General features: G+C 33.5%; 1 protein-coding gene and 1 long non-coding RNA gene across 4 annotated transcripts; one reads left to right on the plus strand and one right to left on the minus strand.

The window, feature by feature from the left end:
- Window positions 1–43,099: 43,099 nt before the first annotated feature.
- LOC145586506 (lysine histidine transporter-like 2) lies at window positions 43,100–46,362 on the plus strand. 2 transcript variants are annotated; one of them, XM_081643351.1, is made up of 7 exons: window positions 43,100–43,471; window positions 44,274–44,657; window positions 45,034–45,427; window positions 45,507–45,612; window positions 45,703–45,794; window positions 45,879–45,947; window positions 46,051–46,362. In XM_081643351.1, exons 1-7 carry the CDS (start codon window positions 43,299–43,301, stop codon window positions 46,147–46,149), a joined length of 1,317 nt encoding a protein of 438 aa, XP_081499477.1. In that variant the 5' UTR covers window positions 43,100–43,298; the 3' UTR covers window positions 46,150–46,362. The 2 variants fall into 2 exon arrangements, with proteins under 2 accessions (XP_081499477.1, XP_081499486.1); XM_081643360.1 differs by lacking the exon at window positions 43,100–43,471 and adding an exon at window positions 43,489–43,926.
- A 3,781-nt stretch (window positions 46,363–50,143) lies between these two features.
- LOC145599464 (uncharacterized) lies at window positions 50,144–53,819 on the minus strand. Of its 2 annotated transcripts, none has more exons than XR_014103769.1 (3): window positions 53,464–53,819; window positions 51,732–51,881; window positions 50,144–50,441 (listed from the first exon to the last, which is right to left on the minus strand). It is a non-coding gene; the product is annotated as an uncharacterized LOC145599464 (long non-coding RNA). The 2 variants fall into 2 exon arrangements; XR_014103766.1 differs by having other exon boundaries at window positions 50,144–50,461.
- Between the last annotated feature and the right edge of the window lie 18,270 nt (window positions 53,820–72,089).

Here is a 72,089-nt window from a genome sequence, read left to right on the forward strand (position 1 = left end):
GGAAGAAGTTTTTTGTCAACCGAGACCCCTTGTGAGCTAATCCCCTGGAACTTGTAATCATTGGAGAGCTTGCTCAAGCTTTCTTCCATTCGTTCGATCCATCTGTTGTTGTTTCGCAGGGTCATTGACTTGAAGAGCAATAGTCGTCATCATCTCAGTTAATTAAACTAGCAAGGTTTTGCGTAAGTTCATTGACTTCTTCATAAGACGCCATTTTCTGCTTAGCTTTTCTCTCTTGTTGAATCGGTTTATTAAAGTGCAATACTTGGAAGAAAGCGTTATCTTTGATTAGTTGCCCTTCCCTTCCTGATCAAGTGTTGTGGAAAGGGAAGTTAGGGATACTTTTTGTTAATTATTTGACTCAAACTCTATTCAACATGCAATAGATGGGAAAAGATCATGGAGTATGAGGGGAGTGGTATGCATGGAAAAATCATGTACGTAGAGAGTAGAAAGATGATGTAGATGGAGAGATATGGAAAAATTAGGAGTAGAGTGGACGCCCAACTCAAATGACGAAAAGAGCGACTCATGCATGAACCTAAGATATGGTCATGGTGTGAAAAGAGTATCTACAAAGTGTGTGAATACTTGTGACTTGTGAGTGAAAATGATATACTTTGACACTTGTGTAAGACCATGGGACTATGTTCCTAGACTCAAACAAAGAATAATTACAGCTTCTACCGTTATTAAAAAGGTTATTTAGACTCAGCGTGAAGACTCGAGCAGAAAAATGGACCGTCGTCGCCGAAGCAACGGCACCGTCGCGAAACATTAGAGGCCATCACAGCGTGATAAGATTATCGCGTCGCGATGGACACCATCGTGTCGCGCCAAAGTGTAGGGAATATTTCAAGCATCCCACACTTGAGCCCCACTGTGATCATACACTTAAGTATGGTGGCGTCCAAAGGGAAGGAAGATTGAACTTGCCCTAAAAATAGGCCTCTACTTTATTCTTCTCGTATTCATGTGCGCTTTCTGACTAACATGCAATCAAAAGGTTAACCCTAAACATGTTTATTTATGTTGGTTGAATATTAATGCACAAACAAAACTATTATTGGCGATCACTTGAATTATAAGCATATAAGCCTAAACAAGATTATTAATTATCTTATTAAGCGTGATTACAAGTGAAAATTCCCTTTAAACATGCATAAAAGGCGTGATCAAGAAATAACAATAATAATTAAGCAACATAACAACAATAATCATAATCATAATCAGGTAAATAATAAAGCATAAGAATAATAGCAAGATCCTAGGCATGATACTAACAAGATTAATAACAAACCCTAGCATGTCACTAGACAATTGTAGACACCCATTAGTGTCTCCCCAAAACTAAACCCAGTGATGAGTACCTTTCGTGTCGAATCATAATCGAATGAAGTGAAAGTTTGGAAAGTATAATGTTGTGGTTAGTTTTTATTAAAAATCTTTCTTTAAACATGCATAAATGGCATGATCCAACTACACCATTATTGGACCCTTGTTATGGACCAAATTAAACTGGATTGACTATTTTTCATAAAATAGAGTAGATTTTCGAAATCAGAAAGAAAGATTTTTTTTTTTATAAAAACTAACCACAACATTGTACTTTCCACATTATACTTTCAACAACATTATACATGCAACAATTAAAGCAAGCATCGGTCTTCGTAATGTATCCAAACTCTTAATTTCTTGCAACTTATTTTGATGTTTTAGGGTTTTGTTGGCTTTTGAGTTGATTGGTTGTAAGTTGCTTAGGTTTGTTTGATGTTAGGGTCAAGGATGAGTATTTTGATATTGAGGTTGAATACTAGACTGTGAAGATGTTGAATGCCGCTAGAACTATTGGGTGCGGACTGTTGCACCCAATAGTTTGTGAACTATTTTAGGCTCATGTAATTTGAATATAATTTTTAGGGGTGTGTAGGTTATTTAGAGCTGAGAAAATCTATACGGTTTTATTTAGAAGTAAGGTAATTTGTAATGATTCTTAGAGGTGAGCTAACTATTTAGAGGTGAGATAATTGTATATGACATTTGAGGGGTGAGAGAACTATGTAAAAGTATGTAATTATGTATGAATTTTAGGGACCAACAAAGTCTTTAGGGATAAGCAAATACTTTAGAGGTGAGGTATTTGTATATGCATGATTTTTAAGGGTGAGGAGGAAATTACTTAGTGAAGAGCAAATTCTATAGGGGCGGGTAAAGTATTTAGGGGTGAGTAAATTATTTTGCGATGAGTTTATTTGTATATGATCTATAGGGGTGAAAAAATTGTTTTCGGATGAGCGACTATTTAAAGGAGAGCAATTTATTTAATTGTGAGGTAATAATATATTATTTTTAGGAGTAAACAAATTATTTAGTGATGAACAAACTATTTAGGGATGAGCAATTTACCCTACTATAAACCATGCAAAATTTACCTACACTCGTTCATCTAAAAAGATATTTAGCAAAAATAAATACAATATGTAAAGTAACCGTATGCAGTGGCGGACCTAGAAATTTGACAAGGGGGGGGACAATTTCGATAATTCAACTAACATCAACCTATTTAAAAAAAATAGGTACACAATACAAGTAATTTGGGTTTGGTTGGAAAATAAGAATAAGAGAGTAGTCGAGTGGTATGGTTGAAATAAAACACCCCCCCAAAAAAAGGAGTGATGTTACAAGGGGGATTCAAATGTCATATTATCTTGTGATGTTAATTTCTTAGCAAACATTTGACGAAGATGCTCGCTGCAGTCCGTGACTCGTGGTCGCGTGGGTGGTGGTTCGTGCCTCGTGGTTGGGAAATAGGAATAAGGGAGTAGTCGAGTGGTTTGGTTGAAATAATTTTTTTTTATTTTTTTATTTTTACCACCTCTAAAAAACAACTTAATTGCTTTTACCACCTCCATAAAAAAAAGTTTTATTTTATCACCACATAAAAAAAAATGAAAATTGACTTTTATCACCAATCACCGCCAACTAACGGATTATGTCCATAAATTCGTTAGTGGAGCCTATCATGTCCATGTGTCACCATATTATTGGGTAATAAAATAAATAAATTAACAAATAAAAAAACAAAACCCAATAATATGGTTACACGTGGACATGGTACGCCCCTAAATCCGTTAGTTAGAGGTGATTGGTGGTAAAAGCCAATTTTTTTTTTATGTGGTCGTAAAATAAAACTTTTTTATGGAGGTGGTAATACCAAATTTTTCGTTTTTTGCGGGTGGTAAAAGTCAAAATAACTTAAAATAAAACACTCAAAAAAAATTAAAAAAAATGAATGATGTTATAAAGGGGATTCGAACCCTGATCTAGGTAATTCTGAAATTGGGCCCCTTGACATATTATTTTTAGCCCACAACCAACTTAGCTAAGGCAAACTTCTTGTTTATTTTTACACTCAATTTTATATAACTATTTTTCCAGTTTTATTTTTTTTCCTAAATTTTTTTTTCCTCTATTTTTTTTTTCCCCGAAAGTGGGGGGACAATGGTCCTCCCTTGTTCCTTCATGGGTCCGCCCCTGACCGTATGCATTATAGGTGTATTAGTAGTAAAAACACATAAACTTCAAATCGATTAATCCAAATAGAGTACCAGCGATCCACATCATACCGAGCAAATGAAATTATTACTTCCTCCGTTCTTTTATTATTGCACCATAAGGGTTTGGCACAAATTTTTTGATAGTGAAAAAAGGATGAGAGAAAGGTAGAAATACCAAGTTGCCCATGTGATTGTATGCACAAAATAAAAGTAAGGGTTGAAAAGCAAGGGTATATTAGGTATTTATAGTGTGAACACATAAATTTCTTTTCCTAAAATGGATATGGTGCAATAAATGTGAAACTTCTTTAAAAGGTAAGTGGTGCAATATTAAAAAAACGGAGGAAGTATAATTTATAAAAAAGAACCTTGCGCCATTTGGATTAACTGTGGTTTTGTGCAATTAAGCAGACTAAGGGTTTGTTCATAGTTATTGAAATGAGCTGAACTAAACTTATTGGAGCTTAACTGAACTAAACTAACTGAACTCAGTTGAGCTGAAATGAATATTTTATGAGAGAGGGAAATTAGGAGTTGAACTAAACTGAACTGACTGGAGTTGAATTGAACCGGACTGATTAGAGCCGAACTGAACTGAAATTAAGTAAATGTGAATAGACCCTAAGTGGTGAATATATTAACATATACTTTCCCTGTTTTTATATTTGTTGTTTTTATAATAATTCCATTGTTCAATTTGTTTTTCTGATTAAATTATCTAGTGGTAGTGCTTACCACTATTATATTTTTCAAACATTTATTTTGATACTTATGTTTTTTCTGATAAACAAAATGTTTTTTTTTTTTTTTTTTTTTTTTTTTGGTGTTTCACCTAATTCATCCTTTAGGCTAATTCGGATTTTGGGATCAGTTCTGAGTGGTTAATATTATTTTATCAATTTATGGATACAATTAAAAACAACAAATTTTTTATTGATGTCATACTCTAATTACATAATTTGATAACTTCACAAGCCCGGAATTGTGCTCTTTTAGGCTCTTAATATTGATTTTGTTGGAAAATGTTGAGCCAAAATTGGCAAAAGGTTAGAAATTGCATTCTCACAATCTCACTCGTTCAAATTCAATGACTATGTTCATATTTAGTGGAATATAATTGTACATCACATTTATTATATATCCAATAATAAACAAAGAAGTAGAGAAAGTGATGATTATGGATGTCACTATAGAACTCCACTATTCACTTTATTAAACACATGTTAAGTCAAGTAATGAAATACCATACGACTAATTTATTACTAAATTGATGCTACTAATTTTAGGAACCATTATGAATCATAATTAAATAAATAGTTGTCGAAGCATGTTGCTTGTCATTGTCAAAAACAAACTAACTGTTAAGAATCTTCTTTCCATCGTGCACTTTTTAACACAATTCTTAAAACAACGTGTTTTTTCTTAAATAACTTATGCCTCGGTTGTTTATTTATTTTCAGGTATTATGTTTTAATAGTACTAGATTTAAGCATGTTTTGTTAAGTCCTTTTAAAGCAAAAGTCAAAGACAATTCTTTACTTATGCAGCTCTGAATTTAGTAAGTAAACTGATCAATTTTATCATATATATATATATATATATATATATATATATATATATATATATATATATATATATATAGGGTCGGGATCCGGTGAGAACCACCCTTTATGTGAGAACCCACACCTTATGTGAGGACAAATCTCAGCAGCTAGATTAGATGAAATCCAACCGCTGAGATTATAAACCTGCCTAACAAACTAACCTTCAGCCTCTACTTTATCTCTCTCCTCTATTCTGTCTGCAAATCAAAGCTCATCAATGGCGATTTACTTATCAATGGCGATTCACTGAGTATGCTCTTCTTTCGGCAAATTTCAACGGTTTCTTTCTGCAAATTTCAACGGTTTCTTTTTGCAAATTTCAACGGTCGCAATTTCATCCATCATTGAGGTTTGCTCGTACTTTTAATTTTGAATTGCATGTTAATCTGAATGTTCAAAATATTTTGATTTTACATCTCTGAAAATTTTGGAATTGCATGTTATTAATTTTCGAATTGAATTACATGTTAATTTCGAATTACATTAATCGAATTGAATGTTTAATTGCATCAATTATTTGATTGAATTGAATTAATTATTTAGGTTTGATTAATTCGATAGAGATTTTAATAATATCAGATTAAACTTGATAGTGATTGTAATGACGTCATATTAAACTTATGATAAAAAATGTTCTGAAATTTCCAATTGAATGCTCTTATTATGTTGTTAGTAGGTTTTTATTTTCAATTGAATGCTGTTATTATGTTCTTATTTTCAATCAAATTTAAAATGAGCAAATAAATTAAAATGAGCAAACCTAAATATGTATAATAGAACATTTAAAATGAGGTAACTACAATTAAAATGAGCAAATATTAATGACATTCATAAGTAATTCAAGGATCTATAAGTACTCAGTGTTTCGGGTAAAAACACTAAGTATACAGAATTGTGTATGTATGTGTGTGTGTGTTTGTGAGTGTGTGTGAGTGTGAGTGAGTGTAACAATGTGTCTGTGTGTGAGTGTGAGTGTGAGTGAGTGTAAGAGTTTATGTATGTGGGCATTGAATTGCATGTTCATTTGACAAATGAGCAAACCTATCCCCCCATGCCCCTCCTCTTTCTGCTTGCAATTCTGATTTCAGAAACTGATTTCACTTCTAATTATAGATTCTGAAATTATTGTGTGTGTGTGTGTGTGTGTGTGTGTGTGTGTGTGTGTGTGTGTGTGTGTAAGTGTGTATCTATGTCTGTGTGTGTGTAAGTTTGTTTAAGAATCTTATTTCAGTTCTAATTATTAAGAGTGTGTGTGTGTGTGTGTGTGTTTAAGTGTGTTTAAGGAGGTGCATATTCACAAATGATGAGCAACAACGAACAAGTTGAGAGTCAATCAAGTACCATCACAAATGTGCCAACTACTCCTACAATAGTAGTTTATCCTAAAGTAGCACCTTTGATCACTCCGAGAGGAACAAAACAATGGCATCTAATATGCCCCAATGAGTTGAAACCAGCTATAGGGACGAAGTTTAATAATCTTAAAGAGGGCCTTGAATTTGATAAAGGCTATGCATTTGCTTCTGGTTTCAATACGAGGAAGTCTACAACTAAAAGACAAAGAAGAAGCAAAGAATTGAAATATCAGTATATCTTGTGCAATAAGGAAGGATACAAAGAGAAAAGAAAGACTACTGTAGAAAAAGATTTAAATAACAAGGAAGGGGAAAACAATGAAGAAAAAGCTTCAATCAAAAGGAAGAGACTCGTTACTCGTGTTGGGTGCAAGGCACATATTGTTCTAAAGCATTGTGATGATAACCCATTCATAGTGACAAAATTTCATGAGGGACATACTCATGCACTTTATACACCTAGCTGCAATCTATTCCAAAAAGAAGGAAGGAAAATGAACATTTTACACAAAAAAATAATTGTGAATAATTCTAAGGTAACACTTTCAAATTCTCTTATATTTCATGAATTCTATGTATGTTCTAACAAAAGTTGTTTGCTCATTTGACAAATGAGCAAATAATTTTTTGCTCATTTGCCAAATGAGCATTGAATTGTTTCATGAATTCTCTTATGTTTCAAATTCTCTTATGTTTCATGGATTCTCTGTATGTTCTAATAAAAGTTGTTTGCTCATTTGACAAATGGGCAAATAATTTTTTTTCTCATTTGACAAATGAGCATTGAATTGTTTGCTCATTTTAAAAATGAGCATTGAATTATTTGCTCATGTGACAAACTGTTTTGTTATTTAAATAGGTGAATATTGGTCCCATTACAACTTTTCGAATGATGAAGGAAATTGTTGGAGGATATGAAAACATTGGTGCATCTAAGGAAGATTTCAAAAAACTTCATAGAGATTTAAAAGCATACATTCAAGGAAGCGATGCTCAAATGTTCGTGGATAACTTTACTAACAAAAAGCTAATGTGGAGCGCTTTTTTCTTTGATTTTGAGATGGATGAAGATTATTGCCTTTGTAGAGCATTGTGGGCAGACCCCCTTTGTAAAAAGATTTATGCTCTATTTGGTGATATGGTATCCTTTGATACCACATACCAAACCAATAGATAATAAATTTATGTGTTATTACTAGCTATGGCTTAAATTAATGACTTTGTTTTAAATAAAATTAGTTTAATTGCTCATTACTTCTATGTGAAAATTGAATATCCCCATAAGTCTAATATTCTTTGATAAGAGTATGTATATGGGGCTATGGGCATTGAATTGCATGTTCATTTGACAAATGAGCATTGAATTATTTGCTCATTTGACAAATGAGCATTGAATTGTTTGCTCATTTCACAAATGAGCATTGAGTTATTTGCTCATATGACAAATGAGCATTCAATTATTTTCACATTTGACAAAAGAGCAAAGAATTGTTTGCTTATTTCACAAATAAGCATTAACTTATTTGCTCATTTGACAAATGAGCAATCGATTATTTGATAATTTTTCAAATGAGTATTAAATTATTTGGTCATTTAAACTTTATTTTGTATGTGTAAACAGGTACAACATGGTGTTTACTCCATTTACAGGGGTTGACCATCATAAGAATTGCATTAATTTTGCTGCTGGTTTTATAGAAAAGGAAGATATCGTGTCATTTGAATGGCTGTTCAAATCATTCCTCAAGGCAATGGGTGAAAATGAACCTAATTGTATGATCACAGATCAGGATCCAGCAATGAAAATTGCTGTTAGAAGTGTGTTTAAGAAGAATGAACATCGGTTCTGTATGTGGCACATAATGCAAAAGTTACCAGATAAGGTGGAGAAATCAATCATGCAAGAAGAAACTGGTTTCCTAAAAAAATTATGTGCTTGCGTTTGGCACCTTGAAATTGAACCCGCTGAGTTTGAAGAAAGGTGGAACAAGGTGATGATTGAATACCACTTGGAACAACATGAGTGGTTAGGTTATATGTACAAGATAAGAGACAAGTGGATTCCGGCCTATTTTAGAGATGTGTTCCTTGGAGGAATAATGCGTACAACATCAAGATCCGAAAGTGAAAATAACTTTTTCTGCTCCTTTATCAATCCTCATGTGTGACTTGTTGAGTTTTACTTGAGATATGAAGCTGCAATTGATTCCCAGAGACACACTCAAGGTCAGAATGATAATGATTCAAAGCACAAATATCCTGAGTGCAAAACACCACTAGGGATAGAAAAGCATGCCTCACATTTATATACTAACTCTGTCTTTTATGAATTTCAATACGAGGTTGAAATTGCTTGTTTTTCTTGTGGTGTTGATGAATTGAAGAAAGAAAATGAATTGGAAGTTGCAACAGTAAGTGGAGGAAATCAGACTAGAACATTTGATGTTGTGTTTAATCCAACTAACTATGACACCACATGTTCTTGCAAGCTATTTTATAGGCAAGGAATTCCATGAAGACATATGATTTGGGTTTGGAAAGCAAAAAGGTTTGAAACCATTCCTGAGCAGTATATGCTACACAGGTGGACTACTATGGCATTAAAGAAACCAATTTTTGACTTGGGAGGAAACCTGTTGGAGCAATGTGCTAATATAATAGACAAGAAAAAAATTGTTAAATGATTTATGGTCAGAGATACACACTTGTGTAAGTTTGGCAGAAGGAAAAGATGAAGATATTCAAGACCTTGTGAAAAATCTTCAAGGAATAAGAAAGGATTTGGAAGCAAAGAGAATTGCAAGAAATAATGAAACAACAGCTGGAAGTGCAAATAACAAAGAGCAAGACATTGATCTATTGATTGGAGCTAGTGTGCCAACTGAAATAATTGTCAAACCTCCAAAAGTTTAAAAGAATAAAGGGACTAGAGTTCAGATATCAAATGAAGAGACTTCAAAAAAGAAAGCGACTGAGATTGATAATGTCAAATGTTGAAACAAGAGGTAGAAGTGCAAAAAGGCATAAGGGGGAAAAAGAAAAGGCTGTAGAACAAAACTAAAAAAAGAAGAGATTATGTAGAGGTTGTGGTGAATTGAGTCATCATGATATTAGAAATTGTCCAAAAAAAGTGTAATGGTACTTTTATATACATATAAGATTTTGTTGAATTTTTATATTTAATAATATATCATTAATTTTGTACTAATCATAGTTTAATGCTTTGCAAATATTGTTGAATTGAAAATAGAACATATTAAAATGAGTGACTAAATATTTGTTCATTTCTCAAATGAGCAATAATTCCTTGCTCATTTATCAAATGAGCAAATAGTTAACTACTCATTTTGTCAAATGAGCAAATAATTATTTATATGAACTTGGAATAATTGCACTCCTGTTTCATCTCCCAGTCCAAAATTAGCTCTCCTCAGGTCAAATGAGCAAACATATCTTTTCTCAATCATCAAATGAGCAAGTAATTCCTTGCTTATTTAGCAAATAATCAAAAAGGTAAATGCTCATTTCTTAAATGAGCAAAAATAGTTGTTCATTTGTGAAATGAGCAAACAATTCTTTACTCATTTATCAAATGAGCAAGAAATTCTTTGAACATTTATCAAATGAGCAAGAATTCATTGATCTATCATTTAATGAGGAAGCATTTGTTTGCTCATTTAACAAATGAACGAATATTTCAAATGAACACTGGCTGTATATAACAAGGTATGTGAAGTAAAAACAAATAAAAGATTGAATTTTAATTAAAATATAATCATCACTATAATAAAAAAGGGTAGGCTTCTGTTGGTAAAATATGTTTATAAATCAGTTTTACATCATTCAAAGACTACTTAAAAGGAGATAAAATCTTAATTTACCCAATTCCCTAAACCAAAAAAGACAAATCATCACTACTATCTATTTAATTCCCTAACATTCAGCTTTCTTCAGTCTTTTGCTCTTTCTTCCTTGAACTTTTTCTTCTTCAGGCTCTTCTTTTTCAGCATTTTCTTCTTTGTCAGCAACAGAAACTTTACTTTGCTTTTTCTTCTTCTGAGAAATTTCTTTAACAGATTAAATAGTGTTCACTTCAGTTGTAATTATTCCCAAGGTGTACTTTTCACGAAGTTTAGCCAAGATTATCAGCTGCAAAACAAATAACATAATCAAACCCTATACAATTAAGGAGATTTCAATAACATGAGCAAACATTTATTTCAATTAAAATTGATAAGACAGTAACTGAAAGGATTAAAGGCTCAAACTAATTTCAATTAACCCACAACAATGAGCAATAGTGTATTTTTTTATGCTTGCATTTTGAAAGTTCAGCAATGAAAAGGATGTTTTGTTGTTTGCTTTGTATCGTTTATCATGCTTTATTGCAGGCCAACCTAACTTCAAGAATCCTTGCTCATTTATGAAATGAACAAGTAAATCCTTGCTCATTTGTCAAATGAGCAAACATTTCTTTGCTCATTTGATAAATGAGCAAGTAATTTCTTGGTCATTTAGAAAATAATCAAAAAGTTAATTGCTCATTTCTTAAATGAGCAAAGAATTAGTTGCTCATTTGTGAAATGAGCAAACATTTCTTTGTTCATTTATGAAATTAACAAGTAAGCAAATAGTCCAAAACATCTTATTATTAATGAGACTAATCTGAAAGACTTACATTATTTTTCTTCAAACCAGAATCTCACTTTGCACAACCCATGTATGTTTCCATGAGTCTCATCACTGCAACTCCACAATGCAAATGATTTCTCATTACACAAATGAGCAAAAAATTGATTCAGATTATGATTGAAGAATGACAAATAAACAAGAATAATTGTGTGTGTGTTTAAGGGGTGGAGGAGGGGGGGGGGGAGTGCAGAATTAGAAGGGATCAATACTCTTGTTCAAACAATGTCTAAAAATGAACAAAAAATTAATATTGGTTTCCAGAAAACTCATATAAATACCTTCTTTGGATCTTGTTCACTTTCTTCATTTTTTGTATGAATTGGATCAGATTGTTCCTAAAATCAAACAAAAACAAAACAAAAAAAAAGAAAGTTAGAACAAGTTGAAAGCAAATATCCTAACAAATATAAACCAAGCTTACTTATAACACATAACCAATTGCATAATTTTCTCATCTGTCAAATGAGCAAAAAATTATTTGCTCATTTAAAAAATGAGCAAGTAATTGCTTGCTCATTAGACAAATGAGCAAAAATTAGTTGGTCATTTCCAAAAAGAACAAAGAATATTACAGTATATATGATTACCTTATTGGCAACTACTTGAGTTTCCACTTCAGAAGGAATGAATTTTTCCTAAATAAAAAACAAAAAAGTTAAAAATGTAGGATAAAAAGGAAAAGAATAAAACAGAAAATTATAGTTAAACACCATTTTAGGCTGTGTCATGCTAGAAGAACCAGCATCAAGCTTTTTAGCACGAATATTTCCAAGCCTCCCTTTAAAGAGTTCCAATTTCGAACGTGTTGACAACATAGTTGTTGTCCACCCTTTCAGGATTGGAATTTCACGTGCAGCTCGAACTTCCTCAAGTACAAATTGATCAACATATAATAACTACAAACAAGTAAGAAAAGAAAAATTAGTAAATTAAAAATCAACAAATAAGTAAGAAATACTACATTAAAAATAAACAAAAATTATAGTAATACCATAAGAAACAATAAAGACCCAGGAAAAGAACGAGTTGGACGTTCTTCCCATAAAAGCTTGCCCTTCACGAGAGAATCAAGGATATACTTTGACCAATTCAAGTCCTTGATTTTATCAACATCGGAAAGAAATGTAAGAATATCATAATTAATATTCATGTTTTGTTTCCCTGACAAAAAAATGAGCAAAACAAAAGAGAAATGAGCAAATAGAAATTTAAATGAGCAAAATAAAATAGAAATGAGCAAACTAAATTGAAAATGAGCAAATTGAAAGTAAAATGAGCATAATAAAAATAAGAAGACTACCATCCATCAGTGTAGACACACAAAGAACTACAAAGTTCCGTTTGAACGTAGCACCAGCTGACTTATGCTCCTTCAAAAACTCTTTAAGCTCCCCTATTTTGATAAAGAGTGAGTTGCTTAGGAACTGAGTTTTTCATTGCTGAATGACTTTTTTATTTCTGGAAAAATTATTTTTATCAATCTCTATGCCCCATATTGGCAACCCAAGAACTTCATGCACATGGTCTTCAGTAATACGGAAAGGATCAGAATCAGGAATATTTAATGAGCACGTCTTAGCATCAAAGTGCTGCACCAACCATAAACCCAACTGCAAAGGCAGTTGGGTCACCTTCAAAAACTCCATCGACCCAAATCCTATATCTCTAACTGCTTTCAACTGATTTTGTGAAAGTAAAACTGATTCCATAACTTGAACAATGGATGAGGGTGACATCCGACTAAGCAATGTCCCATGAATGTGAGACTTCAAACCTTCCACTTCATTTCCTGGCTTCAAACCTTGCAATTCATTGTTGTACTACCTTAATCATCTGTTTTTCTTTCTTTAACGTGTCCTTTAAAACCAGTTTTCCTTTGTCATTAGAAGATCATGTCTTGAAACTCCTTCCTTTATATTGTGGCTGTGTAGAACGACCAACAACTCCTAATTATGCTGGCCCTGCTGCATCTTCGTCACCACCAACAACTCTTAACTATGATGCCCCTGCTGCATCTTGGTCACCACCAACTCTTAACTGTGCTGCCCCTGCTGCATCTTGGTCACCACCAATAACTCTTAATTGTCCTGCCCCTGCTGCATCTTGCTCACCAACATAACAACAGAATCTGTCTCAACATATGTCCTGCTCAACAAAATAGGTATCCTTGATGTCAAATGAGCAAATACTTAGCTACTAATTTAACAAAATGAACAAAAACTTAAATGCTCATTTCTCAAATGAGCAAATAGTTAATTGCTCATTTCTCAAATGAGAAAATAGTTAAATGCTCATTTGTCAAATGAGCAAATACTTAGTGCTAAAATGAACAACAAAACATAAAATGAACAAGTTATCAACTACTTTCAAAGCTGTGAAGAAGTTAGAGAACTTGTTTATAAACTCAAATTCTTTCTCACTGATATCTACTTTAAGACCTGATGTGCAACATAATGAACTAACTTCTAGGCTTCTGATGCGAAAAGCCGAACAATAAAACGCCTTCAAACTATCAGCTTCTTGGCTTCTGATGTGAAAAGCCAAACTAAGTACACGACGAAGTTGGTAGGTTTGTGGTGACGATAGTAATAACATTGCACAGGGAATTTTGATTGTGAGAATTTCTAAGACAAACAAAAGAGATGAGAGCCCTGTACTCCCATCTTAAACAGTTTTTTTCCTATTTGCTTTCACATACAAGTATTAACCTGTGGCAGTTTTAGATGTATTGAAAATTACTTCCCAACATAATCTACAACTTTTTATTGCTTGTAAGTTGTGGAAATTTCGGAGGTACTCTTACAAATTAGACTCAATAATCTATTTTTCGGAAACGGTGTCGTAGCACCTTCTCCCAATACTCTCTTGAGCCAAAACTTCAAAGAATTCTTATGCTAGTGGAAATTTCTCTTATATAAAATTGTTATTCTTTACAGTGATACACTTTAAATTATTATGTTATAAACTAATGACCATGCCTTCTGGTAAACATCAATTAATAAACAAACTATACACCAAATAAGAAGTATTGTGTCACACTTATCATGTTACAAACTAAGTGAATGTGCTCTTTTGAGAAATGTCTGCAAACACCAGCATTAATAGCAATCAATTAACCAACATCTACAAACATCTTATCAAGAAAAGAAATCTTATATTATCTCTATATAAACGCGCCTTCAATGTATACACAATGTAAATAGATTATGTGATGCCATCACCATTAAAGCACACAGTAAACTGTCAATTAAAAAGCTAATATTTCATAAATGAACAACAAAACATAAAATGAACATGTTATCAACTAATCTACAAGAACTCCCATACAAGTAATACAACTCATCAACTAATCTACAATAACAACAAAAATAATAATAACTCAAATAATAAAAATAAAATGAGTAGAAACACATACATTGTATTTTCTTGAGGAACATTTGTAGAATCCATAGCAATTACTTCTAGGTTTCCAAAAAACAAAGAAAATGTAAGATAATTACTCAAATGAAGCAAAATTAAAACTAAAATCAACTAATAATTACTCAAATAAAGCTATAATCAAACAAAAAATAAGATAAAACCAGAAAATAAAACATAATTGAGAACTAAAGTAAACAGAAAATCAAATTAAAATACAAAAAATAATTAAAATACCTAAAATCAACATAATAGCACAAATTATCAGTGATTTCTAGGTTTCCAAAAAAACGAAAAAACTGGACAATAACGAAAATAAGGCAAAATCAACTTGATAACTACTCAAAAAAACAAAAATAAAACTAAAATCAATGAAAAAACAAAGTAAAACATTATCGACACAAATTGATAAACAATGTGAGCTGAAATCAGTGAAAATCAAACGAAAATCAACGATGAATGTAACTGAATGTGACCTAAAATTAATTAAAAAACACGAAAATATAAACAATAAACTCACCTTGACAAAGAATTGATGAAGATTGAAGAATTAGTGATGAAAAATCAGAGAGAATAGCAGAGAGAAAGAGAGTAGAAAATAGAGAAATTGAGTGAGGAGAGAGAAAATAGCGCGTGAAAGAGGAAGGAGGAGAGAGAAAAAACGCAGGAGTTTTGTTTGACCGGGATTATATTGTGGTCGTTGGATGTAATTGATCCAACAGTTATAATGAGTCCTCACATATAATAGGGTTCTCACATAAGGGATGTGGTCTCATATGATCCCATTTCATATAGGGTCGGGATCCGGTGAGAACCACCCTTTATGTGAGAACCCACACCTTATGTGAGAACAAATCTCAGCCGCTAGATTAGATGAAATCCAACCGCTGAGATTATAAGCCTGCCTAACAAACTAACTTTCAGCATCTAATTTATCGCTCTCCTCTATTCTGTCTGCAAATCAAAGCTCATCAATGGCGATTTACTTATCAATGGCGATTCACTGAGTATGCTCTTCTTTCGGCAAATTTCAACGGTTTCTTTCTGCAATTTTCAACGGTTTCTTTTTGCAAATTTCAACGGTCGCAATTTCATCCATCATTGAGGTTTGTTCGTAATTTTAATTTTGAATTGCATGTTAATCTGAATGTTCAAAATATTTTGATTTTACATCTCTGAAAAATTTGGAATTGCATGTTAATTTTCGAATTGAATTACATGTTAATTTTCGAATTACATTAATCGAATTGAATGTTTAATTGCATCAATTATTTGATTGAATTGAATCAATTATTTAGGTTTGATTAATTTGATAGAGATTTTAATAATATCAGATTAAACTTGATAGTGATTGAATCAATTATTTATGTTGTTAGTAGGTATTTATTTTCAATTGAATGCTGTTATTATGTTCTTATTTTCAATCAAATTCAAAATGAGCAAATAAATTAAAATGAGCAAACCTAAATATGTATAATAGAACATTTAAAATGAGGTAACTACAATTAAAATGAGCAAATATTAATGACATTCTTAAGTAATTCAAGGATCTATAAGTACTCAGTGTTTCGGGTAAAATCACTAAGTATACAGAATTGTGTATGTATGTGTGTGTGTGTGTGTGTGTGTGAGTGAGTGTGTGTGTGAGTGAGTGTAACAGTGTGTCTGTGTGTGAGTGTGAGTGTGTGTGTGAGTGAGTGTAACAGTGTGGCTGTGTGTGAGTGTGAGTGTGAGTGTGAGTGTGATTGAGTGTAAGAGTTTATATATGTGGGCATTGAATTGCATGTTCATTTGACAAATGAGCAAACCTATCCCCCCTGCCCTCTCCTCTTTCTGCTTGCAATTCTGATTTCAGAAACTGATTTCAGTTCTAGTTATAGATTATGAAATTATTGTGTGTGTGTGTGTGTCTGTGTGTATGTGTGTGTGTGTGTGTGTAAGTGTGTATCTATGTCTCTGTGTGTTTAAGTTTTTTTAAGAATCTGATTTCAGTTCTAATTATTGAGAGTGTATGTGTGTGTGTGTGTGTTTAAGTGTGTTTAAAAAGGTGCATATTCACAAATGATGAGCAACAACGAACAAGTTGAGAGTAAATCAAGTACCATCACAAATGTGCCAACTACTCCTACAATAGTAGTTTCTCCTAAAGTAGAACCTTTGATCACTCCTAGAGGAACAAAAGAATGGCATCCAATATGCCCCAATGAGTTGAAACAAACTATAGGGATGAAGTTTAATAATCTTGAAGAGGGCCTTGAATTTTATAAAGGCTATGCATTTGCTTCTGGTTTCAATACAAGGAAGTCTACAACTAAAAGACAAAGAAGAAGCAAAGAATTGAAATATCAGTATATCTTGTGCAATAAGGAAGGATACAAAGAGAAAAGAAAGACTACTGTAGAAAAAGATTTAAATAACAAGGGGAAAACAATGAAGAAAAAGCTTCAATCAAAAGGAAGAGACTCGTTACTCGTGTTGGGTGCAAGGCACATATTGTCCTAAAGCATTGTGATGATAACACATTCATAGTGACAAAATTTCATGAGGGACATACTCATGCACTTTATACACCTAGCTGCAATCTATTCCAAAAAGAAGGAAGGAAAATGAACATTTTACACAAAAAAATAATTGTGAATAATTCTAAGGTAACACTTTCAAATTCTCTTATGTTTCATGAATTCTATGTATGTTCTAATAAAAGTTGTTTGCTCATCTGACAAATGAGCAAATAATTTTTTGCTCATTTTCCAAACGAGCATTGAATTGTTTCATGAATTCTCTTATGTTTCAAATTCTCTTATGTTTCATGAATTCTCTGTATGTTCTAATAAAAGCTGTTTGCTCATTTGACAAATGGGCAAATAATTTTTTTCTCATTTGACAAATGAGCATTGAATTGTTTGCTCATTTTAAAAATGAGCATTGAATTATTTGCTCATGTGACAAACTGTTTTGTTCTTTAAATAGGTGAATATTGGTCCCGTTACAACTTTTCAAATGATGAAGGAAATTGTTGTAGGATATGAAAACATTGGTGCATCTAAGGAAGATTTCAAAAATTTTCATAGAGATTTAAAAGCATACATTCAAGGAAGCGATGCTCAAATGTTCGTGGATAACTTTACCAACAAAAAGCTAATGTGGAGCGCTTTTTTCTTTGATTTTGAGATGGATGAAGATTATTGCCTTTGTAGAGCATTGTGGGCAGACCCCCTTTGTAAAAAGAGTTATGCTCTATTTGGTGATATGGTATCCTTTGATACCACATACCAAACCAATAGGCAATTCATTTATGTGTTATTACTAGCTATGGCTAAAATTAATGACTTTGTTTTAAATAAAATTAGTTTAATTTCTCATTACTTCTATGTGAAAATTGAATATCCCCATAAGTCTAATATTCTTTGATAAGAGTATGTATATGGGCATTGAATTGCATGTTCATTTGACAAATGAGCATTGAATTATTTACTCATTTGACAAATGAGCATTGAATTGTTTGCTCATTTTACAAATGATCATTGAGTTATTTGCTCATGTGACAAATGAGCATTCAATTATTTGCACATTTGACAAAAGAGCAAAGAATTGTTTGCTTATTTCACAAATAAGCATTGAGTTATTTGCTCATTTGACAAATGAGCAATCGATTATTTGATAATTTTTCAAATGAGTATTAAATTATTTGCTCATTTAAACTTTATTTTGTATGTGTAAACAAGTACAACATGGTGTTTACTCCATTTACAGGGGTTGACCATCATAAGAATTGCATTAATTTTCTGCTGGTTTCATAGCAAAGGAAGATATCGTGTCATTTGAATGGATGTTCAGATCATTCCTCAAGGCAATGGGTGGGAATGAACCTAATTGTATGATCACAGATCAGGATCCAGCAATGAAAATTGTTGTTAGAAGTGTGTTTAAGAAGACTGAACATCGGTTTTGTATGTGGCACATAATGCAAAAGTTACCAGATAAGGTGGAGAAATCAATCATGCAAGAAGAAACTGGTTTCCTAAAAAATTATGTGCTTGCGTTTGGCACCTTGAAATTGAACCCGCTGAGTTTGAAGAAAGGTGGAACAAGGTGATGATTGAATACCACTTGGAACAACATGAGTGGTTAGGTTATATGTACAAGATAAGAGACAAGTGGATTCCGGCCTATTTTAGAGATGTGTTCCTTGGAGGAATAATGCGTACAACATCAAGATCCGAAAGTGAAAACAACTTTTTCTGCTCCTTTATCAATCCTCATGTGTCACTTGTTGAGTTTTACTTGAGATATGAAGCTGCAATTGATGCCCAGAGACACACTCAAGGTCAGAATGATAATGATTCAAAGCACAAATATCCTGAGTGCAAAACACCACTAGGGATAGAAAAGCATGCCTCACATTTATATACTAACTCTGTCTTTTATGAATTTCAATACGAGGTTGAAATTGCTTGTTTTTCTTGTGGTGTTGATGAATTGAAGAAAGAAAATGAATTGGAAGTTGCAACAGTAAGTGAAGGAAATCGGACTAGAACATTTGATGTTGTGTTTAATCCAACTAACTATGACACCACATTTTCTTGTAAGCTATTTTATAGGCAAGGAATTCCATGTAGACATATGATTTGGGTTTGGAAAGCAAAAAGGTTTGAAACCATTCCCGAGCAGTATATGCTACACAGGTGGACTACTATGGCATTAAAGAAACCAATTTTTGACTTGGGAGGAAACCTGTTGAAGCAATGTGCTAATATAATAGACAAGAAAAAACTGTTAAATGATTTATGGTCAGAGATACACACTTGTGTAAGTTTGGCAGAAGGCAAAGATGAAGATATTCAAGACCTTGTGATAAATCTTCAAGGAATAAGAAATGATTTGGAAGCAAAGAGGATTGCAAGAAATAATGAAACAACAGTTGGAAGTGCAAAAAACAAAGAGCAAGACATTGAGCTATTGATTGGAGCTAGTGTGCCAACTGAAATAATTGTCAAACCTCCTAAAGTTTCAAAGAATAAAGGGACTAGAGTTCATGTATCAAATGAAGAGACTTCAAAAAAGAAAGCGACTGAGATTGAAGTGTCAAATGTTGAAACAAGAGGTAGAAGTGCAAAAAGGCTTAAGGGAGAAAAAGAAAAGGCTGTAGAACAAAACAAAAAAAAAAGAAGAGATTATGTAGAGGTGGTGGTGAATTGAGTCATCATGATATTAGAAATTGTCCAAAAAAAAGTGTAATGGTACTTTTATATACATATAAGATTTTGTTGAATTTTTATATTTAATAATATATTATTAATTTTGTACTAATCATAGTTTAATGCTTTGCAATATTGTTGAATTGAAAATAGAACATATTCAAATGAGTGACTAAATATTTGTTCATTTCTCAAATGAGCAATAATTCCTTGCTCATTTATCAAATGAGCAAATAGTTAACTACTCATTTTGTCAAATGAGCAAATAATTATTTGCTCATTTGGCAAGTGAGCAAATTAGCTATTATATGAACTTGGAACAATTGCACTCCTGTTTCATCTCCCAGTCCAAAATCAGCTCTCCTCGGGTCAAATGAGAAAACATATCTTTTCTCAATCATGAAATGAGCAAGTAATTCCTTGCTCATTTAGCAAATAATCAAAAAAGTAAAAGCTTATTTCTTAAATGAACAAAAATAGTTGCTCATTTGTGAAATGAGCAAACATTTCTTTACTCATTTATCAAATGAGCAAGAAATTCTTTGAACATTTATCAAATGAGCAAGAATTCATTGATCTATCATTTAATGAGCAAACATCTGTTTGCTCATTTAACAAATGAACGAATATTTCAAATGAACACTGGCTGTATATAACAAGGTATGTGAAGTAAAAACAAATAAAAGATTGAATTTTAATTCAAATATAATCATCACTATAGTAAAAAAGGGTAGGCTTTTGTTGGTAAAATATGTTTATAAATCAGTTTTACATCATTCAAAGACTACTTAAAAGTAGATAAAATCTTAATTTACCCAATTCCCTAAACCAAAAAAGACAAATTATCACTACTAACTATTTAACTCCCTAACATTCAGCTTTCTTCAGTCTTTTGCTCTTTCTTCCTTGAACTTTTTCTTTTTCAGGCTCTTCTTTTTCAGCATTTTCATCTTTGTCAGCAACATAAACTTTACTTTGCTTTTTCTTCTTCTGAGCAATTTCTTTAACAGATTGAATAGTGTTCACTTCACTTGTAATTATTCCCAGGGTGTACTTTTCACGAAGTTTAGCCAAGATTATCAGCTGCAAAACAAATAACATAATCAAACCCTATACAATTAAGGAGATTTCAATTTTGTCAAAAAAAAAAAATTAAGGAGATTTCAATAACATGAGCAAACATGTAAAAGTAACACCACAAGTTGCAGTTGTAACTTGTAAGGCAATGGCCTACGGTATTGCTAGATTAATGGACCATATACCTCAAAATTAAAGTAAACATTTGATAGGAAACCTTGCTCATTTATGAAATGAACAAGTAAATCCTTGGTCATTTGTCAAATGAGCAAACATTTCTTTGCTCTTTTGATAAATGAGCAAGTAATTTCTTGCTCATTTAGCAAATAATCAAAAAGTTAATTGCTCATTTCTTAAATGAGCAAAGAATTAGTTGCTCATTTGTGAAATGAGCAAACATTTCTTTGTTCATTTATGAAATGAACAAGTTAATCCTTGCTCATTTGTCAAATGAGCAAACATTTCTTTGCTTATTTGATAAATGAGCAAGTAATTTTTTGCTCATTTAGCAAATAATCAAAAAGTTAATTGCTCATTTCTTAAATGAGAAAAGAATTAGTTTCTCATTTGTGAAATGAGCAAACATTTCTTTGTTCATTTATGAAATGAACAAGTAAGCAAATAGGCCAAAACATCTTATTATTAATGAGACTAATCTGAAAGACTTACATTATTTTTCTTCAAACTAGGATCCCACTTTGCAATTTATTGCTGGATTTCATCTCCACTACATTAATCATATGTTTTTCTTTCTTTAATGTGTCCTTTAAAACCATTTTTCCTTTGTCATTAGAAGATCCTGTCTTGAAACTCAATTGTTTATATTGTGGCTGTGTAGAACGACCAACAACTCCTAATTGTGCTGGCCCTGCTGCATCTTCGTCACCACCAACAACTCCTAACTGTGATGCCCCTGTTGCATCTTGGTCACCTCCAACTCTTAACTGTGCTGCCCCTGCTGCATCTTGGTCACCACCAATAACTCTTAACTGTCCTGCCCCTGCTGCATCTTGCTCACCAACATTAACAGCAAAATCTGTCTCAACAGATGTCCTGCTCAACAAAATAGGTATCTAGGGATGTCAGTGGGGCGGGTCAAGTAGGAGACCCGCCCCATCTCCGCCCCATTGGGGCGGGGATGGGTCTCGGTTTGGCGGGTGGTGGGGCGGGGATGGGGATTAAAACCATACCCGCCATGGGTGATGGGGCGGGGGTGGATTTTAAGTTGTACCCGCCCCATCCCCGCCCCGCCCCACCCGCCCCCACTTCGTACCCGCCCCATCCCCACCTCATACCCACATCTATATATCTTTTAAAGCAAAATTACATACTTTTATTCTATTTATTAAATAATTACATGAAATACAATATTAATTATAATACTTTGTACGACACTTATATTATAACACAAAAATGTGTATAGAATGTATTATTTTATAATTCGTATTAATTATATAAGATTGTGTATTTGAGATACGGATATTAGGTGGATCTTGGGTGGGGATTAGGCGGGTCTTTGGTGGGGATTAGGTGGGGATGGATATCCAAGTGAGGGTGGGGGCGGGGATGGTTTTGGAGTTGTACCCGGTGGGGCAAGGATGGGGTTGAAAGTTGGACCCGCCGCGGGGATGGGGATGGGGATGGGGATGAAAATATTAGGTGGGGATGGGGATGGGAAGGCCAACATCCGCCCCGCCCCGCCCCATTGACATCCCTATAGGTATCCTTGATGTCAAATGAGCAAATACTTAGCTACTAATTTAACAAAATGAACAAAAACTTAAATGCTCATTTCTCAAATGAGCAAATAGTTAATTGCTCATTTCTCAAATGAGCAAATAGTTAAATGTTCATTTGTCAAATGAGCAAATATTTAGTGCTAAAATGAACAACAAAACATAAAATGAACAAGTTATCAACTACTTTCAATGTTGTGAAGAAGTTAGATAACTTGTTTTTAAACTCAAATTCTTTCTCACTGATATCTACTTTAAGACCTGATGTGCAACATAATGAACTAACTTCTAGGCTTCTGATGTGAAAAGCCGAACAGTAAAACGCCTTCAAACTATCAGCTTCTTTGCTTCTGATGTGAAAAGCCGAACTAAGTACACGACGAAGTTGGTAGCTTTGTGGTGACGATAGTAATAACATTGCACAGGGAATTTTGATTGTGAGAATTTCTAAGACAATTAAAAGAGATGAGAGCCCTGTACTCCCATCTTAAACTATTTTTTTTTCCTATTTGCTTTCACATACAAGTATTAACCTGTGGCAATTTTAGATGTATTGAAAATTACTTCCCAACATAATCTACAACTTTTTATTGCTTGTAACTGTCAATTAAAAAGCTAATATTTCATAAATGAACAACAAAACATAAAATGAACAAGTTATCAACTAATCTACAAGAACTCCCATACAAGTAATACAATTCATCAACTAATCTACAACAACAACAAAAATAATAATAACTCAAATAATAAAAATAAAATGAGCAGAAACACATACATTGTATTTTCTTGAGGAACATTTGCAGAATCCATAGCAATTACTTCTAGGTTTCCAAAAAAAACAAAGAAAATGTAAGATAATTACTCATATGAAGCAAAATTAAAACTAAAATCAACTAATAATTACTCAAATAAAGCTATAATCAAACAAAAAATAAGATAAACCAGAAAATAAAACATAATTGAGAACTAAAGTAAACCGAAAATCAAATTAAAATACACAAAATAATTAAAATACCTAAAATCAAACTAAAATCAACATAATAGCACAAATTATCAGTGATTTCTAGGTTTCCAAAAAAACGAAAAAACTGGACAATAACGAAAATAAGTAAAATCAACTTGATAACTACTCAAAAAAAAACGAAAATAAAACTAAAATCAATGAAAAAACAAAGTAAAACATTATCGACACAAATTGATAAACAATGTGAGCTGAAATATCAACAAATGTAACTGAATGTGACCTAAAATTAATTGAAAAACACGAAAATATAAACAATAAACTCACCTTGACAAAGAATTGGTGAAGATTGAAGGAGTAGTGATGAAAAATCAGAGAGAATAGCAGAGAGAAAGAGAGTAGAAAATAGAGAAATTGTGAGGAGAAAGAAAATAGCGCGTGAAAGAGGAAGGAGGAGAGAGAAAAAACGCAGGAGTTTTGTTTGACCGGGATTTAATTGTGGCCGTTGGATGTAATTGATCCAACGGTTATAATTAGTCCTCACATATAATAGGGTTCTCACATAAGGGATGTGGTCTCATATGATCCCATTTCTATATATATATATATATATATATATATATATATATATATATACGGTCAAATGGTCAAATGAGAAGAATGAAAAGGATTTTTTACGCATAATTTTTGTACTAAATGTGCATATTCTTTGAACTAAATGTGCAAAAAAGATTTTGATTCAAATTTGATGTGCATATTTTTTGAACAAATGTGCATAATTTTCGTTTTTTGTTTATTCACCATAATTTTGACTCAAATTTGATGTGCATATCGGGTTTTTCACCATATGCCCCTGAGTTTTTTGTTTATTCACCATATACCCCTGAACTTTTGTAAATTCATCAAATACCCCCGAGTTTTTACAAAAATACACCATATACCCTTGATGACTAATGATTTTTAATTTTGTCAATCATCAGAGCTAATTATGAATCGAAACTATCCTAAATACATTCCCCTACCTCCGAAACTACCCACATTCTTTTTTCCCGGCCCACCCACAAAACCACCCTAAATTTCCTTTTCTCCTCCTCAAAATCAAGCATAAAAATATGGTTATGGAGATTTGGAGTAGTTTTAGGGCTGGAAAAAGAAGGTGAGTGCTTTTGGGGATGAGGGGAAAGATCTAAGGTGATTTCGAGGTATAATTAATCAAATTTCATTCATCTTATTTTCATTAGGGGTATATTGTGAATTTTAGTAATAACTTAGGTGTATATGGTGAATTTGAAAATTTTCATGGGTATATGATGAATAAACAAAAAACTCAGGGGTATATGGTGAAAAAACCGTAAAAAAATTTATCAGTTTGAAACACAATTATACATATTCAATATAAAAAAAATGGACATTTAGTATAAAATATATGCACATTTGTTCCTTCTCCTTTTAAGGTCCTTCTCATTGATATATATATTAGTTTTGTGCCCGTGCGATGTCCGGGTTGTTTATTTAATTTTCAGATAAATTTTTAATCTATATGTCAATTTTTAAAATATATCATTGATACAACATTAGTTAGTAATTGATGTGTTTTTGTGACGATTTATACTATGTAGTAGACATGTAATGACTAATAATAATATTGGTGAAAAATATATCTAAAACTCTATCCAAGTTTGATTGAAAATAGAATTATAAACTAATTTTTTTATCCTACAAATTGAATTCTATGTAACTCTATCCTACATGGCGCGACACTTGGCAAAAAGGTGAAATGCCAAGTGCCGTTATCTCGTCGCCTGGCTAAAAGTTTAGTTTTATATATTAGTTATATGATTGTGAAGTGTTTTATGTTAACCGATTAGTATATATTAGAAATTTTTTACGCTTTGAACTAATTCCTTCGCTCCCAAAAAATATTATGATATAATTGTTTTTTATATGATAACTTTTTAGAATTATAATCTAATAATTTTTTCGTATAAAATTATTATTCAATTTGTACATCTGAAATATTGGAATTTTATCGAAATTAAAACTCTAAACTAACAATTTTATCCTAAAATTCTATCCATATAGAATTGTAAACTAACTTTTTTTTTTTCTTATGAAGCCTATTTATATTTATCCTACATGGCACGACACTTGGCGAAAAGTTGGAACGCCAAGTGTCGCTGTCTAATGACCTTGCTAAAAGTTTAGCTTTAATATATACTAGTTTTGTGCCCGTGCGATGCCCGGGTTGTTTATTAAATTTAAAGATATATTTTAATCTATATGTCAAATTTTAAAACATATCATTGATACAAAATTAGTTAAAAATTGACGTGTTTTTGTGACGATTTAAACTTGTAGACATGTAATGACTAATAATAATAATATTGGTGAAAAATATTTTTTTGGACCCTGTCTGAAATGACTCGTGACCCGACCTGATTGACAGGTCTACACCCAGTAATAAAATTATATTATATATTGTGAAGTATATTATTTTAATTGATTAGAATATATTATAAACCATGGATGTGGTACGTTTTGAACTAATTCCTTCGCTCCAAAAAAAAAATTATGATACAAAATATAAATTTGTATGATAATTTATGAGAGTTATAATCTAATTATTTTTTAAATAAAATTATAATTCAATTTGTACATATGAAATGTTAGTACTTTATCAAAAATAAAACTCTAAATTAACAATTTTATCCTAAAATTCTATCCAAATTTGATTGAAAATAAAATTCTAAACTACCTTTTTTATCCTATAAATTGAATTCTATATAACTCTATCTTATGTGGCACGACACTTGGCGAAAAGTTGAAACGCCAAGTGTCGTTGTCTCATCGCCTGGCTAAATGTTTAGCTTTATATATATATATATATATATATATATATATATATATATATATATATATATATATATATATATATATATATATATATATATATATATATATATTTATATGATGCTCATATACGCTTGAAAAATGCGATTCTGAAATAGATTGTATACCTCAAGATTTTTATTTATTACTGCAAATTTCTATTAGAAAATATAACTTTCTTAAAAGTAAAATTAAAATTTGTAATTTTTATAATTTTATTGATTGATACCAATTTATTAAAATTGTTAATTTTTTTTTCACAAATTCTTATTTGTGTTTGGCCAGAGCCTGGCTATTAATTAATTATGGGGTTTCTCTCTTTTAACAAACAGTAGGAAAATTTGTCAAAAACATCTTTAAAAGAACCTTTTTGCGGAAAAAAAAATCCTTTAAAAGTTTTTTGGTTAAAAAAAACTCGACTGTGAAATTTTTTTGTTAAAGGAAACCTAAGTGCCTCTAATTTACTTTACCTCTAAATTTTAACGCGACAGGTGACCTCTCCAACTTTACCCTCGTCTCCCACTCTCAATCTCCTCCCTTCCATCTCAATCTCCTCCTCCACCAAACTCCTCAGCCTCAAATTCCGCCAATACCAAACCTTCGTTCAATTCCTTCTTCTCCACCACCATAAAATCCCACTCTTTCCCAAGACGATTTTAACAAAACTCGCCATCAAAGCACGCAACGTCGCATTCACAATTGCCAGAAGTGCATAACATCTTTAGGTTAAGGTTTAGGAGTGTGGGTGGTCGTGGACGCGGATAAGGGGGAAAGGGAGGGTCAATCGATGGTGGGGGTAGGTCACCAGAGGTGGGTCGGGATATCTTGGCGATGGGTCCGACATAGGAGGGGGTGCTTCCAGGGTAGGGGAAGGGGAGAGAGTGGTTGGCTGGTGGTTTGGATCGGAGGTTGGTGATTTTTTCTTAGAAGTTAAATTTATTTATTAAAAGCAATTGGAGGAAATTAGAGAGTAATTAAGTAAACTAGAGAGTGATTAAGTAAACAGGTTTTCTGGTTGTAAAAAATATGGACGTGGTGATGTTTTTTAATCAAAAAAAAAAACTTTTCATTTTCTGGTTGTAAAAAGTTTTTTTTTTTGGAAAATGTTTAATTTTTTTTTTTTTTTACAAATTTAAATTACAGTTATAACTTTGTTAGACATATAACATTTTGACTAATGCCTTATAATTTGGCATTAGAAATGCTTATTACCAATTATTTTCATTTTTATTTGGAAAGATTGCAACCAATATAATATCAACTAACAAATCATATAACAAATATTTATTATTATCATCCTTGAATAAAGTATATTTATGACGTGTTCGACACTAACTTTTCTTTTATCTTTTAAGTAACTTTTAGTGGTTTGACTTATTTAAACCATTACTTAGTAAAACACACGAGCTGAGTCTTTCGAAATATTGTGGTGGGAATAGAGATTAGTGGTTGAAGAAGGTTTTGTGAAAGGTTGATATTACTAGCTTTTGTGAAAAGTTAGGTAGCTGACAAGCGGTGGAATGTTTTTCTATAGTTTTAGCATTTTATAGCAAATAGCTAGTCAACAATTATTTTACCAAATAGTCATACTTAATTATTTACTTTTTACAGTTAACAGCTACCACCATAGCTAATTAACAACTATATTTTGTCGAACACGCCTTAGATATTTCGTCAAAAGGGAGATTCGATACAATTCATACAATTAAGGCCCTGTTCTCCTCACCTTAATTTTGCTGAACTGAAATTATTTTTACTAAACTGAAATTATTTTTGCTGAACTTAAATTATTTTTACTGAACTTAAATTAATTTTATTGAACTGAAATTATTTTTGCTAAAGTGAAATTATTTCAACTGATTTTCTATTATAATTATTCTTTAAGAAAATTGAATTTTACTGAACTGAACTTATTTTTACTGAACTGGAATTATTTTTACTGAACTGAAATTAATTTTACTGAACTGAACTTATTTTTACTGAACTGAAATGATTTTTACTTATTTTTTTAAGGTGAACAGTATAGGGCCTAAGTATATATGCATCATGAAATAAATAATTTTTTTTTTTTTTTTTTTTTTTTTTTTTGTGTGTGTGTGTGGGGAAAGATTAGATTATAAAGCAATGATTTGTTTTTTTAGTCAATTTACTTATAATTTTATCATGGGTTGATTATTTACCAAAGCAATGATTGTTTTTTACCAATTATAATTTGTTCATGTTGTTAAATAGGTGATTATATACCAATTGGGAAGATCATCTATTAAATTAATAATCTATTATGTTAATAATCTTTTTTATTTGTCTTGCAATCAATTGGGATGATCACTTACCAATTTAGTTATCCATAAAAATTTCATTTGCCAATTCACTTATCAAATTCATTTACCTTTTAGCAATTTTCTTATCAAATTTTATAGCCTACCAATTGTTTGTCAATCATGATAATGAAATACCAGTTTACATGCATATCAATTAGGATTTTTAGTAACCAATTAACTTTTCATGAAAGTTTTTTAGTTAACGGTATCAGGAATAGGTAGGGATATCAATGGGGCGGGCGGGTCGGATGTTGGCCTTCCCATCCCTACCTAACATTTTCATACCCATCCCCATCCCCGCGGCGGGTCCAATATTCATCCCCATCCCCGCCCCGACGGGTACAAATCCAAAACCATCCCTGCCCCATCCTCACTTGGATATTCATCCCCACCAAAGACCCGCCTAATCCCCACCTAATCCCCGTCTCTCAAATACACAATGCTACATAATTAATACGAATAATAATAATAATAATAATAATAATAATAATTATTATTATTATTATTATTATTATTATTATTATTATTATTATTATTATTATTTTTATTATTATTATTATTATAACATTCTTAAAATTACATACATTTTTGTTTATAATATAAGTTTAGTACAAATTATTATAATTAATATTTTATTTCACGTAATTATTTTATAAAGTAGTATAAAAGTATATAATTTTGCTTTTAAAGATATATAAATGTGGGTATTAGATGGAGATGGGTCAGGTACGAAGTGGGTCGGGGCGGGTACAACTTAAAATCCACCCCCGCCCCATTACCCATGGCGGGTATGATTTTTATCCCCATCCCCGCCCCACCACCCACAAAACCAAGACCCATCCCCGACCTAATGGGGCGGGTCTCCCACTTGACCCGCCCCACTGGCATCCCTAGGAACAGGGCGTCTTAAATATTTAGGAGGCTCAATGCTATTTATACAACTATGTGTAAATTTCGTTACCTTTTTTTTTTCACACAACAATTAAATACAATAAATCAGACTTTTTTTTTTTTAAAGTCAAAGATAATACTAATATTTTATTTTATTTTTATTTATTTATTTTTTTTTTTTATGAAAGGCGCTTTTACTTTCATTACGGAGTACAATTTAAAAGAATAGGTAGTTTAATTATACAAATACAATGACATAAACTTTATACAATATGTAATATATTGATGTATTAGATAGAGGAATTATTAAATTTAGGGAAAAAAATCAGCCAAAAAAAAATTAAACATAACAAATACATACTTAAATACGGAGTGCATGTTAGGCAGCGGGTTTGATCCCTGCTTCTCTAGGATCTCTTAAAGAGCTTATACCAACAATGCCAGATGAGGCCCTGTGCTATAGGGCTATTTGCACAGCCTAATAGCCGTTCCTGATCAGGAATTCTAGATTATCCCATAACGATCTATTAACCTATACTAAAATGAATTCTTCTGTGACACTTGTTATTAACTTGTGAAAAATTTTCCTGCCTTTTTTGTCTCTCTCATTTTTTTTTATTATTATTTTTTATTTATTTTTTATTTTTTTTGCATTTTTGCATAATCTATTATTTATAAGTAAACTATTTATACCTTATGATATTATTTTTTATTCCATTTTAACAATCATATTTCATATATTTACCAATCATATTCCATATATACCCAAATAAAATATTTCTGAATATCGTTTGAACACTTTATTTATTATTTGTAATATTATTGTCAAAAATATTTAACAACCGTGCATTGCATAATATTTTAACCTAATATCAAGATTATATACCTACAAGAGTTGGCTAGAGTGGTAAGTTGATTGATGTCACTTAAGGGAAACCTCATAGATCAAGTTTGAGCCTGAATGTTGAAGCATATAGGTTTTGATGATGAGGAACTTAAACTAAAAGCAAACTCATCTAATAAAGATTCTCTAGTGTGTGATTAGTCAAGGTGCAGAATAATCTTGGTGATTGAAGAACTGTTTGAATCTAAGAAGACATGAAGAAGATCTTTATTGAAGAAGTTAAACAAATCAGAGGAAGAGTTCTCTAACAAGAACTAAGTTCCCTAACAGGAACTCGAAGACTAGCAGTTAAGTTCTTTGGTGGAACTTGATATGCTTGAAGCCCAAGTAATTCATCTGATCAGAATGCGGTGCAGCAATAATTGTTAAAGTTTATTCTTAGAAATTATTGTAAATATGGTATGTAGGTTAGTGCACGAGATCTATTAGAAACGTGATAAGTTTGCTTGGTAAATAAAATAAATATGGAAGATAATAAAAGATAGACTTTAGGAAAAGATTTTGTAACAAAAAGATTATTTTTTTTTATCTAAAGTCGGTTTATTAAGAAAGATAAGTTTTCTTTATAAAAAATCTTTTATTCTTATTTTCAGAAAAGATTTTATTCTACTTGATTTACAAAAACCGTGTTTAATAAAAGATAAGTCAAGTTTACATATTTATCTTTTTAGAAAAACTACTTTCTATACAAGTGTTACTTGTATAAATAGTAGAGGGCAAAATGTTTTAGGTTTTTGTGAGTTTATGCGTGAAGAAATTTATGTGCTTTAAACGAGTAAGTTTACCAAGCTTCTAACTTATCATATTAGTTTCGGATTTCGTGCATTGCTTACCTATCATAATAGGCATCGTGTATTTGTATTGGTTGGGTTATTTGGGTGATTTTATAGTTTGATTTTTACACAGTTTTGTTTAAGCCTTTTGGTGAGGCTGTGAGTAGTTTTGTACTTAGGTGGTACAAGTAATTTGTACTTTGGAAGTACGGGTTGTACTTTGGTGGTACGAGTGAATTTAAGTGTGGTACTTAGATTGGGTAGGATAGGGTCCTATCAAGTAGCAAGTCCAGTGAGGAACTTGTGAAATAAAGGTATGTGTCTAATAGGTTGTAACTTGGTGTTTGCCCTATTATAGTGAAGTGATTTGTGTTTGAAACCCCTAAGGTAGGGTGGAGGTTTTACTTCCAGTTGGGCCCTGGAAGGTTTCCTCGTAAAAACTGTGTGTTTGCTTAAGTTCCTATACGCATTGTTTATTTATCCGCAAAAAGTAGTCACTAGGAACTCTATACAATTCACCCCCCCTCTTGTATTAATCGTCTCAACTAACAATTGGTATCAGAGCAAGGTACTCTCGTATAAGCGAATAACTTTGATGAGTAAGTTCCTGGAGAGATGAATTACAAAGTGAAACTTGAAGAAGGGTATTCCACCCAACTTCCTCCAATGTTCAATGGTAAGTTCTACACCTACTGGAAGAACATGATGGAGATATTCATTAAGGCTGAAAATTACCAGGTTTGGCGTGTTATTGAAGCTGGTGACTTTGAAATAACCATAACCAATGAAAAGAACAAGGTAGTTCCTAAACCTATTTCTGATTATGATAAAGAAGACTATCAGAAACTTGAATTGAATGCTTTAGCCATAAAATATTTGCATTGTGGACTTGAACCTCATGAACATAATCGTATCATGGGATGCAAGTCTGCTAAGCAGATTTGGGATCTACTAGAGGTAATTCATGAAGGTACTAATGAGGTAAAACGTTCTAAAATTGATTTGTTGATGTCTAGATATGAAAGGTTTGAAATGCAATCAAAGGAAACCATAGAGGAGATGTTTACTAGGTTCAATGATATTATTAATGAATTGAATTCCCTTGGCAGACACATTCCAATTGATGAACAGGCTAGGAAGATCTTGAGGAGTCTACCACAAGATGAACGATGGAGGTCAAAGGTTACTGCTATGCAGGAAGCTAAGGACTTCACAAAGTTCAACATGGAACAACTAGCTGGTTCATTGATGACTCATGAACTGCATCTGAGTTCCAACTCTGAAAGTTCCAAAAACAAGAGTCTGGCTCTTAAGGCTCAAGACTCAGAGGAATCAGAGGCTGATGAGGAAGAAATGGCAATGCTAGTTAGAAAGTTCAAAAGGATGATGAACTATAAGAAGTTTGATAGGAACAAGAAATATGCAAGTTCCAGAAACACAACATGTTTCAAGTGCGGCTCAAAAGATCATTTCATTAAAGATTGTCCTTTACCAGATGGTGAGAAAGGAAAGACTAAAGGCAAGGAGCAATCCAAAGAGTCAAGAGTCTACAAACCTTATTTCACCAAGGACAATGTAAAGAAAGCCATGTTAGCCGCTTGGGGAGATTCAGATTCTGAGGAAGAGGAAGAACAACCACCAGAGGAAACTGCTCATCTATGTTTGATGGCCAAAATAGATGAAAAGGCAAAGCTGAAGGAACTAGAATCTGAGGTATGGTTTTCTTGAAAAGAACTTAGACTTTACTCTAAAGAAAACTTAATATCAACTGTCTTGGAGATTCAAGAAGATCTTAAAGATCTGCATAAAGCTAAACATAAAAGTGATGAAGCTTTGGTTACTTTTAAAGAAAACAGTCAGTGGGATGATAATCTGAAATTTGATATTCAATATAGATTCTTTAGTTTGTTTGATGATAATAATTATTTAAAAGAAACTATTGACAGGTTAAAACATGATAACATAATGTTGAATGTGGAACTATCCTTGATGAAACTCTGTCTTAATGCTCCTGATTCTGAAGTTCCTCCACTTGCTCAATATCCGAATTTTGAAAAACTAAAATTTTATTTGGAAACTATAAAAGCGGATAAAGCAAGACTTGAGGGGGAACTTGAGAAAGCCAGGAAGCCAGGAAAGGCAAACAAGCCATAGAATACAGAGTTCCTGACTGGATTAACAAAGCTCAAACCAAAAGAACAGAAGGTTTGGGTTTCAAAAAGAAGTTCCAAAAAGAAAAGAAATATGTTGACCTGCCGAGTAGTATAGTATGCTATTTCTGTGGGAATACTGGACACAAACAAGTTAAGTGTCCTAAGAAAGAAAGGAGTTCACAGAAAAATAAAAGGCATGTAGAACAGATATGGATCGAAAAGAAAAAACCTACTATTGTTACACAGGAACCCAAGGAAACCTGGGTTCCTGAACCTAATGTTTGATTTCTCATGCAGGTTCTAGTGAGGGGGAACAACACTTGGTACCTCGACAGTGGTTGTTCTAAGCACATGACTGGAGATAAATCTAGATTTCTCTCACTGGATGCCTACTATGGGGGAACTGTGACCTTTGGTGATAACATGACTGGAGAAATAGTTGCTATCGGCAAAGTAGGAAGGTCAAGTTCCCATGCGATTGATAATGTATTTTTGGTCGAGGGGCTCAAACACAACTTGCTGAGTATTTCACAATTTTGTGACAAAGGTAACTCTGTAAGCTTTACTTCTAATAAGTGCATAATCATTCATAATGACACTGGGAACATCATCTTAGAAGTAATTCGTAAAGGAAACACATATGTTGTTGATCTTAACGAAGTTCCTAATAGTAGTTTAACATGTCTTAGTGTCATTGAGAATGATCCTTTATTATGGCACAAAAGATTTGGACATGCAAGTTTTACTCTACTTGATAAATTGAGATCTAAGGAACTAGTGGAAGGTCTTCCATGTATTAAGTTCCTGTATGACAAAGTGTGTGATGCTTGTGTTAGAGGAAAACAGACTCGAGTTTCTTTCAAGTCCAAGAAAATGGTAAGTACCAAAAGACCTTTGGAACTTGTTCATATGGATCTATGTGGTCCTATGAGAATCCAAAGTAGAAGTGGTAAGAGATATGTTATGGTTATTGTTGATGACTTTTCAAGGTTTACTTGGGTTTTCTTTCTTGTAAGTAAAGATGAAACTTTTGATGAATTTGTAGCTTTTGTAAAGAAAGAACAGAGAAGAACAGGTAATCCATTAATTCACCTCAGATCAGATCACGGCACAGAATTCGAAAACTCAAAATTTGATGAATTCTGTACTGAACATGGAATGGATCACAACTTCTCTGCCCCTAGGACTCCTCAACAAAATGGAGTAGTGGAACGCAAGAACAGAATCCTTGAAGACATGGCCAGGACAATGCTGATCTCAAGTAATCTGCCTAGGAACTTCTGGGCAGAAGCAGTGAATACAGCTTGCTATATCCTTAATAGAGTATCAGTTAGAGCCATTACCAACAAAACTCCTTATGAGTTGATCAAAGGGAGAAAACCTAATATTTCTTACTTTAGATCCTTTGGTTGTAAATGTTTTGTCCATAACAATGGTAAAAGGAACTTGGGAAAGTTTGATGAACGTAGTGATGAGGCTGTGTTCCTAGGATACGCCTCTAATAGTAAAGCATATAGAATCTATAATAAAAGGACAATGTGTGTTGAGGAATCTGTACATATTATTTTTGATGAAACTGAACAGTCTTTAAATGATGTACAGGATTGTGATAATGATTTTGAAATTGGACTTGTTCGCAAGACAGATCCTGATGAAAAATCAACATCATTGCAGAAGCAGCTAGTGGAAATTAGTGAGCAAACGAATCTGGAAACAAATGAAGAACCAGAAATAGAGAATGTTCCAGGAACTCCTGTTCAAGAACAAGATCAGAATCAAAATGAGGAGAATCCTGTCGAAGTTCCAACTGAGGTTCAAGAACAAGTTCCTACAGAAGAACCAGTCAACAATGAACAGGAAAGATTGTATCCAGTGAAGGACTTTACTCCTAAACGTTGGAAACATCATAAATCACATCCAGTTGATGCAATCATGAGTGATATTACAAAAGGAACTCAGACTAGATCTCAGCTTAGGAACTTCTGTGCATTTTATGCATTCCTCTCTTCTATGGAACCAAAGAATTATGTTGAAGCTTTAACTGACGCAGACTGGATTAATGCTATGTAAGCCGAACTAAATGAGTTTGAAAGAAACAAAGTATGGCATCTGGAACCTAGACCCAAAGATAAGAAGACAATAGGTCTAAAATGGGTGTTTAGGAACAAGCTAGATGAGCATGGTATCATTGTCAGGAATAAATCAAGACTGGTTGTACAAGGTTTCAATCAACAAGAAGGAATAGACTATGAAGAAACATTTGCTCCAGTAGCCAGGTTAGAGGCTATTCGTTTACTTATTGCTTTCGCTGCTTATATGGGATTCACGTTGTTCCAGATGGATGTAAAATGTGCTTTTCTAAATGGATTTTTAAATGAAGAAGTCTATGTGGAACAACCTCCTGGATTTGAAAATCCAGAGTTCCCAAACCATGTCTACAAGCTTGACAAAGCTCTCTATGGACTGAAGCAAGCTCCTAGAGCATGGTATGAAAGATTGTCAAAGTTCCTTTTACAAAATGGTTTTAAACGTGGTAAAATAGATAAAACTCTATTTTTAAAATCAAATGGAACTGACATATTAGTTGTACAAATTTATGTTGATGATATTCTGTTTGGCGCAACTAATGAATCTTTGTGCAAGTATTTTGCTAACTTGATGAGTGGAGAATTTGAAATGAGCATGATGGGAGAATTAAATTTCTTCCTTGGATTGCAAATAAAGCAATCTGAGAAAGGAATCATGATCCATCAACAAAAGTACATCAAGGAACTGATCAAGAAATACAAACTTGAAAATGCTAAGACTAATGATAAACCTATGGGTATTGCAACCAGATTGGATAATGATCCTTCTGGAACTTGTGTTGATCAACCTATGTATAGAGGTATGATAGGATCTTTACTTTACTTAACAGCTAGTAGACCTGACATATCTTTCAGTGTAGGTTTGTGTGCCAGGTTCCAAGCAAACCCAAAGGAGTCACACCTGAAAGCAGTAAAGAGAATCCTTAGATACTTGAAAGGAACTGATGACTTGTGTCTCTTCTATCCTAGAAGTGACTCATTTGATTTGCATGGCTTTACTGATGCTGACTATGCAGGTGATTTGGTGAATAGAAAAAGCACTTCAGGTATGGTTTAGTTCTTAGGACCTTGTTTAGTTTCTTGGGGTTCCAAGAAGCAAAACACAGTTGCTCTATCTACAGCTGAAGCTGAATACATGGCAGCAGCAGCATGTTGTTCACAAGTACTCTGGATAAAACAACAGGTTAGAGATTTTGGTCTTATTTTTGAATGCGTACCTATCTATTGTGATAACACAAGTGCTATTTGTATTTCTAAAGATCCAGTTCAACACTCTAAATTAAAACACATCCACATAAGGCATCACTTTCTAAAAGATAATGTGGAGCAAGGGAACATAAAATTGGAATTTTGTAGTACAGAATATCAACTTGCAGATATTTTGACCAAACCCTTGAACAGAGAAAGATATGAGAAATTGAGACTGGAACTTGGAATGATCAAGATGAATTGATTGCTTCTGAAGTTCCTAGATATGGCAAAGTCAAAAATAATGGAAATAGAGCAAAAAGAGCATTTAGCATAATCCTGGTGTGCTAAACATAGCTGAAGTGTCACCGTTGTTGATTACTGAAGGTTAGTTCATTAAACGCTCAATTAATTTTGCTAGTAGTAATGTACATTATATATGTGTAGAAAGCGTGTTCCAATTGCGTATTTGTGAACAGTGATCTTGTTTTAAAAGTTAAATGAATTTGGAAAGAAAATGAATTTTGGTAAATTCATTCCTACGTGTTTTATTTTTGGAAAATTCATTGAACTTGTTCAATTAATGACTGCTTTGAAAACCCTTAAAATTCCTTACACCGCTTCATTAATTATAAAAGGAACCCACAACCACCTTACATCATCACACTGTCAAAATCATTTACTCCACTGTGAAAAAACTTCTACACTATTCTAAAACCCTTTTGAAGAAGAAACTATGGCCATAATCACCTCACTAAGCTCGTCTGAAAACTCACACCACAACCATTCCTCTGAACAAGAAGAAGTTTCATCACTTTCGATTGTCTCTCACACTGAAACTCAAATCATAAACCCACCATCTTCCAACATGCAAAACCCTAAACCCGAACAATTAGAAAATATCACCAAGTCAGTGCTTGACAAATTGAGAGAGTGGAAGGCCAAGAAAGATCAAGAAAAGTCACTGGAGGATCACATTAAGGAAGTTGAGGAGTTTGCTCGCAATTTGGAAGAGGAGGGTTCTGAAAAAGAGAAATCGAAGGACGAGGAAGAAATTGATCAAGCTGAGCTTGAAATTCAAGCTGATAGGTACGTTGTTGGTCATCGAATTGATTTAGACTGGTGTAGGAGTGCTAGATTTCTAGAATTTATTGATATAATTAAGTTCCAAGGCTGGGAGTATCTGTTGGTTAAAGTTTCTAATAATTTGATGTATCCGAGTGCTATGACTGAATTTTGTCAAAACTTTGAAGCGAAATTGGGAATAATAACTAGTAAGGTGAGTAAAGTGAATATTGAATTAGATGTGGAAACACTAAGTAAAATTCTGAGAACCCCTATGGAAGGGTATGAGACTTACATTAAAGGTAAGTCAAGTGTCAAGGTTGGAAATTACTTGAGTGGTGACATAGTTGAAGCCCTAGGAGGAAAAAGGGGGAAGAACATTATGAGTCATAATGATCTGAGTCCTTTAAATAAATTGTTATTCAATCTTGTTAAGAAGACCATCTTACCAAGAACTGCAAAGAAAGGTGAAGCTTGTTTGATGGACATGATATGGCTGTAATTTTCTGTCTATCAAGGAGAATTAAAATTAATTTTCCCTTACTTATGTATCAGCACTTGGCATATTGTGTTCCAAGTGGAACAAAAGTTGGATATGGTGCTATTCTGTCTACAGTTTTTGAGAGTCTTGGTGTTAAGCTTAAAGGGAAGTATGTGGGCTTGGATGAGAAACCAGAGAATGTAATTGATGCTGATACTCTGGCAGGTCTAAGCTTAGAGGTAGTTCAGGGTAAGATTCAGAAGTTAGAGAAGGAAGAAGAGAAGGTTGAGAAGTCAACAGGAAAAAGAAAACAAAAGGAAGCAAGTGATAAACCTGTTAGGAAGAGCAGGAGGTTATCTGAAAGTGCTCTGCCTCAGACCAGCATGGAGAAACCATTGGAGCTGGATACTGATGACAAAGTACTTGAAGGGCAAGTGGCTGAATTGGTTGATAGAATGGAGAGGGTTGAAATTCAAGCCAAGGAATCTGCTGGGCAGGCTCAGTTTCAGAAGTTAGAAAAACAGGTGCAGGAGCAGGGGAAGGCACTAAAAGAACTGAAGAAATCAGTGCAGGCTCAGGACAAGGTTCTGAAGGAACAGGAGGAGAAGTTCCAACAGAAACTGGAGAGTCTTGAGCAAAGGTTGGAAGCTCTCATTGCACAACAGAAGGAAGACAACAAGCAGATTTTGGACCTTTTGCAGACCTAGCCATTCCCTTTTAGCTTTCCTAAAAATAGCCTATCCTAACTTCCTTAGCAGTCATGAACATTTTCAGTTTGCTTTTAATGTTTAAATATTTTGGTTTGTAAAAACTTTAAGCAGGATGATTAATCTCTTTTATTTTAATGAATGCTTTTGGAACCGACTGTACATATAGACTCTTGTCTATTATGAATGCTTAAACAGGAGAGTGGAACTTTCCTAAGGGAAGTTAGCAGCGTTGCCTTCAGTTTCCCACACTCGATGAATTGCTTGTGGGGCTGTGGCTAGATGCTTACTAACTTGAAAAACAGGACTTTTTGATAATGCCAAAAGGGGGAAAAGATGAAGCAAACTTGTAGGCTATAGTTGTTATGGGTTTTAGTTGATAGAGTATCAGAATTCTCTGATATGATGCTTGAGTAGAATAGTTAGTTTTTTTTTTTTTAAATTTATTTTGATTTTTTTTGTTTGTGTTTTATATATGAGTTTTTACTTTCTGTCAATAATAACAAAAATATCAAAAATACGACCTTCTAATTTGTTTAACTTATTCTAGAGTTTGTTTAAGTTTGTCATCATCAAAAAGGGGGAAATTGTTTAAGCATATAGGTTTTGATGATGAGGAACTTAAACTAAAAGCAAACTCATCTAATAAAGATTCTCTAGTGTGTGATTAGTCAAGGTGCAGAATAATCTTGGTGATTGAAGAACTGTCTGAATCTAAGAAGACATGAAGAAGATCTTTATTGAAGAAGTTAAACAAATCAGAGGAAGAGTTCTCTAACAAGAACTAAGTTCCCTAACAGGAACGTTCCCTAACAGGAACGTTCCCTAACAGGAACTCGAAGACTAGCAGTTAAGTTCTTTGGTGGAACTTGATATGCTTGAAGCCCAAGTAATTCATCTGATCAGAATGCGGCGCAACAATAATTGTTAAAGTTTATTCTTAGAAATTATTGTAAATATGGTAAGTAGGTTAGTGCACGAGATCTATTAGAAACGTGATAAGTTTGCTTGGTAAATAAAATAAATATGGAAGATAATAAAAGATAGACTTTAGGAAAAGATTTTGTAACAAAAAGATTATTTTTTATCTAAAGTCGGTTTATTAAGAAAGATAAGTTTTCTTTATAAAAAATCTTTTATTCTTATTTTCAGAAAAGATTTTATTCTACTTGATTTACAAAAACCGTATTTAATAAAAGATAAGTCAAGTTTACATATTTATCTTTTTAGAAAAACTACTTTCTATACAAGTGTTACTTGTATAAATAGTAGAGGGCAAAATGTTTTAGGTTTTTGTGAGTTTATGCGTGAAGAAATCTAAGTTCTTTAATCGAGTAAGTTTACCAAGCTTCTAACTTATCATATTAGTTTCGGATTTCGTGCATTGCTTACCTATCATAATAGGCATCGTGTATTTGTATTGGTTGGGTTATTTGGGTGATTTTATAGTTTGATTTTTACACAGTTTTGTTTAAGCCTTTTGGTGAGGCTGTGAGTAGTTTTGTACTTAGGTGGTACAAGTAATTTGTACTTTGGAAGTACGGGTAGTACTTTGGTGGTACGAGTGAATCTAAGTGTGGTACTTAGATTGGGTAGGATAGGGTCCTATCAAGTAGCAAGTCCAGTGAGGAACTTGTGAAATAAAGGTCTGTGTCTAATAGGTTGTAACTTGGTGTTTGCCCTATTATAGTGAAGTGATTTGTGTTTGAAATCCCTAAGGTAGGGTCGAGGTTTTACTTCCAGTTGGGCCCTGGAAGGTTTCCTCGTAAAAACTGTGTGTTTGCTTAAGTTCCTATACGCATTGTTTATTTATCCGCAAAAAGTAGTCACTAGGAACTCTATACAATTCACCCCCCCCCCCTCTTGTATTAATCGTCTCAACTAACACTGAACAAATGCAAAATACTTGTTGAAAGACCCAACCACAATAAGCCAGCTGTGTGACCAGGAGAAGATCCGAATGTAGTCGGAGCTAAGCTTTGTGAACTAAGTGGGACATACTAAAAAAAATATCAAGATTATCATATATGGAGTACTACTAATCAACTAAGGAGTATTTACTAATTCTTACTTCCCCCGTTTCTTTTTATTTGACTCCTTTTTTTAGTCACGTTTGTCAATGCACAAATTCAACCGTTAATATCTTTAATTATCGATTACCATAAATTAGAAGAAGTTGATATTTTGAAAATATACATTGTGACAAATCTAATAGCAACCCACATGACTATATTTTTCATTACGTATAAATCAGAAAACATCGTCAAAGAAAAGTGTGTGAATAGTGCTAAAGTCAAAACGTGTCAACTAAAATAAAACGGAGGTAGTATTTAATACTCCCTTTGTTTTTTAAAATTTGTATGACTTTGAGTGACCAATATGTCAAGATTTAACTTTTACGAACTAATCCAATGATATGTTACATAATAATATTTTGGGATTTTTGTCAGAAACTACCTATTATAAGTCATTTTTTGTGAGAAAATATTTAAGGGTCTGTTCACATTTATTGAAGTGAGCTGAATTGAACTGAATAGAGTTGAAATGAATATTTTATGAGAGAAAGAAACTAGGAGCTGAACTGAACTGAGCTGAACTGAATTAAAGTGAAATTAAGCTGAAGTGAACAATCCCTAATAAAAAAATATTGCAAGAAACTACCTATTTAAAAAATATTGTAAAAGACTAACCTTCACCCGATTATTACCGTTGACTAATTTTTTTTTTTTTTTTAATAAAGATACAAAAGGAATAATATTTTTAAAATTTTAGAAGGAATAATATTTTTAAAATTAAGTCAAATAGAGTCGGTGAATAAAGTGATACAAATTTTTAAAAATGAAAGAAGTAGTATTTTGGGTCGTGTAATGCACTTGCTATAACTATTATTAGTAAAATAATCCATAATATATTTTATAGTTTATGCTTTTATGGGTAACTAACCATTGAAATGCACCTATAAATAGTATAATGAATGAAAAATACCTGTAAAAAAAAAAAAAAAAATCTTTTTTCTTATTTGAAAAAAATTGTAAAAAGAAAAAATAAAGGGAGGAAGGGAGTGAGGACTCATGACAGCTCAATTGTAATTATTCTCAATTTTATTATTACCAATTGTGATTACCAATTATTGTTCACATATTAATAACTATGTTTAATTAAATTCATAATTACAATTTTACAATCAACTGAGTACATCCTTGGTCGCTGTATTTTTAGTCCAATTAACTTTTCAAAATCTTGTTTAAAAAAGATAAATATCTTCGTTTTCATACACATATAAAAAAAATGCAAATTAATAATAAAAATGTAATAAGACGAATCCAACAAGATTATATGACTATATTATTTTCTAAAGAATAATGAGAATTGACGGTTAAAAATTTTGAACTTCGACCCAAATTGTTGCAAATAATATGTAACGGAGGTAGTATAACCATTTGTACTTAGAGCTGGTACAACCACATTCCTTTTTTTTTTTTTTTTTTTTTTTTTTTTGCTCAATTAAAATGCGGTTTAAACTAAACAAACTACCATAATTTTGCTATTAAAACAAAAAAAAAAAAAAACTACCATAATTTTAACCAATAAGTTAACCAAACATTTAATTTTGGTCTCCGTAATATATATATAGATAGAAAATTAGAAAGTAATGAAGGTTTAATATCTTTTGACTTTTTATTTCAAAAAAAAAAAAAAAAAATCTTTTGACTTTGCCTCAAAAAAAAAAAAAAAAAAATCTTTTGTCTTGGTTTTATAAAAAAAATATCTTTTGACTTAACAAAAAAAAAAGTTTTTATTTAAGAAAAATGCCCAACAACATAGTGCCGTAGTAAGAGTAGAAAAACAAGTTGATAAGTTAGTCAACATATTCACATGATAACATCCAAAAATCACTGAAGTATTCCGTGCATTTATTTTCATTTTTAGCAAAACTTTTAAAATAGCTTTTTAATTAAATAAATTCACACTACCACCCCTAGTCATTTAACCAGGACTCAATAGTGTTAATGTAACGTCTATAACTCTATTATTATTATTTCTATATTTCATTACTAATTATTATAATATTTTTCGAAATGGAAATAAATCAACAATATCTATCCAAAAATAATTATAAATACCATCTACTCACACAAAGTTGTCCTAGAGTGGCAAAGAAACAAACTCTTTGCTGCACAAATTCTGAAAATTATACTCAAAAACATAAGGAAAAAAAAAGCACTAGAGAGCAGAGAAATCATGGAGACAGTAGTCGAGAAAGAAAATGGTGACAGTGACAACAGCCTTAACGATTGGCTTCCGGTTACGTCGAAACGTGAGGCAAAATGGTGGTACGCTGCAATTCACAATGTGACTGGTATGGTTGGTGCTGGTATTCTGGGTTTACCCTACGCTATGTCTCAACTCGGATGGTACATACATTTTTTTTCCTATGCTAATGTTTATTTTCGATCTCTAAGAAAAAAAATTAATTTGGCCAATTGTTATAATTCTATTCACATTTATCATGATAATTAAACACAGATGATATTGATTATAAGTGAATAAATGTACAATTTATTGCATGTAAAACATTAAAATAATACGGAGTAGAATTGGTTTTTTTTATTATTTATTTATTTATTTATTATTATTATTATAAAAAGGATTGACAAGTCAATAAAAACTTTGGGAAAAGATTTTGATTAATAGTAGTCCGAATTAATTTGGTTACGAAATAGAAGTTGAGAGTATTAAAGTGCACGATGAGGAAGTTATGTTCCTTTGCATTTATTTTGTTGTAAATTGTTAGCTCAATCAATCCGACAACTCGCCAGGCGATTTGATCTGAAGTTGTGGATCATCTAATTGTTCCCGGTGGCGATCTGTAAGTTTAAATCTATGTATATGTAGATGTATGGTTGCATCGTCATTCATCAAGTAGATCTAGTTTCACTATGTGCATTTAAAGTATTTTTTTATTTGTAATATCGTGTATCTTTAGTTGATTATGAAAATTTTACAGAAAATATGAAAATTGAATATGTATTAGAGTTTGAAATACAATTAACGAACACTTTTTTTTTTTATTCCTTTAATTTGGCGGAAATCTTGTGGTTTAATTTGAGTTGCATGATAATAATTAAATGATGATATAATATAACACCTTAATTATATAATAAGGTTGTGTGTATGTTTAATTTGCAGAATGTGTGACACATTAATTTATTTCAGGGGTCCGGGTGTGACAATATTATTATTGTCATGGCTTATAACATTATACACCTTATGGCAAATGATTGAAATGCACGAGCTTGTACCTGGTAAAAGGTTTGATCGGTATCATGAGTTAGGACAGTACGCATTTGGGAAAAAACTCGGGTTATGGCTCATTGTTCCCCAGCAATTTATGGTTCAAGCTGGATGTGACATCGTTTATATGGTCACCGGAGGGAGTTCATTGATGAAAATATATAACATTGTTTGGCCAAATGGACGGCCAATCAAACTTACGTATTTTATCATGATATACGCATCTGTTCAATTCTTTCTATCCAACCTACCAAACTTTAACTCCATTGCTGGTATCTCTTTAACTGCTGCTATTATGTCTCTTAGGTAAGTTTTTATGCTTTATTAGATTAAAAAGGCTTATAACAATTACAACAAATAAGATGGTATTTAATTAAGTTTTGTAGAATTATGTTTGAATTCAACACAGTACAACGGATTTACGTAGCTATTGAAATGTTCAAACACTCTAAAGTTTCAATTTACACATTTTGCAATTGACTAATTACTAATGATAAAATAGTAATGAACAGTCGAACCAATAGGAATTTAGGACTTTTGTATTTTCTTGAGGCCAAACAATTTCATAAAATATATCTGTGCTTGGACAATGGAATTTTTAGTATATTTTAATTTTTTCTTTTTTTTTTGACCCGTAGTATATTTTAATTATTAACTTGGAAATTGGTGATTTTCAATTCAGTTATTCAGCAATAGCATGGATAGCTTCGGCTATAAAAGGAGTACAACCTGACATGGATTATGGAAGTAGGTATCCCACTAGTGCCGGACATATATTTGGTTTTTTGAGTGGATTAGGGACGGTGGCATTTGCTTTTTCTGGGCACAACATAGTATTGGAGATTCAAGCAACAATTCCTTCCACTCCGAATAAGCCTTCTAAAATAGCCATGTGGAAAGGATCCCTACTCGCTTATATAATTATAGGATTGTGTTATTTTCCTGTGGCTTTTGTTGGTTATCTAGTGTTTGGAAAATTTGTTGAAGACAATTTGATGATCTCCCTTGAGAAGCCTATTTGGCTTATTGCCCTTGCCAATATATTTGTTGTCATACATGTTATTGGGAGCTACCAAGTAAGTTAAGTTTTTTATTTCAATTTTAATGTTAAGACATTTTTTATTATTACTACTAATATTTTCCTCATACTGTTAGGTTTTCGCAATGCCAGTTTTTGACATGCTCGAATCATTTTTGGTGTTGAAAATGAAATGCCAACCTAGTAAAATGCTTCGCCTTGTGACTCGTACTACCTATGTGGGTAAGTTGTTTTATAAAACTTCTTTACATTTAAGTATTATAATTTACAAATAATTTTTAAAACAAAATTTAAATATACTGTTCTATACAGGAATTACTATGTTCATAGGTATAGCATTTCCGTTTTTTGGCTCTCTACTAAGTGTGATGGGAGGAATTGCTTTTGCACCAACCTCATTTTACGTAAGTTTCAAACATATTTCTAATTTTATAATAATGAAATAAATGAATAATTTTGCTTAATGTTAAATTTTATTTGTATTGCAGCTTCCTTGCATAATTTGGTTAATAATATGCAAACCAAAAAAATTCAGTCTGTCATGGTTCTTAAATTGGGTAAGTTTTTCAACTTTAAAATTTCATTTACATCCAACAAAAGTTGTTAATTTTTTTTCTCAATATGAAACTTATGAATGTACGTTTTCTATATATATTGCAGATATTCATCATTGTTGGTGTGTTATTGACGATTTTAGCTCCTATAGGGGCTATAAGGGATATAATCGTTCAAAGTGGATCATACAAATTCTTCTCCTAATCAATTAACCGTTTTTGTGAGGAGTGATTGGGGTGATGATAGGATGATCATAGGTTTCAATCCTATCATTTTTTTAAGCGGATCACCTGTGATTGCTATTAAATTTATATGAACTATTGTTTAGACTATTGAGACTCTTTGTCATAGACAAACCTTATATATGTTTGATTAAACAATAAATTAATGATGGGTGTTATAATCACTGCCTTTTAGAGTTTTAATTTTTTGTTATGTTTTCTGAGAATGAATTTCGAGCATAACAATAAGAGCTTATGTCGTTTAACAATATTATCAAGCTAATAGGTTTTGGTTCTAAACCATGGTGCTAAAGGCATATTTTGCTACAATACAGGATGGCTAAGTTTTAATCAAATTATTTACCCTAATTTGCCCTTATTTTAACATCCTAACATTAGTATATATAACCTAGTGTCTTTAGGCTTCTACCTAATTTTAATGAATATATGGTGTAGTACAAATTAATGGACAAATTTTCTTCACAAAAAAAAAAAAAAAAAAAAAAAAAAAAAAAAAAAAAAAAAAAAAAAAATTATTAAGGACAAATGTTTCTTTAAAAAAAAATTAACGGTTTTTTCACCAAATGCCCTTGAACTTTTCAAAAATTCACCAAATACTCTCAAGTTTTCCAAAATTCACCAAATACCACTGACGTTTGTTAATATTCACACCGTGACCTCAAAATTTTCCCTGACATTAAAGTTCCGTTAGCAATAAAATTTTATTCACCAAATACCCTAATTTTGTTAAATAATTACACAAAATACCCTTATTTTCATAAGTACAACGTCTAGTTTGAAATTTAAGGAAACTAGCCGTTAGTTTTGATTCTCAACCTTTTTTTGCATAAATACTCGATACAAAGCATCCCTCTTATTTGCTTAACCACAATTTTTTAACACCATGAGTTATTAATCTAAATCATCCTCCTCAATGTATGAGTACTTTTATGTAAGAGTTGCAAACAGATTTACACAAAAGTAAATCATCCTCCTCAATGTATGAGTTATCAATCTTGATTCTCAACAAGATTTGTTTGCAACTCTTACACAAAAGTACTCATACATTGAGGAGGATGATATAGATTGATAACTCATGGTGTTAAAAATTTGTGGTTAAGCAAATAAGAGGAATGTTTTGTATCGAGTATTTATGCAAAAAAAAGGTTGAGAATCAAAACTAACGGCTAGCTTCCTTAAATTTCAAACTAGACGTTGTACTTCTAAAAATAAGGGTATTTTGTGTAATTATTTAACAAAGTTAGGGAATTTGGTGAATTAAATTTTATTGCTAACGGAACTTTAACTTAACGTCAGGGATGTTTTGAGGTCACGGTGTGAATATTAATAAACGTCAGTGGTATTTAGTGAATTTTGAAAAACTTGAGGGTATTTGCTGAATTTTTGAAAAGTTCAAGGGCATTTGGTGAAAAAAACGAAAAATTAATGGATAAATGGACAATGTATATATGTTGTTTCTGTAACATAGAGTGGTAAATGGTGTGAAACTTTATTTTGTACGCAGAATTTATGACTATATGTGTATCGAAATCGTATCTACATGCTGATTCTGATGAATCTCTCCACACTACCAAAAAAAAAAAATAATGTTGATTTCCTAAGTTAAGTGTCAAATATGTTTTTTTGGACCAAAACGAACCTATGGGATTTAACTTCTGGGGCTTTATAACCTTACTGCCGGCTGAGATCTTCGGGACATGATCTTTACTACTAGCTAAAAGTTCTAATTAAGGCTTTATTCTTAGTACAACGTACTTGTTTTCTGGGCATGATTGCATGAACCTAACTATGTTCGAAACTTCTGGTGCATCATAACCTTACTATTTGTTGAAATTTCCGGCACCTTAACCTAAGCAATTGAAAATTTTAAAACTCTTACATATCTAGCTATTAGAATGTCCATTTACATATTCACCAATTGAAATTTTCAAGAATAAATCATCAAGAGGAATAAATACTTCCCTATATATTTACCTTAGGAGTAAGTCTTGTGTATAACGGATGTACCACTACTACAAAATAGGGCTAAGGAATCATCACCATATATGTCACTTGTAAGGTTTCTTAGGTAAAGAAACCAAATAATTAAATAAATATGGTATCTTAGATAATGAATAAGATGTTAAGGGTTTTATTGATATAAAGTAAAGGATTTATTGGTGAAAGGGGTAGAAAGCAAGCAATATGATAGAAACATTTTTGTTCCTTGCATCCATTGTTCACAATACGTGAACTTCTTATATAGCAAAATTTATGAAATATAATAATACACATTATTATACTACATATATTATATATACTGTTGTACATTTGCAGTTGGTAAAATTGCATTTACCGGTTATTCATACATGTGAACTTCAATCATATTTTCATTTTTCTCTCCCCCTTTGAAAGTTCACGTGGAATGGGGTATGAGTTGCCTTATGAAAAACCTTGTGGGACAAAAACCATAGCTAGGAAAAAAGAGTGCAACAATATTGTATTATATGCTTTGGATACTACCTCGTAAAAAACCTTGTCAAGAAAAACTCAGTTGGATAAAAACCCGATCGAATGGAAAAAGAGTGCAGTGCACATAATACTCCCCCTGATTTCAGCATAGTTCACGAAGATGCCGCATTCCAATTTTGTGAACTAATTGCTCAAATTTCTTCGAAGGAAGTGATTTTGTGAACAGGTCGGCAAGGTTGTCACAAGACTGAATTTGCTGGATATCTATTTCCTCATCCTTTTGCAGATCATGTGTGAAGAATAGTTTTTGGGATATATGTTTTGTTTTATCTCCCTTAATATATCCTTCAGTTACTTGACAGATAGATGCATGTGGTATTGTCTTCAAAGATGATGATTTGATAATTTGTTATTGCGTTCATTCCGCATTCTTCTTGCATACTATATTATTGATCATTGACCTCAGCCATACACATTCTTGTCCTGCTTCATAAAGAGCTATTAACTCTGCATGATTTGAGGATGTCGCAATCAATTGTTGATTTCCATGATATTGTAGTGCTGCCGTAAGTGAACATATATCTAGTTTGTGACTTGGCATTTTGTTGATCTGATAAGTATCAGCGTCTGCATGCATACCGAACGAGAGCAAAATCTCATTTTGGTTGATAATATAAACAAGGTCCCGTGTCCCTCATAGGTACCGAATTAAGTGTCGGACTCCCTTCCAATGTCTGTATGTTGGTGCATTGCTATACCTGGATAAAAAGTTCACAGAGAAAGCTATGTCGGGTCTTGTGTTGTTAGCTAAGTACATTAAGGCTCCAATTTCACTTAAGTATGCTAGTATGGTACTTCTAGACCTAGAATTTCTTCATTTTCTTCTCGGAGTCTAAATGGATCGTTTTTCATATTCAAAGAACAAGCAACCATTGAGAAGTTGATTGGATTTGCTTTGTCCGTGAAGAAGCTTTTCAAAACTCTTTATGTATAGCTTAATTATTGATGGAAAAAATACCTTGCATGACTCAAGTGCTTAATTTGCAATATATCCAAGGAAAAATTTAGTTTTTCGAAGGTCTTTCATCTCAAACTCTTTCATCAAGTATTTAGAAGTTTTCTCAAGTTCATTTGGGGTTCCAATGATATTCAGATCATCAACATACACTGCAATGATAGCAAACACTAGTGGAAAAATAGCTATCCGTAACGGGCAAAAATAGCCTATCCGTAACGGGCAACGGGCGTTACGTATGTTGCCGTTACGGATAGGCTATGTTATTCGTAACGGGCATTTTGACTGCCCGTTACGAATAACCCGTTATTCGTAACGGGCGGTCAAACTGCCTGTTACGAATAACCCCGTTATTCGTAATGGGCAGTTTGACCGCCCGTTACGAATACAATTGAACCCAAATTAAAAAAAAAAAATGCAGCAGGTGATACCTGCTAGTCTGCTATCCTGATAATCTGCTATGATGCCAAATTTTAATTACTATTATCAATAATAATAATAAATGTAAAATTGAATTAATTATAAAATCAAATATACAACTTTCACAAATGTCCAAATTGACTTTACAACAACTCTCAACATGAGTCAAAAGCTACTAAATAAATAATACTCTGTAATACAACATGAAAATTTAAACAAGTTTTATATTCCATATAGTAGACTAAGAACTTGAAAAAGCTTGTAGAATTGTATACTGTCTTGATGAAGCTTAAATTTTGTACATCCATCTTTTAGGAATTGGTCAATGAGGTAGCCATGGGCTCCATGGATCTCCACTCCATCAAAACCTGATAACGCAGTTTATTCACTACAAATAAATAACCTATTAAGACATAAAATTGAAGCATTCTCCTCATATAACAAACTAAATCAGCAACAACCCATATTACATTCAGAGCAAAACAATGAACACTTCTTCTACAGTCAGAAAATACAAAACACTTTGTGTGTAGGCAACCCCCGCTTGCCCTACAACAATTTCAGAAAATCAAGCGAACCCTATAACACAACCACCAGAGTATTTCATGTAATTGCCAACATCAAAACCTGCTTATGCCAGCCAGCCAAAGTAATATCTTTCTATAATCTGGGAGATTAGATAATAATACATGGAGATTAGAAAAGTGCGTCGAGTAATTAGTTTTTTGCTTAGTGCTTATTAGCATATTAGCCAAAGAATCATAAAAACTTTATTATATACAATTTTCGCTAATTTTCTATATGATCTTTGGTTGATTGCAGGATTAAATATCATTCATCATTTATTTGCCTCCCCTAATCCCCGGATTTGACATGAAGATTGGCATTGGTTTTTGTTGTCAGGATATTCAATGGATTAAACAAATCAGCCATGATGTACTTGAGATTCTAAGCTCTATCGCGCTATATCATTACTTTCTAAATTTGATATTTATAATGCTAATAAGCAACACAACACAGGTTACTGAATTCAGAAATTCATCTGCATTTAACTAAAATCAGATACTGAAGCAAGAAATGCAGTAACTGACAACGAACCATCCGAGTGTATATAACAACGAATAATGAATCAATGTATTTCCTTTGTCCGAAATCTAAAACAATCAGTAATTGATTTGCATATCTAGACAGTTAACATCAAACCTAGACCTAAGCATCAGGTGCTTACTTAAGAATCATTTCTGAACACATAATTTAATGTTTTTTTCTTCTTCTATAAAATTTAATACATTCATTAAAAATCTATTTGGCTTTTAAGCCTACCTAGAGCATGTTGTATCCAAAAGAAAAATTCTTCAAACTGGAATAATGTTGCAGGTATTTCATTAGCTGATGAATTATTGTTATTTTTATCAGTGTATAACTTGTAGTCATGAAAATTAATAGTACATGCCCAATTGAGGTTATTAATCCCGGAAAATAAAAGATGGCACCAAATCTAACAAGAAATGTCCAAGGAAATAGACATGGTAAACATAAACTCACTCACTTAACTGAGCTTATGGGAGAAAAGGAGTATATAAAAGAACATATAATATGACCACACAAGACAAGATATGGCATAACATCGATCCATGAACAAGAGTATGGATATATACCTTTTCCTTTATCAAAGCAAAGTAGATATTCGGATCCAGCTTCAATTGCTTGGTTCCTGATCTAGTTCTTAGCCCAAAAATTACATGACTAATGCTCTCACCATGGTCAGCAGTCACACTCTCAGTTTCTTCAAGGGAGAGCTTAGTCACCTAAAATGTAAGTAGGTGATTGTGTAAGAATCTCAAGAAACTTTCAACAATAAAATCCAGTTTATATTCACAAATTCCAAAAAAAAAAAGAAAGACACATATTGAGAGGTTGAAGAGCTTACAACAGGGAACACTAAATGACGCAATAAACTAGTAAAATCCATCCCAATAAAATTAACTTAAATATTATCTAATTTCTTACTCCATTATCTAAAATTAAATCTTCAAACTGACAGTTAAACAATTTTTCATATTCTATTCACATAAGACACCTTAACATATCTTATTGTTGAATTTCCTTGAAAAAATTCTGATTGTTCTTCAACTACTACATTTATTTTAATTATAAGAAAAAAAAAAGTAACATCATTATTAACACCAGCAGCAGCCAATGATGGCTTCAATCAGAATTTCTGAGAATAGATCAGAAAAAAAAAAAAAAAAAAGAACAATATAATCACTAATAGAGAGTATAACAAAGCGCTGAATCATTATTCTTTGGATTTTGAGAATAGATCAGAGCTAAGAGACCTTAATCTTATCAAATATAAACAAAATCTGCTCACCTAATTCTAAGGTATGAATGAAGACTCTTGTCTATAATTTAATCACGGGAGAAGACCTCCTCTTTTTATTCAGTTTTTGACTGCTTATTTGATTCCACAAACTTTACAAGAGAAATTTAAATTATAAAAAAAGGGAAATCGAAAAGAGCAAAAATCAAGGGGAAAAGCGAGAGAACTGAGCGCATCGGAGGAGGATGGTTCTACAGTTTGTTCAGTCTTCCACTTTACTTTTCATCTTCCATTATTATCCCAACACATTATTCATCAAAATATTTCAAGAGACACCATGAAAACGCAGCAAAAAATCGAGATATAATAAAAATATGTAGCTGGCATACACCCGAAATCAAATAACAATCAATCACGAGTAAACAAATAAACCTCAAAGAATTAATTCCTTTTACACAGTTTGAATTAACAATACTAGCTAAAACCCTAGAAAAACATTCAATCCCTTCCACCCAAAAACATCAAAATTAGCTTCAATTCAGCAAATCTGGGTAAATCAAACTCCAAAAACCTCGAAAAATCACGAGTCATATCATAAGCCATAAAATTAAATCACAAAAATCATCAAAACAATACCAGTTTAAACCTTTAGCTTAGAAACAAAGATCTGTAGTATATAATTTGCGGTGCTGCAGGTATTTGAAAAAGGCATAATTTTTAGGGAAAAAAAATTAAATTAAAATCTAAAAGCAGAAAAACCCTTGTTTCGAAAACATAATTTCAGGATAAATTATCAAATTAGGCTCGAAAAAACACATAAATTTAGGCATGTTTGATTCAATTATCAAATTATGCTCGGAAAATCACATAATTTAAGGCATATTTGATACAATTATCAAATTCGGGTCATAATTTTGTTTTCTAACAACATAATCGCTGGTTATGATCTTTCATAATCTTACTAATTTGAACCATTCAGATATTCGAACCTTAAACAATTAAATTAAATCAAAGATAAACCCTAGATTGTGAAATTGATAAGATTAGAAAAAGAAACTTTAACTTACTTCAGAAGCTGCTTCAATGGAGAACGTCAAGTGCGCTTCAATGGAACGCTTCAATTGCTTGGACCGACGAAATTCAATTTGATTTTATTTTATTTCTTTTACAAAGAGGAAAGTTGGGTTGACTAAGCTAGATCTAGCGAGTTGGAGAATGGAGAAGCCTTAGAGCAAAATCAATAAACCCTCCGATCTAAAAATCATCAAAACCCCCAATTTCACCATTTTTTCTCTCTCCTCGTCCCATATCGCCATTTTTCTCGCCTTGTTTCATCACCAATTGAATGGGGAAGATTGATGGAGGAGAGGAGAGGAGAGAGAGTGACTGAGTGTGAAATGAGAGAAAAGAGGTGAATGACGGCTAGGTAAACCCTAATAAAAAGCCAAAGCCAAGTAATGGGCTCCTCTTATCATTTGGGCCACGCTCAAGCAGTTGTATCGGGCTCAATATGCCCGTTACTTGTAATATAATATCCGTAACGGGCAAATGATGACGGTTACAACTAAATAAGTATTCGTAACGGGCAATATTTTGCCCGTTACGAATAACTAAGTATTCGTAACGGACACTATTTTGCCCGTTACGAATAACTAAGTATTCGTAACGGACACTATTTTTCCCGTTACGAATATATTTAATGTAACGGGCATAGCTTTGCCCGTTACAAATAGCCTGCTACGAATGAGATTTTTTCCACTAGTGAAATCCTGATTGTGATCGCTTTATAAAAACACAGGGACTAATTTGATTGTTTTTGAACCTTTCTCTCGTAAGGTATTCACTGAGACGGTTATACCAAATCCTTCCAGATTATTTCACTCCATAAAGTGACCTTTTAAATTTTATGGAAAGTAATTATCAGTTTTAGTCCTTCATGGACTTTCATGTAGATGTTTGTATTGACTATCAAGTGACCTATACAAATAATAAGACATTACACCCATTAATCGCATTTACAGTCATTTTCTGGCTGTCAAACTTGCCAGAAATTTTTCTGTAATTTGTAGTTACATGTAGAACTGGACCGGGATCGGATTTGACTGGAACCCGGAATTGCCTATTTGTAAGGACTGGGGACCGGACCGTAATAAACCAGTCCGGGCAGTCTAGACCTAATTTTTCAGGTCATATTTGGGTTTTGACCTTTTGGACCGATTAAATCTACTATAATTCCAAACTACTATAACCATTTTACCTAGGCAACAATCAAAGCACAAAATGTAAATTACACCAAATAAGCTGAAAATTCAGAATCCTTCATCTATATATGATAATAAGTTAAATGAATATAGATTAATACAACTCTATATATACATGATAATAAGTTAAATGAATTGAAAAGGAGACAAAGATTAAATCAAATCTGAATGTAGGAAAATAGTGAAATGCGTGGGAATAACGGAGGTTGATCCCTGACTTCTGTTGTAATATAAGGAAGTATTTTCAAGGCTATATTCTAAAATTAGAAGATCGAAAAGATGATCTTGTGACGATGAAAGAGTACGGTGTGTCGTGATGCAAATCACTGACTTGAAAACGAAATTCCGGCGCAACCAGGGTGCACTATTGTATTCGCCGGCACGTTCCCTAAGGTTAACACGCCACTTCCACACGAAGGCACTTTTGGGTGAAAGGTTGGAGCCAAGTAACTTATGCCCAATATAGAGTATGTGTTTAAGCAAGCTTGTGTTTGATATGTATTTCTTGTGTATATCAAAATCAGAAAACATCCTCCAATTTATAGAGATGAATGAAAAAGATGAAAGATCATGGAGGAATCTTCTATGAACAAAAAAAAAAAAGAAATCAGAAATATTATGGTGATAAAAAAACACCATAATCAACCTCTTAAATGAGGGGTTACAAGAAATCAAACAAGAAGAGGCATCCAAGGGAACCGTTGGAGTCCAATAGACAAACACGCTCCCGATCGGGCGGACACTCCCTTTTTCCGGACGTCTTCTCGCGCCCGGTCGGGCGGGTCTCGCCAGGTCAGGCGCCCGATCGGGCGGAGCTTGCCCGATCAGGCGGCGGAAGTCCAGAATTTTACGACTCTTCTCGCGCCCGATCGGGCGGGTCTCACTCGGTCGGGCGCCCATATCTGACCCTTTGAATTTCCTTTCTTTATTTCCAACAACTTCATGAAGAGTGGTTTCCGGAGCTCTTGATTGGCGACGGCGGCGAGTTCTTGCTTGAGAAACACGGTATTAATCACATTATTGGGGAAATACATTGTATATTGTAGTGGAGAAGTTGAATTACATGAAATTTTGTTGGGTTGTGAAAAAGAACTGAAATTGGAGATGGGTTCATAAGAAATTGAATCTAATAGGAGTGAAACTCAAAGATAGAGAAGAATATGAAGTGGAGTGGCGACATTTCAATCAGATACAACGTACATGAGCGTATTAAGTTAAGGTAAATAAAATCTTATTTTGTTTTAAATATTACTACCTCTGTTTCTTTTTAGTTGACACGTATTCCTTTTTATGATTAATTTTTAGTTGACACGTTTCTTTTTCGGGTAAATTTTTTACCTTGTATTTACAAGCTACCCTACTTGCTTTTTCATTTTCTCTCACTCTCTCTCCTCTCCTTAATATATGTGCCTAAATCAAATGCGTCAACTAAATAGAAACGGAGGAAGTAATAAATTGCATATGAACTGGGTTTCCGGTCTAGACCGAAAAATTCTGGGTTTTATCCGGTACAAACCGAAAACCCAGAATCACTAATTTTAAGGACTGGGGATTGGACCGCAATGTACCGATCCAGGTCGGGTCGGTCTAGTTCTGGTCGGGTTTCCGGTTCAGGTCCAATTATTCACACCCCTAGTTGCATTAACTATTGGAGAATATATTTCTCCATAATAAATCCCTCTGGAATTTGAGAAAATTCTTGGGCTACAAGTCTTGCCTTGTATCTAACTATCTCATTACATTTTCTTACAAATATCCATATGTATCCAACGAGTTTTACACCTACTGGTGTAAGAGTTATTTTTCCAAAAACTTCTCATTTTTTAAGTGACTTTAACTCAGCTTGAATTGCCTATTTCTACTTTGGCCAATCACTCCTGTGTCGACATTCTTCCACTTTTCTTGGTTTAATTTTATCGAACACAATGTCAATTGCAATGGAATTTGCAAATATTTCATCTACGATAAATCTTTCCTAATCCAATGAGTCTTGGTAGAGACATAATTCATTGAAATTTCATTGTTATCGATGTCTTGAACATCTTGTTCATTCCCCATAGGGTTGTTCTCTTGTTCATCCCTTTTGGGCTATCATCATTTTCTTTAATTTCATCCTCATTTGATCTCTGTTGAACTTCTGACGGGGGAACATCATTAGTCTCATTTTCTATTCCATCCAATCTTTTCAACTTCCTTGGTTTAGAATCTTTTGATCTGAACCAAGTGGTCTCCCATGCTTTTTCTGCGTGCTTGAGATTCATTTTCTATGGCCTTATTACTAGTTGGAATTTCAATACGTGCAGGGGCATTTTCTACTGGTATATGTGATTTTGTCACCTTCTTTGTGTCTACAAATGCATCAGGTAAATGATTTGCAGCACTTTTGTAAATGAAAAATTTTTGGACGTCTTGTTCATACATACTTGTTCGTGGGTCATACATCAATTGTTGTGTTGCATTCCAAATAAATTCTATTTATTCCTTGCGTGGGTCCACTTTCTCTCCCCCTAAGGTTGGGAATACCGTTTCATTAAAATGACAGTCGGCAAATCTAGCTGTAAATAAGTTACCAATTGTAGACACCTAAACTGGACAGTCTGTAGTATATCGGTTATAACTTTTTATCTGTGACCCTGATTGGGACGAAACTAACTTAAAATGAAAGATAAAAATCGGGGCTACAGATCCATAGGTGGCACGACACGTAAATATTTCTAGAACTCCGGATATGACCAAAACAAGTTGACTCTTGTGCAGTATACGGGAATAAAAATCCGGGTGACTAAAAAAAAAAAAAAAAAAATCTATGGCTCGACTCTAATGAAAAAGGGTTTTGATACGAGAAAAATATAAATAAATAAATGAAAAGTAAAAATAAATGCACACATAAGCACATTGTCACGCATGATGCAATGAAGTTCGCAACCTAAAGTCAAGTTCTATGTTCGACTATGGTCAAGCTTATTTTGGTGTCACAGGGTACCATGGTTAAGAGTTTGGACGCGTTAGCAAGGTAGCCTCCCTTGAGGGTGTATGCCAACGTGCGGCTCTGCGAGTTCATGATGAAATCGAACTCGACTCCATGGTTTGGGTGGATTTTAAAACTCGGATGAACCCTTATTGCCATGAGCGTTTTCGGGTTGATAGAGCTTAAATCCCCCGGGCTAGTCACATACGTAGAACACGTAATATTGTGGCATAATACGTAACCTAAAAAGCATATGCCTATGTGACAATGCCAATTAAATCGCAGGAATACAATTCAAGAATCTTTCAAGTCTCATCCACTCAACTTAATTAAATACCGATCAGTCAAATCGATAAATAACCAAGAATCCTCCCCAGTGAAGTCGACAAATTGTAGGCGTCGCTCGAAGTGCGCCTATGTTAAAGCATGTGTGAATATGATTGGCACTCATAGGAAGTGGGAATTGACATTACGATTAGGGACAACGATTAGGGACAAAGCAAAGTAGGGATCCGCCAACAAGTTTTTAAGGAACTTGTAAACCGTTCACGGGTCATATAAAGGCAACCACGAAAAAGGGACAACGATAGGCAACAACGATTGACCCTTGAAGGTTACACCCCATTCATAATCCATGAGATTACTAACTCCATAAGGTTCGGAACCACGAAAGGAGGATCAGAGATGATGGTACGAAGTGAGTCATAGAGTCACATTCACCCGTATTGTCCTCTACTCGATTCTTATAGTGAAAAGTGATTCCTGCTATCTCAAAGGCATGAAACAAAGATTCAATTTGCTCCAAACTATTATTATGCTAAATTGGTTTAATATTAATGCAACATATAATTCTAAAATACCGTGATCACTTGATTTAATAACATGATTAAAAAGAAACCTAAACCGGTCGTCCAACTTATCTTATTAGGCGTGATTTTCAATTACATATTCCCTTTAACATGAAATATGGTGATTTTATATTGGAAGCAATTTAACAATAAACTTTTATTAAAATCAAATAATAATAATAACCCTAATCATGATACTAGCAATAAGAATAAAAATAAGAGTAATTAAGTGATTAATTACTCACAGTGATTAAACTGGTAGTAACTTCAATAAAAATATAAATCATATTGAAATAATTAAATTAAAAGTAGAGTTGATTTGGTCCAAACCCTCAGTTAATTCTACCTTTTCACGCCTTAGTTTTAAGTATAGAACTTCAGGTAAAGTATGGATTCCTTGGAGTGCTTAGGGGAAGGAATGAAAGAATAGGGAGGCTAGTGTTTAGGCTAAAGAGGGAGAAAAAAATTATTTTGTGATCAAGCTTGTTGATGATTGAAAAAGGGGATATATGACCTCTATTTATAAAGAAAAAAGAAGGGTCGAAAAAACAAGATAAGATCCGAATTAAATCGGAATAAAACTCGATAGACATCAGTTTTTGCGGTTTTTGTTTTTATCATATCATTTAATCCAGAAATTGGAATACGATAAATAAGATATCGTTGGAAATATCTTGAAGTATACTTTCTAACCCAATTAGAAATGGATTAAAATATTTTTTAGAATACAAGATATGGCCGAAATAGTGAGACATTGTCAGTTTTGGATAGAGTTTGACATTTCATATCTTTTCCGTTATAGCTAGGAATTGATATTATAATATATCATTGGAAAGAGAATTTCAAGGGCTATCCAACCATATAAAATTTGGATAAAAAATATGAGGCACAAAAATCATATCTGACTATCTTTGAATGTCTTTCAATTCGGATAAAAATAGGACTTTCAAAAAAAGGAGTTTTATTCAATTTCAAATTCTTTAATCTTATCTTTTCAAAAAGGATAATTAGGATCTTTTAGAAACTTATAGAAGCTTCCAATTAATCCTAATTGGTTTAAGAATGGGATCAAATAATTTGGACCCTCGACATGATCATTGGGTCGTAGGTAAGGTGGGCTTAGGTTCGGTTTGGGCTTAGTTTAATATTTTGGCCATAACTTATTCGTTATAACTCAGATTTGGGCTTATAATATATCGTTGGAAATATATTTTCAAGCCCAATCCAATTATTAAATCATTAGACCCAGATTATGGACCAAAATAAACTGGATTAAACGTTTTTATAAAAAGGACACGAAATGAATGATTTTAAAGGACACGAAATGAATTATTTTGGGTTTAAAGGCACGAAAAGAGGAAAATAAGTGATGGTTTAGGGAAATTAACTCGGAAATGGGATAGGAGTTTGGTTGGTTTTATGAAATGGGAATATGGATTTAAGCACTCCAAGATTAAATACTCAACCCGACCAATAATGACGGTGAAAGGTTCAGTTGTTCATCATCGGGTTTGGTTTTGGGGAGACATTTTTAGGTGTCTACACCAGTCAATGGTTCAAGATATTTAATTATAGAGGGATATTTAAACCCAACATAAATTGTCAGCATTCTTTGTGGACCCATTTTTGTTCGTTGGGGTGGAGCAATGGGAACATATAAAGCAAAACCAAAGAATTTTAGATGAGAGACAATTGGTTCTCGACCACAATTTGTAGTAGTGAAAATTTATGATAAGTCGTAGGTCTCAATCTAATAAGTGTTGCTGCATAAATTATAGCATGTCCCCATGCAGATGATGACAATTTTGACCTCATTAATAATGGTCTTGCAATTAATTGTAATCTCTTAATTAGTGATTCAGCTAAAACATTTTGTGTATGAACATGAGCTACTGGGTGTTCGACATCAATTCCAATTGACATACAATAACCAGTAAATGATTAGGATGTAAATTCCCTAGCATTGTCAAGTCTTATTTTCTTTATTGTATGCTCTGGGAATTGAGCTCTTAATTTGATAATTTGGGCAAGTAATTTTGTGAAGGCAACATTTCTACTTGCTCTACAAGAAAACAGGTAAATTGCGACGGAAAAATTCCGTCGGAAACAATGTAAATTCCGTCGGAAACCGTTGTCGGAATACCTTTTGTAGGAAATTGGTCAAATTTCGACGGAAATGCCGTCAGAACCTTATATTCCGATGAAATTTACGACGAAAACGGTTCTGTCGGAATTCAGTTTAACCCAAACTACAATTTCGTCGCAATTTTTCGACGAAAACATTCCGTCGCGACGTAAAAAATCCTTTGTAACCATTAATTTACGACGGATTTTTCCATCGAAATTGATACTTTTCTGACAGAATATTCCGTCGGAAGTAGCAAAGATTCCGACGGAATTTTTTCTGTCAATAAATTACGAGGGCCAATTCCGTCGCTATTTTCCTACGAATTTGATTTATGTCGGAGTAGTGTGCTTTTTGCGACAGATTATTTCCGTCGGAAGCATGTGTAAATCCGTCGAAAATTCTTCAATAGTATAATTTTAGATTTGTATTTTTTTTTGTTAATAAATTGATGTAAAACTTGAACACCCGCAACAAGTTTTTTTTTTTTAAATTAATTAATTAACGACCTAAGAAATTTTATTTATTTATATACATATATATACATATATATATATATATATACATATATATATATATATATATATATATATATATATATATATATATGTATGTATATATGTATGTATACATATATGTATATATTTATATACATATATATACATATATACATAAAACAAAATCTATGCTAGAGTGAAGATATACTAAAGTGAAGCTATGCTAAACAATCACTGGGGTACCCTGGCCTGCTCTGCCACTACTCGGGTCATCCTTAGGGTCTTGATGTTGAGGACGAATGGTGGAACATGTGTCGTTGTTGGTGAAATGACTCATCATCTCATTCATACTCTCCTTGTATCTCCTCTCCATTTCGGCCATTTTGGCTTTAATTTGGCTTTGCATCTCGACTTCTATTTGAGTTTAGAGAGCTTGCACCCTATGCTCCATCTGATCTTGCATCTCAGAAATGAAGGACGACGTCTATTGCTGTGAAGAATTGAAAGTCGATCGACCCATGAGGTTGCCATAGTACAGCTATGCACTTTGGCCAAGTCCTTTCACACGACCCTAGCTTCTTATTGCGCCCACCCACTGTCTCCCAGTACAACTCATTCAGACTCTTCTGAATACCTTAACTCCTTGATTCTTCGAGCTTCTTCTGGTAGGTATCTTCACATGATATCAAAAAAATTGATAAAAAAAACTACCAACAACGTAAGGTAACGGTTCTAATTCTTGAACATTCAAGCAAATTTAGCCAGCAATGTTTTCTAACTTGCCCATTTTCTATGTTTTTGATTAAATGACCTCATTCTTTCTTCTAACATGCCAATAATACATATTTTTAGGTGCCTATAATTTGAAATCATATCAAATGAGCACTTAACACATTTTAGGGACTACTTTCATCCAAATTCAGCCAATTTCTGCCTATATGGCTTCTACCTTGCCCATTTTCTATGTTTTTAATCAAATGACCTCATTCTTTCTTCTAACATGCTAATAATATATAGTTTTAGGTTCCTATGGCTTGAAATCAAATTAAATGAGCACTACTTAACACATTTTAGGAACCATAGTCATCTAAATTCAACCAATATTGGCCTATATGGCTTATACCTTGCCCATTTTCTATGTTTTTAATCAAATGACCTCATTCTTTCTTCTAACATGCCAACAATACATAGTTTTAGGTGCCTATGTCCAGTGGCAGAGCCATGATTTTATGCTGGTAGGGCACCGTATCATGTAAAACCCTTTTATCAAAGAATGTTCATAATATCAAGACTCAAAATTACTTAGCAATCGTATTTGTCAAACCTTTATTATTAAAAAATACATCAAATATTACCCCTATTCAAGGCTTTAAACAATAACCTCGCTCATATTTTTAAGATCTTTTATAATAGGTTTGGAATCAGATAGATATTTTGTATCAAATAGGATTATCCAAAATACTAATTATCAGGATTTATAACTGATAATTCAAGTATACTCATACATGTAAAAAGAATGTTAAAATTAAACTTGACTAGTTTTCAAGTTTTGAAAGCATATTATTATATCATCAATTTCATTATCTTAGGTAGAAAAGTAATCTTTCACAATGTGATCAAACTTTTAAGCTAGTAAGTTGTTGTGTTAATTAGGAAATTGAAAAAAAAAAAAAAAAAAAAAAAAAAAAAAAAAAGGGGGGGGGGACATTAAGAAGAATAAACAATGAGAGGGAAAAAAGTAACAAAATGTAAAGCAAGAGATTCTAACCCATGACCTTTGATTGAAAAGGTAAAGCTCTAACCACTAGGCTACTAGTAAGTTGTACCATAATGATGCACTTTATATTCTATTTAAACAAAATTTTGACAAATATTTTTTTTTTTTTTTGAAAAAACCTGGCATGGTACTGTAGGCGTCATTTGAAGTGCGCCTACGTAAAATCATGTCGTGAATATGCTTGGCACTCATAGGAAGTGGGAATTGACATAATACGATTAGGGACAAGGAAAGTAGGGAGCCGCCAACAAGTTTTTAAGGAACTTGTAAATCGTTCACGGATCATAAAAAGGCAACCACGATAAAGGGACAACGATAGGCAACAACGATTGACCCGTGAGGTTACACCCCATTCATAATTCATGAGATTATTAACTCCATATGGTTCGGAACCACGAAAGGAGGATCGGGGATGATGGTACGAAGTGAGTCATGGAGTCACATTCGCCCGTATTGGCCTCTACTCGATTCTTATAGTGAAAAATGATCCCTGCGATCTCAAAGGCATACAAACAAAAATTCAATTTGCTCAAAACTATTATTATGCTAAATTGGTTGAATATTAATGCACCACATAATTCTTAAATATTATGATCACTTGATTAAATAACAAGATTCAAAAGGAACTTAAACCGGTTATCCAAATTATCTTATTAGGCGTGATTTTCAATTACATATTCCCTTTAATATGGAATATGTAGATCATAAAAAATATAATAGAATAAAGATTATTATTGGAAGCAATTTAACAATAAATCCAACAATATAAAATCGTTAGAAAAATAATAGAAATAAAAGGAACATAATTCTTACTTTGATTCTGTTTGCTTGCAACTATAAAATAACAAACAAGTTAGTAACTTCAAGGAAATAATAATAAAACGATAATTAAATTAAATTAATAGAGTTGATTTGGGGCCAAACCCTCAAACAGTTCTACCTTTCACGCCTTGGCTTAATGACAGAACCACGAGTAAAGTATGGACTCCTTGGAGTGCTTGAAGAAGGAATTTTGAAAGAAGAAGGGTAGGCTAGTGTTTAGGCTAGAGCACAGAGGAGAAAAAAATAGAGAATTAATTGATGCCCCGTACATCAGAAATGAGGGGGTATTTATAGAAAAAATGTGCTGAGGGGACACACGGAACCCTAAAAAGATAAAAACCCTACAAAAATGTGTCGCGACACAGCAAAGGGCACTGTGACATGGGAAATCCCACCGTCAGACGGGGAACATTCCCGTGACGTGGTGAACAGTTGCATGACATGGGAAATATATTAGGGTACGGGGAATAAAACGCGTGAAGGGTTTACGCGGAACAGACACGGAATTCCTCGTGTCACAGCAGGTGCACCGTGTCACGGGGAATCCCACCGTCAGACGGGGCAGTTTCCCGTGACACGGTGGACAAATGCCGTGACGCGGAAGTCTGTAGTCCTTTTTCCGTCTAAATTCATTTTTAACCCTAATTTCGTTCAAAATTTTTAAGTGCCAATTGATAATTTCGGGCCATTTCTGATTTATTATTATTAATTGGGCTAAAATAAATAAATAAAATAAATAAAAGGTTTGGGCCAAAATAAATAATAAAATACAAAAGGTTAGGGCTGAAATTAAAAAGAACTATGCTTTGACTAAACATCAAGACTGATCCATGGAATATTCAAAAATTGAATTTAATTAAATACGATTTTTAAGCACTCTCGGGATTAAATACTGAACTCGACCCATAGTGGCGGTGAAAAGTTGTTCATCATCGGGTTTGTTTTTGGGGAGACATTTTTAGGTGTCTACAGGTACGTGCCCTACCAGGACACACTATGGCTTCGCCACTACCTATGGATTGAAATTACATCAAATGAACACTTAGATCATTTTAGGTTCCGTATTCATCCAAATCCATTTAAATAAGCTTATAATGAGTTCTACTTTGCTAATTTACCATGAAATCAATTAATTAGTTTTAGGGACTAAAAGCCCTATTTGATTCACCTTAAAAAATAATATTAAGTAAAAATAATTTTAGTTCAGTAAAAATAAGTCCAGTTCAGTAAAAATAATTTCAGTTCAGTAAAAATAATTTCAGTTGAGTAAAAATAAGTTCAGTTCAGTTTAATTCAGTTTTCTTAAAGAAGAATTATAATAGAAAATCAGTAAAAATAATTTCAGTTCAGTAAAAATAATTTAAGTTCAGTAAAAATAATTTCAGTTCAGTAAAATTAAGTTCAGTTCAGTAACATAAGTTCAGTTCAGTAACAATAATTTCAGTTCAGCAAAATTAAGGTGAATCAAATAGGGCCTAAGATATAATGAAGTTTTTACCGCAATGGCTTTGGTGTTGGAAGGAACTTGGCCTTTCACAGGCTCTTCCTTGAAGTGTGTCTTTAAGAAAAGGTTAGGGGCATTTGGAATCTGGCTTTGACTTTTTCGCCACCTTTAAATGTACATGCAGAAAATCAATGAAAACATGTCACACTACACTAGTTTATTAATCAAATGACTTCACTTTTACTAAACACATTTTAGGAAGCTTACCATCCTTTTTTCATGTTGTACAGCTGACATAGAACCTTGAAAGTGGGTTGGTTCAACGACATTTTCCGTGGATCCGCCTCTTTTGTTCTGCTTGTTTTGTTTCGACCGCTTCTTATATTCCGGATCATTAGCAACAATATCCATCATTTTCTTGTGGACATCCTCATTGGGCCATTTTGGTTTGGCGGAATTCATCTTCATTGTGATGTTGTAGAACATGTCATGTAGGCGATTTGCAAACTTGAATTCGAAGGTTCGCTTCACATGCTCGTTCAACTGAGGTGCGCTGCCCATTTGAATTTTTTTTGCAATACATAGAAACTCTGATCTTATATTTACAAACTAAACTCAATCAATATGCTTTATAAAACATTTATTACGTTAGGTAAAGGTTATCGTAACTGAACAAATTCCAGAAGTGTTCTCTCGTTTTTGCATCAACCTCTCCGTGATTCCTCCAAGGCTCTCGATAGTAGCCAGTTAGCATGTCGGAGAGCATATTCTTCACCTCTTTATCATAAAACCTATAATAAAGGAGAGACATCCATGTAATACTAGTAGAAAAATATAAATGGACACCGAGAAATGCACAGCAGTTATTTAAAACCGGTGCGAAAAAACATGGCATGATTTAATGAAAGAGTAATCGCACCGGTTCATACCGGTACAAAATTAAAAAAAGGCTTGCTTTTTATTTATAGGGAAATTCTCATTGGTACACCCGTGGTTTTGAGTTTTCCCATTGATACACTCCTAAATTTTTGCCTTTCCATTGGTACACCAATGGTTTGGTCTTTTCCCAACCGTGACTAACACTGTTAAAAAGTATTTCATTAAGTTAAAATAATTAAGGAAAAGACTATAATACCCCTTTTAAACATCTAATGTCTCAATTTGCGTGTCGAAAATTGTTCAGTTAAAGTTTTGGGAGTCATGTAAGACCTTAAAGAACCAAATTAACCTCGAAATTAGCAAAAAATAAAATAACGCAAATATCTCATATGCGTGTAAAAAATTGTCTCGATTTGCGTGCCGTTACTTTTTTGTGATAATTATTGTTCGGTTAAGGTTTTAAGGATTATTTGACCCTTTATGGGTTTAAATCAAACTCGAAACTGTCAAAGAATTAATGAAAATATCTCATTTTGCATGTCATTTCTTTTTTTTTTGTCATGACACGCAAAACGAGACATTTTCGTTAATTTTTTGACAATTTCGAGTTCGATTTAGAACCATAAAAGGTCAAAATGACTACTAAAACCTTAACTGAACAATTACTATCACAAAAAAGTAACGGCACGCAAACCGAGACATATTTTACATGCATATGATATATTTGCGTTTTTTTTTCTAACTTTAGGTTAATTTGGATCATTATGGACTAACATGACTCCCAAAACTTTAAGCGAACAATTTTTGACACGCAAATAAAACATTAAATGTTTAAAAGGGGTATTATAGTATTTTCCTTAATTAGTTTAACTTAGTGAAATAGTTTTTTAACGGTGTTAGTCACGTTTGGAAAAAGACCAAACCACGAGTCTACCGATAGGAAGGCAAAAATTTAAGAATGTATAAATGGGAAAACTCAAAACCACGGGTGTACCAATGTGAATTTTCCTTCTTTTTAATTCTCTTTCCTCTCTCACTCTCTCTATCTCCTCTCTCCTTTCTCCTTTCTCCTCTCTCTTAGGACCTGTTCTTTTGAGCTTTTGGGCAGAGCAGAGCATATTAAATTTCAGCAGAGCATATTTCAGGATAGCAGAGCAGAGCCGAGCAGATTTCAACATTATTATTAATACTATTATTAGTGTTATTATTATTAATGTTGTTGTTGTTGTTGTTGTTGTTGTTGTTGTTATTAAGTCCATATACCATTGATTTAGGTGAGTGCAAACATAAATAAACGTGTACCATATATAACATATGTTAATAGTAGAAAGATAAAAGACAACTGTTTACTTATATCCATTTCACAAAAAATTTAAAATAAAATGATTTAATGAGTAATAATAATTTTACTTATAAATATGTCTTAATCATATATTTTTAACCCTCAAAATAAAAATATAAAAAGTACTACTTGAAAACAACCTTTTTTTTTTTTTTTTAATTCATAAATTGTATGGAAATATTTGAAAAATAATTCAACTCAATGAACTAACAATCAATACCCACATTAAATGTTTCTATACATTGTTATTCTAATATTAGATGTTTATAAAAAGAAATTGTTATTATTATTATTATTTGTTTTTTTGAAAGAGTTGTTATAATTATTACAAACTATAAATTAATAATATTATTAAATATTAATTCTTAATAGTTTGAATTATTAAATACTAGATGAAGCCCGTGCGATGCACGGTTTGTTTGAATTTTTAAAAATATTTTTTTTATGTATGTGCTAAAATTTGTTATATATTTAGAAAAAATTCATAATATCAAAAGATAATATTTTATATTTAATTAAGTTAAACTTAAAAATCTCATTCGACAATTTTGCTTACATAACATTTGAATTATTTTATTTTAAAAGAAATTAATAATCTCTTATTTAATTGGATACAATTAAAATTTATGATCCTGCATGGCGCATTAAGAAAATTAAATCTTGTATGAATCTCTCTAAAAACTCTTTATATATATATATATATATATATATATATATATATATATTAGATTATTATTGATAATTATTATTATTATTTATAATTAATATAATTATTTTAAATAATAAATTATTATCATCAATATAATATTAATTATTGTTATTATTAATTATTATATGAAAATAGTGCAGAGCAGATTTGATCAGAGCAGAGCAGAGCAGCTGTAAACAACGGGGCCTTATTCTCTTTCTCTTTCTCTCCCCCCTCGGTCGCCGATGCAAGCTCTGCTACCGCAACCACCGTATCCCTGCCCACCGCAACTATATCCTCTCCCTTCTCTCTCTCTTCTTCTCTTTTTGTAATGTCGCCTCCTTCACCAAGGCGTGTTTATAATCTCACCAAGGCGGTTGTCGCTTCTTTATTTGTAATGTTGTCACGGTGGTGATGGTGGTGGCGATGGTGGTCAGCTTAATTATAGGGCTTCGAATTCTTGGGGTTTGATTTGGTTTGAAGATGTAAACTCTTTGTTTGAAATCCTTTTGCATTTTTTTTTCTGACCTAGGTATGATAATGTAAAGAGTGAGCATTAGATATGAAGATTAATGCAAAGAGAGAAGATTAGCTATGAAGATTGGTGTAGGTCATAGAGTCAAACGCGATTTACTTGCTAAACCCGCTAGTTTGTTTTTTCTTTTCTCTTTGTTAGGGCTATTAATTCTAATTTTTTTTGTGTTTAATTTGTTGAAAAAATCGGAAATTGTCATTTTTTTTTTAATTTATTAGGAATTAATTGCAAACAACAGATTTATTAGCTTGCTTTTTCTTGTTTCAAGTACTTGATGGTAATACAATAAGTTTCTAGTTGAGTATGAGAATTGTAACACTGTGTTTGGATAGAACTTTTTGAAGGAAAGGGAGAGGAAGGAAGATGAAGGAAGGGAAGGGGTGAAGAAAACAAAATCCCTCTTTTGGATAACAGAGAAAATGAAGGAAAAGAGAGTGAGGGAATTTGCTTGTTCTTGTTAATTTTACCCATGGTTACTGTTTCGGGTGTTTTTTGGATGTCCTGGAATACTGGTCACGCTCTTCAGGCAACGAGACGGTCCAACCTGCAAAACAACGAATATTCCGATCAACGGAATATTCGCCTCCGACGATCAAGTCAATGATCAGAACGGAAAAGGCTAGAGAGAGAAAGTAGAGAGAAGGTGGAGCTCTTGAATGCTCTGTTGTTTGTAAATGTCTTGATCCCCCCCCCATCATAAATGATTGGGGTATTTATAGGGGTGGGACTCGTGCCCCTCTCTAGGGTTTATACCCTAGATTTGCGTGACGTGATTGGCTGCGCAATCAGTGAATGCCACGTGCTACTCTAGGAGCGCCGCTTTGCGGCTTTCATTGGTATCTCTCGGGATTTGGGCCCTGAGGTTGTTAGGGTTTTCTGGCATATTGATTATTAAGGGAACAAATGCCCTTAACACATGACATCTTCTCATGACGACACGTGTCACCCTCTGACTGGGCCACGTGTCGCGACGAAACTGGCCTGAGTCCTTAAGGGCTCTGAGTTACGTGGCATCTTCCCGTGGTGACACGTGTCACCCTATAACTGGGCCACGTGTCACTATGGGATTTGTCCACGTGTACGGAGTATTTTTACCCACAACATTTGCCCCTCAGAGGGGGTGGCTCGTACGCTTACAGGCCGACCCCTCTAACCTCAAATAGCCTTGGTGCGCACAAGTGGATTATGGTTTTGTCAGTTTTCCGTCCGCCTGACAATTTTAGAGCGAACGCCTGTCTATACAAATGGCGCGGACGGAGATAGGCCGTCTTTCTTTTGGGGGATGCGGCCGTCTTGCCATCGCGGAGAGGGCTTTAGCTCTGCCAACTTCCCCGGACGAAGATAGGCCGTTTTGCTTTTGGGAGATGCGGCCGTCTTGCCATCGCGGAGAGGGCTTTAGTTCTTCCAACTTCCCTTTGGATGCGTCGTTTATTAGGTCATCCTCTTTTCCGCCTAATTTAACGGAGTTGCTCCTTGTCCCTTCAAATTCTAGGTCACATTTTCAAATTGTAACCGTTCAGCTGTGTTAGGCGGGAAAGATGAATTTACTCTCTTACCCTCATAAATTTTCCCTATATATACAAGGGTTTTGACTTCATTTTGGCACTTTAGAACTTTACATTTTTTAGAGAGAAGTCAGAGCTTCTAGAGAGAGAAAGTGTGTTTTCCTTTGAATCTTCAAGAGCTCCGCCGTGCGTTTGAGTTTTCCGGGAACATTTGTTGAGTTTTCCGATCAATCTTCAAGGCTTCCAAGTTTTCAACACGTACAGAGGTAGGCCGCCTGTTTTCTTTTCCTTGCATTTTTATTTCTTTGTTTATTTAAAAGCTGGCTCAACACTCGGCTTCGTCCGTTTCTCCTCATGAGGCCGGCCGTCCGCCTGGGACTGAGGAGTCTAGAATGGACGGAGACGAGCTGTCTCCTTCATGGAGTGGTTCCATTTCTAGTGTGTACCAACTCACATCCACCCATTCTTCTCTGTCCCTGCAGTCGAACATGGCACGGACGATGCAGACGCACGATCGTCATGCGGCCAGAAATCCAGACGGAAGTCTGGTAAATCTTAGGCCTCCCTATGACCCCAATAATGTTGACTTAGAGACCCCTTCTACCACTCCTACGACCGCTTCCACGGGCACTTACTGCTCGGCCGTGGAAGTAACTTCCTCGTTCGAGGAGCGCCAAAGAACTCAAGGCGCTTCTACTGCGGGGGGAACGTCCGGGCGAACTCTGGGGTTGAGGTTCCCCCAATATGCCAGCTCGGTCATGGATGGGGCCGAGTTGCTACTCTGTGAAGGGCCTCCTTCTTCTTCTCGGGCGGATGCTTATACGTCCGTCCCAACTCCCTCAAAACTCTATCTCCGATATGGCAGGCCGGACAGACCAAGAACGGGGGTTTCAATTAACGAACCGTCCGACCTGCCCCCTCGCAGAGCACCTCCTACAAGAAGTCAGGCGGCCGGTGCCAAAGATAAAGGCAAAAGGCCGCTTGAAGATATTGTCTCTCCCCGAGGCGACCATAGTTCTAGGAGCCGCAGCTCTGCGGAGGCAGCCGATCTGGACAGAGTGCTGTCTTCCGAGTTTGGGAGCGCTCCTCAGCGAGAGGAGGATGAAGCTGAGAATGCGGCCGAGGGTGGAGCGGCGGCCGCAGAGGGCGAAGAGGCGGCCGAGGAGGATGTTGCCAACATTGACAACTTCAAGGATCCGTACGCCTACACGGTGGGTAGCACAGCCTTGGGCTACCTGAACTACAAATTTGAGGATTACAAGGCATTCCTCCACCTTGGGGAGGGATTCGAGATTCAGCCCCCACGGAAGTCCCGCGCCGTGGCCGCTTGGGAATAAGCAAGGCCGCGCCAAAGATCCTTTAGCGTCTACAGGGCGACCTTAGACGTCGGACTGCGCTTCCCCCTCCATCCTTTCGTCCGCACAATCTTGGACGAGTATGACATATCCCTCTTCCAGCTGATGCCAAACAGCTGGTTGAACATTTTTGGGTACTTGGTGATGTGCATCTGCAAAGGCTTCAAGCCAGACTTTGCAGTTTTCTGTGAGATGCACTCACTGACTAAGCTGGACGCGGATACGGACGGCTGGTTCATCTTGAGCACCACTAGAGACTATATGATGGTGGTGGACCGCGTCTCTAAGTGGCGTGACTGGAAGCACCGATTCTACCGCATCAAGACCAAGGACGTTGAATTTAACTTGCGGATGAATCGGTTTAATGCTGAGCCGATTCAACTTGGACGTGGGGACCTCAAGCCCGATAAGCCACCCGTCCACCCCAGCCAGGAGTACCAGCTTGAATATTTCAAAGTCAAGCGGGTGAAAAGGAACGGCAAAACTGAGCACGTTCCAAGTAACTGGGTCCCTTTATCCAGCTGGCTGCGGGATCCCACTTTTATTTCCGCCTATGGCCTATACAAGAACCTGCCCCAAGGTGGACGCATGGACACATATTCTTACACGTACACAGATTATTTGATCTTGAAGAATTTTCTAACACT

This window comes from Chenopodium album, chromosome 2, assembly GCF_948465745.1.
Source record: "Chenopodium album chromosome 2, dcCheAlbu1.1, whole genome shotgun sequence".
Taxonomy (NCBI): Eukaryota; Viridiplantae; Streptophyta; class Magnoliopsida; order Caryophyllales; family Amaranthaceae; genus Chenopodium; species Chenopodium album.

Bases quoted from the DNA above. Each gene is read 5' to 3' on its own strand.
- LOC145586506 (XM_081643351.1), top strand. From the start codon at position 43,299: ATGGAGACAGTAGTCGAGAAAGAAAATGGTGACAGTGACAACAGCCTT. The intron at 43,472-44,273 runs GTACATACATTT...AATTTATTTCAG, and splicing joins GCTATGTCTCAACTCGGATG to GGGTCCGGGTGTGACAATAT. The intron at 44,658-45,033 runs GTAAGTTTTTAT...TTTTCAATTCAG, and splicing joins GCTGCTATTATGTCTCTTAG to TTATTCAGCAATAGCATGGA.